Source organism: Bos indicus, chromosome 6 (assembly GCF_029378745.1).
Source record: "Bos indicus isolate NIAB-ARS_2022 breed Sahiwal x Tharparkar chromosome 6, NIAB-ARS_B.indTharparkar_mat_pri_1.0, whole genome shotgun sequence".
Lineage (NCBI taxonomy): Eukaryota > Metazoa > Chordata > Mammalia > Artiodactyla > Bovidae > Bos > Bos indicus.
Window position 1 is genome coordinate 20,880,400 of NC_091765.1, and position 72,089 is coordinate 20,952,488.

The 72,089-nt window shown below is 39.9% G+C and overlaps 2 long non-coding RNA genes across 2 annotated transcripts; one reads left to right on the top strand and one right to left on the bottom strand.

Annotated features, from left to right (window-relative positions):
• Positions 1 to 3,534: 3,534 nt before the first annotated feature.
• On the bottom strand, positions 3,535 to 34,562 carry LOC139183595 (uncharacterized). The gene is made up of 3 exons (XR_011567092.1): positions 34,353 to 34,562; positions 10,127 to 10,220; positions 3,535 to 6,254 (listed from the first exon to the last, which is right to left on the bottom strand). It is a non-coding gene; the product is annotated as an uncharacterized lncRNA (long non-coding RNA).
• On the top strand, positions 18,225 to 39,314 carry LOC139183594 (uncharacterized). Its single transcript, XR_011567091.1, has 4 exons — positions 18,225 to 33,340; positions 33,454 to 33,553; positions 34,365 to 34,458; positions 36,777 to 39,314. It is a non-coding gene; the product is annotated as an uncharacterized lncRNA (long non-coding RNA).
• The last annotated feature ends 32,775 nt before the right edge of the window (positions 39,315 to 72,089 follow it).

The window sequence follows — 72,089 nt, forward strand, 5'->3', positions numbered from 1 at the left end:
AGAAGCAGAAGATATTAAGAAGAGGTGGCAAGAATACGCAGAAGAACTGTACAAGAGAGATCTTCATGACCCAGATAACCACAATGGCGTGATCACTCACCTAGAGCCAGACATCCTGGAATGTGAAGTCAAGTGGGCCTAAGGAAACATCACTATGAACAAAGCTAGTGGAGGTGATGGAATTCCAGCTGAGCTATTTCAAGTCCTAAAAGATGCTGCTGTTAAAGTGCTACACTCAATATGCCAGAAAATTTGGAAAACTCAGCATTGGCCACAGGACCGGAAAAGGTCAGTTTTCATTCCAATCCCAAAGAAAGTCAATGCCAAAGAATGTTCAAACTACTGCACAATTGCACTCATCTCACACACTAGCAAAGTAATGCTCAAAATTCTCCAAGTGAGGCTTCAATAGTACATGAACTGAGAACTTCCAGATGTTCAAGCTGGTTTTAGAAATCAAATTGCCAACATCTGTTGGATCACAGAAAAAGCAAGAGAATTACAGAAAAACATCTATTTCTGCTTTATTGATGATGCCAAAGCCTTTTACTATGTGGATCACAACAAACTGTGGAAAATTCTTAAAGAGATGGAAATACCAGATCACCTTATCTGCCTTCTGAGAAATCTATATGCAGGTCAAGAAGCAATGGAACCAGGCATGGAACAATGGACTGGTTCTAAATTGGGAAAGGAGTACATCAAGGCTGTATATTTTCACCCTGCTTATTTAACTTCTATGCACAGTACATTGTGCAAAATGTCAGGTTGGATGAAGCACAAGTTGGAATTGGCAGGAGAAATATCAATGACCTCAGATATGCAGATGACACCCCCTTATGGGAGAAAGCAAAGAGGAACTGAAGGGCCTCTTGATGAAAATGAAAGAGAAAAGTGAAAAAGCTGGCTTAAAATTCAACATTCAGAAAGCAAAGACAATGGCATCCGGTCCCATCACTTCATGGCAGATAGATGGGGAAACAATGGAAACAGTGACAGACTTTATTTTCCTGGGCTCCAAAATCACTGCAGATGGTGACTGCAGCCATGAAATAAAAAGACACTGCTCCTTGAAAGAAAAGATATGACCAACCTAGACAGCATATTAAGAAGCAGAGACATTAGTTTGTCAACAAAGGTCCATCTAGTCAAAGCTATGGTTTTCCAGTAGTCATGTATGGATGTGAGAGTTGGACTATGAAGAAAGCTGAGAGCCAAAGAATGGATACTTTTGAACTGTGGTGTTGGAGAAGACTCTTGAGAGTCCCTTGGACTGCAAGGAGATCCAACCAGTTCATCCTAAAGGAGATCAGTCCTGTATATTCATTGGAAGGATTGATGCTGAAGCTTAAACTCCATTACTTTGGCCACCTGATGCAAAGAACTGACTCATTTGAAAATACCCTGATGCTGGGAAAGTTTGAAAGCAGGAGGAGAAGGGGATGACAGAGGATAAGATGGTCGGATGACATCACCTACTTGATGGACATGAGTTTGAGCATGCTCCAGGAGTTGGTGATGGACAGGGAGATCTGGTGTACTGAAGCCCATGGAGTTGCAAAGAGTCGGACAAGACTGAGTGACTGAGCTGAACTGGATTATAGCCTGTCAGGCTCCTCTGTCCATGGGATTTCCCAGGCAAGAATACTGGAGTGTGTTGCCATTTCCTTCTCCAGGGGATCTTCCTGAACCAGGAATTGAATCTGCATCTCTTGGATTGGCAGGCAGATTCTTTACCACTGAGCCACCAAGGAAGCCTTAATAAGCTAGTACTACATTTTGTTAAAAAAAAGCTATTTTCTTCTGGAGCAGGGACTATATTTCCTTACTCAGTGAATACTGGGTCATGACCTTAGTTATTAGTTTGTACATTGTAAGGGGAGACTGTGGTGGGTCTTAAGGAGGCAACATCATCTTTCTAGGAATCTGCCTCATGTGAGATCTTTACAAGATATTCAGGTAAGGGACACTCTTTTTCTCTAGCAGAAGGGAGCAAGCTGCTTCAGGCAGTCTGAAGGCTCCAGAAGAACTTGGTGCTTCAGTCTTCTTAAATGAATCTACCCAAATATCTTCATATCAGGTCTCAGGATTCCACTATTTTTCTATTATGGCTGTGTCTTCAGCTTGGGAGATATCTCAACATTGTACATCCAGTCTTTTCATAAGGTTTAGCTCTTTGGCCTGACTTTCAACATAGACTACCATCTAATTGTAAGAGTGAAGTTCTTTTTGGACCTTCAGCATATTAAAAAGCAGAGACATTACTTTGCCAACAAAGGTCCATCTAGTCAAGGCTATGGTTTTTCCAGTGGTCATGTATGGATGTGAGAGTTGGACTCTGAAGAAAGCTGAGTGCCGAAGAATTGATGCTTTTGAACTGTGGTGTTAGAGAAGACTCTTGAGAGTCCCTTGGACTGCAAGGAGATCCATCCAGTCCATCATAAAGGAGATCAGTCCTGGGTGTTCATTGGAAGGACTGATGTGGAAGCTGAAACTCCAATACTTTGGCCACCTCATGTGAAGAGTTGACTCATTGGAAAAGATCCTGATGCTGGGAGAGATTGGCGGCAGGAGGAGAAGGGGATGACAGAGGATGAGATGGCTGGATGGCATCACTGACTCGATGGACATGAGTTTGGGAAGACTCTGGGAATTGGTGATGGACAGGGAGGCCTGGCGTGCTGCAATTCATGGGGGTGCAAAGAGTTGGACACAACTGAGTGACTGAACTGAACTGAACTGAACTGATGGAAGCTTTCTGATCTTCCAGTGGGCACTGAGTTGATGGCTGATATGATTCTATTTTATTTCTACTCCATATTCTATTCTATTCTTTCAAGCATTTTATGACATCTAACAAAAAACTTTCAATTCCACAATACTGGTAATTACCATCAGCCCATATCATTCATGCAATGCTTTTCCTTTCCCTTATATTTCATCACATTCACTATGGATGAATGTGAGTCTCACATAGAATGTGAGTAATTGAATGCTACATCATGCTGGGTTTTATCACTCTCCTGCTCCCACCAGTGATTATATTACTGGTATCATCTAAATGGAGACAGTATGGCCATAGAGTCTCATGTTGAGAATCTGCTTTCCAGGACCATTCTTGGTACCAAATACCTTTGGGTTTCGCTAAAAGCAATGCCTGAGATAAGAACCTGGGTGTGGGTAGTTTATTTGGGTAGTGATCCTACAAAGCATGAGCATCCAGGTAAGAAGAATGGGATGGTGAAGGAGGAAGAGACAATGTCAGGGTACTTTATTCAGATCAGTACTCTGGGCAACAAGGGACTTTTGAGAAGAACAAAATGCTTCCAAGAATTAGTCATCTGAAGGGTGGAAGTCTGGAGCTTTTATCTACTGACACCCCTGCTGTGGGCTGCCCAACTCCTGTGGTATTAGAGAAGGTCCTGGGGGCAGAATACAGAAAGACGTGCAGAAGCAGGCACTTGTGGAGGGAGTCTGGCAGCAGGAGCTGAGTTAGAACTGTTCATAATAACCATGGCTACAGTCAAGATGGGGAGGTGAAGATGTAAGGACTTAGGGAAGAAATCTAGGCTAGAGATACAGATGTGAAAATTATGTACAGGTGATGTTGAAAGCACAAGAATAAACAAGATAAAGAAGAGGTGGAGAACACAAAAGAACCTATTTTTAAGAAGATGGGGGAAGAGGATTCAGGAAAGAACTCTAAGAATTGATCTGATTTAAAAGTTAAAAAGTGTTTACTTAACTCTTTATTCTATACTTGAAGAATATTAAAAATTTTATAGTTGCTGCCTTAAAAAAAGGAATTGAAAAAAAAAAAAAAGAATTGTTCTGAGACGTCAGAGAATCAGGAGAGCATGTTATCATGGCAAAGAAAAGAAGAGAGACTTCTCAAAGAAGAGGTTGGTCAGCATATAGAAATACCGCAGAGAAATCTAATAAGATAAGGACTTTAAAATATCCACTGTGTTTGTCAATAAGCAGGTCATTTTGATCATTTTCTTTCTAAGTTTCAGTAAGGTAGTAAGGGCAGATGCCAGATTACAGTGGGTTGATAATTCAGATGAGAGGGACTAGATATCATAAAATGGCAACATTTTCAAGGTGATTCACTGAGAAATAAAGGAGAGAGGCACTATTCATGAATGACAGGAAAGCAAGAGATTCTTTCTTAGGTAGGTGTTCAGTTTTCAAAGCTACAAATTCGCCAGCTCAAAGATTTCTTTTCTTTCTTAAACTAGTTCAGTTGACTAATTTTTGTTGAGGAGTTAGTTCTTTAGCCAGTTAATAGGAGATGCAGCTGCTTTAAGGAAATACCATCCCTTTATTTATCTCACCACTTCCTCTTACAAAAGGAAAGACTTGAATTACAACTGGGTTGTGTTCTACTGTAACCACCACAATTCAAGTGAGGGCCGGGGATTGTCCCAGAGCCTGGAAACAGGAGGAAAAAGTGATTAAAATAAACACAAAGCTTGTTTACGTATTCACAGGAAACTTCCCACGACCTATTAAAATGGAAACAAAGAGATCAAATTCGAGAGAAAGGGACGCAAAATTTCTCTTAGTCCATGGAGGCCAATGTTCTTTACAGTAAAAAGCCCTGCAAAAGAAAATTTGCCAAATACACTACTGTTTTCTCTGGCTGCCAGATTTCCAGCATCCGGTCACATTATTGCCCTGATTTTCCCCCTTATTACAGGCAGGCGGGAGCTTGCAATTCCCTGCTGAAGCAGAGGGCATCCGTGCAGATGCCTGTCCTAGGCAATTGCAGTGTGACTCACACAGTGAGCCTGGGAATCTTGGGAGTTGAACTGAGGACAAAATGGGAGGGATTTCCCTTCGAAGGGCTGGTCTCTGGGTCTCTTTACGCACCCTGTGCTTCATGGAAGCTTACTGCTTGGCTGCCGAGTGCCTCCCAGAGAAAGATTATGAGGCTTATGGGGAAAGTTAGTGCTTGTTGCTTTTTTTCCTTCCTTAACCAACTTTCTTGACTTTGTGCTTAACTTTGCTCTTACTGTTGTTTTTTTCTGAAGTTTCCCAACTTAATACATGGGTTTATGAGAAATTTTATAGCTAAGATTGATGATGATGATATTACTACTTAGAATTTGTAGAGCAATTGGTATCATGAATTTCAAAGAACTATGCAGTTCTTAATCTCTGGAACACTTGTTAGGAGATATTATTAGAATCGAGACTGATATCCAATTGCAGGAAGACCTGGGAGGCAACTTCCCTCCCTTCCTCCTTTCTCTCTTCCTTCCCTTTCTCCCTTTCTGCCCTTCCTTTCTTTTCCATGCTTCCTCTTCTTAATACTACCATGTCTGTCCTAACAGCCTGCTTTTCTCACAGGGCAATCATGAGATGAAACAACACGTAGGAAACTATTTTAAATTTCATAATGTCCTATGGTATTGTTTTGTGATTATGATGATCACTCCTTGCTATTTTTGGAATGAAGATCAAAGATGATAGCACTGATGAGAACACAGTAATTGACACATGAGTATTTCTTTCTTTTACACTGCCCATGACACTGAAGTAGCAGTAGTAGCAATGGACTTGTCACGTTATTTTTTAACTAACTGTTGATAATAGTCATATGTTTGTCTCAATTCTACCTGCATTAGGCCTTGTGTGTATGTGTATATATCTATATCTGTGTCTATCTATACCTATTACAGATTTTTAGGATTATTAATCATAAATCACATTGGTTTTCTCAAATTATTTGCTGATTTGTTGATGCTACAACTGTTTGTAGAGTGACTGTGACCTTCCTTCTTGATCTCATCTTTCCCTAACAATTCTCGGCGTACTTACAAAAAGATCATTTCCTGTCTTGTGTCTAACAGAATGAATGGGCTGGGTCTGTTTCTCTCATGTCAGAACTATGAAGCTTTCCTCAGTTTCTGAGATCATAGTAGCTGCTTTTCACCCATTTCTGAGCATTCAATGAGGAAGGTAATAGTGCTTCAGTACATGATACAATATACTTTCAGGGTATCAGGTCCCATCAGATAATAGATTCAAAGCTGATCCAGTTAATTTCCAATAGGGCTTCTGGAATTTTCTGGGATCTCTGTGTGGACATCAGGATATCCACGAAGCTCACATATCAGGATCGTATGGAAGGTTGGCTCCCCTTGTCAGGTGGACATTGACTGTTGGCCTGTTGTTCTTAGTTCCAGGTCTGCACTGAGCTGAGACACTTGCTTCTTGCTTCCCAGGTATTAATGAGTTGGCTAAATCTTTAAATGCGAGAGAAAAATAAAAATGAAGCAGAACCTTTTTCTCATGAGGTCTCTTTGACTCCTCTAGGTAGTTCGGTTTTCCCTAGGTAGACGGGATCAAATTTTCTTCCAGATCTCCTTTTATTCTCTTCCACCCCACAAGAACATAATAACACACCAGAAGCATCACATTCCAGATACCCAATCTTAGCACAAGTGTCTGCAGGATGTCCAGCCTTCTTTGGGGACCAAGCACTACAAGAACCTGTGGACTCTCCACTGGGGACAATGCCTGTAGACTGAAATAGAAAAGATGATCTGCATGACCTCTAGGGCTTTACAGATTTGTGATTGCATAATAACAAGATTATTTCTCCTGACTATACCCTTCCACAGCATGACAGACTGTACCTGGAAATACTGGTAGATGTCATGGGTGTAACAAAGAAGTTAATTTGGTAACCGTGGATGCCATTTTCCTCCCAATAAGTGTGCTCTGGCTCTGCAATCTCACTGGCTATTGAAATTTCTCAGTGGAATATGTTTTCTTTGGGATGGAAATTTAAAAATCCTTTTGGAACAGAAGAGTTGCTCCTTATTGATGTTAGGGAGGAAAAGAGAAAAGAGATTCTTCCCAATTGGAGGAAGTACATGACACTTCCCATGGGCCTCTATCACCCCCTCTTCCTCTACAGATCAGCTCAAGGTTTTATTGTCAATCACTTTATGCTCAGTGTTGTATGGGTCATAATATCACCTTTAAAAAGGCCTTAAAGCATTTACAGTTGCAAATGCTAGATAATTTTATTAAACTGGAACCTAACCAGGGTCTTCTTGGCTAGCCAACAGAATTTTATTCAAGGGGTTTTAGTTTCATGGCTGAAGTAATGTTACGTGAAGATTATCAACCTTTAAATAATATTCCATTCATGATTTAAATTTAGTTCAAGACCAGTGAGTGTTCAAAATGAGACACAGAACTATAGTCTTTAATTCTAGGAGAGTTGCTGCAGATGCTAATTTAACTTTATGGAGAAAGACAATGGCCCATAGCAAACTAAGCAGAGCATTTGGGAGGCCACTGGTATTCTGGGCGAACACTTCCTAATTAAACTGTACACCTCCCTCTCCTCTTCTGAAGCCCAGCGTTGTTGTTTATGACAGAAAACTTACCGTTTGTTATTGTGTGCATTTTCCTCCAAGTTTCTGGATTTTTATTTCTGCTAGCAAATTTTGAAATTTATCTAATTTACTGGATAGCTCTTCCCCTAAGGGGGGCATAAACTTGAATTAAAAATGAACTTTTACTTCTTGGAAATATAGAAATCTTTTCCTTTTATGGACATATGACATAAGAAGTGTGCTTTAACTTTCTTTTTGTGCAGTTTCCCAGATATACTCAGGGATACACCAAGAATTGTGAGGGAGGGAAAGTGGAATGCAAGCACAGGCACCGTGTTGTTGCCATTTCAAAGCATCGAGAGAACCCTACTAACCTGGGAGAATCTGAACCCTTAGAGAACTCACCCCATCCCTGGTGCCATTCTTAATTTCTTTCTTTATCTGGTTCTCTTTCCCTTGTCTCACACTTTCCCCTACTTCATTAGTGCTGGCATATTGCTTTGAACCTGCTCAAGGTCATATTTTATAAATGATTATCTAGATTTAGGAAATCCCTGCTTATTGATGACTAAGGGGTGTGATCAGAAATGGTTAGTGATCCTCCAGGAGTTAAGTGAAGCATTTGAACTATTCACAATTCTTTTTGTGGAGAGGGCAAGGATGATGGAGATAGCACAGTGAATGGAAGAATATGCAGCCATCTTTCCCCCGAAGTTCCCATGGCAGAAGGAAGGTAAGTGATTAGTTCCTAGACTTCCTATTTTCCACAGACCAGTTATACTGCAGTCAAGTGTCCTTTACTTTTTGCAATCTCATATTTCTCCTTCCTGTTTCTTTACTCAAGTATAGGTTTCCTATTGATGAAAGGACACAGATTAATTCATCAGGAGACCAATAGTGAGTATTCTGTCTTGTAAAAGTCTGGCTTAAGACCAATGATGTGCTGGAGAGGGAGAGATAAAGATGGCAGAGTAAGAGGATATGAAGCTCGCCTCCCTCCACGAACACATCAAAAACACACCTGCATGTGAAACACTTCTCAGAGAAAACTGGCAGAAGGACTCCTCTACAACCAAGACTGTAAGAAGGATAAACACGTAATAAAGTAGGACAGGAAGAAAAGCATCAGGTGGAGACCTGCACCCCTGGGAGGGAACAAGAGGAAAAGGGAGATTGCCCGGATGCACACTTGCCCTGGGGAGTGAGTGGATCCAGTCACAGACTGGGTGTCACAGTCTTTGAGTCCTAAGAGTCGGAGACAAACCCTTTTGGATGCCTGGAGAAGTGCCGGGACAGATAGAAAGTCAGGAGAAGACTAGACCCCCACTTGTGAGGACTGCACAGGTGTGGTGTGTCCCCAGGAAGGTGGACAGAGGTCGGTCCTAGCTGCTACCTCCTTGTTGCATTCCCCAGTTGGAACTGAGTGAACCCTGGCATTGCTCACTCTGTACCACAGCTTGGCACAAGATCTAGGCATCCAAGACCTGGAAAAAAGACCTGATCTAGCAATGCAGCAGCAACCTGAGGCCCTGGGGTGTAGCTCAGGTGGAGTGGTGGTGGCCACTGTTGGTACTTACTCAGGTTGCACCCCAGAAGCAACCCAGAGTTCTGACAGCAGTACAGCTGCTGGAATTCCCACCACAGCCTTGCCGTGTGTCCTAACCCAAGATGAGGGAACACTGAGCCCCCGCTCTCTCTACATTGCAGCCTAGCACTAGATCTGGGGTGGCCATGACAACGGCAAGATGTGACCACGAACTGTGTCTGACTGCAGCCACAGTTGCCTACACAGACAGAGCACTGGACTTCTGTAAGCACATGAACCCCACTTGTTTCAGCACTCCCCTCTGTAAGGGCAAAGGTCCCAGAGCAGGGAGAAGGAAAATCACACTCTTCAAGGGAACAGAGCCACCTTGAGCCCAACCCTCAAAACTTCTGATTCAGTGATCTGAGAGCAGATCCTGCTCCTGATAGGGCAGTGATGACGACAGAGCAGAGAGGAAATCCCATCTCACACTCCAGGTAAGCTCTGCTGCTGCTGCTGCTAAGTCGCTTCAGTTGTGTCCGACTTTGTGCGACTCCATAGACGGCAGCCCACCAGGCTCCCCCTTCCCTGGGATTTTCCAGGCAAGAACATAGCTCCACCATAATCAGCCATACGCTTTGCTAGCACATCCTGAGGAAAGATGTGACTGGCAAACTCTTCAGGTCCAGCTTTCCCACCAAAGGCATTGGGCATATGCAGCCTGCATAAGGATGCTCTCACATAAGAACACCTCTGTGTGACCACAATAGGAAATCGTTTCACCTAAATTCATAGAGGCAGAGCAAGTTAAGTAAAATAAGATGGCAGAGGAACTATTTTCCACTGAAAGAGCAAGAGGGGGAGAACAAGATGGCAGAGGAGTAGGTGGATGTAGAGTACATCTCTTTCCACAGATACATCAGGAATACACTTTCAGACACAGAAGTGCATGCAGAACACATTCACTCTCGTGTCCTGAGAGTGGATAGGAGTACCTGACCAGCAGAAAAGAATATATAGAACCACGCAAAACTCGGTAGGATGAAGGAACTAGGAGAAAAACAGGAGTGTTAGTAGGACTGGACCTGCCCTCAGTGGGTGGGGGAACTGAAGCAGGGGTCCGATCCCCACATTGGAGCAATGGTCTGAGAAGAGAAACATTTAAGGCCGAAAGTGAAACAGCTGACCTGTGGCAGCCTAAATGGAATGAGAATCAGACAGTCCTTACTGAAGCCATACATACCCTGGACAGGAACGCTGGTCCCCTGGAAGACTCAGCAGCTGGAAGCTGGAATTTGGGGATGGGGGAGCAGTCTGGCGGTGAGGGCTGCTGTTGACTGCAGAGAGAGAAATTGAGAGGATGTGAGGGAGGAGATCATGGTGGGAAATGCCAGTGGAAGAAAGCCGGACAGCCTTGGAAGCAAGGCAGTACTGCTGAGTCACACGTAGTGGGTGGAGCCATCACCATAGCCTCCCTCTCCCCACCCGCCAGCATAGGCAGCTGAACAATAGAGAGGTTCGCCCATCAAACGCCTGAGGCACTGAACTACAGAGTAGGACCCCACCCAGGGTGCTCCTTTAAGTGACTGAGGCGCCAAACAGAGAAGGACCCCAGGCAAGGGAGCCCTGTAAGTGCCTGAATAGGTGGGGCTATGGAGAAAGACCAGCCAAAGAGGCCTTCTGATCGCCAGCTACAAGAGGCTTGAAAAAAAGACTCTGATAGGACCATAACTCCTGCGGTAGAGGCAGTCCATGTCCCTGCACACTTGGTGCTGCCAGGGTCCCTGCAAGCCAAGCAGCTGTTCCACCTTCACACTCAACTCTCACTGGGGCAGAGCTGCCACAGGCAAAAAAGTCTTACATCTATGCTCACAGTGTCACTTTGGTCGTGTCTGACTCTGCAACCCTGTGGACTGTGGCCTGCCAGGCTTCTGTCAGGGACAGTTCTCCAGGCAAGAATACTGGAGTGTATTGGCCAATACTGGTTGCCATACCCTTCTAAAGCACTATATTTCCTGCTGCCCTAGCCGCCAACCCCCTGAGTACCTGGTGCTGCCAGAACCCCTGCAACCCAAGCAGCTGCACCACCTCCACACCTGGCATTCACAGGGGCAAAGCCAAGCCCTCCAGGGCAGCCTCAGGAGCAAACCCCAGTGGATGACCCACATGTAGAGGTGGAAATAAAACCACAGTTGAAATCCAAGGGCAGTGTGGCTAAGGAAGAAGACCCCAAACCTTCCCACTAGCTGTACAAGCTGCAAATTAAATCCATACAATAAACAAGGCAGACTCTGTTGTGTCTATGGAATATATAAAAGACCATTGAGAGCTCCCACAAAAGAAAATGCACTAGTTCTGTTAGCTGTGGACGTTGGAGGCAAGAACACAAAGGAGTAGGACCAGATTAGAATCTGAGCTGCCCCCCAGCAGGTCCAGAGATCAGCACAGTGTTTGAGGGCACCCTAGGGAGGTGAGCTGGACTGTGACTCCCAGCGAGGGAAAGGACTCTGACAGCAGTGACTCGAGAAAAACATTTATTGTTCTTATTTTTTGACATGTTTTGTAGATTCTTTTGGATTTTTTCCTTTTTCCTCTTTTTCCTTTTTTTCCACCTCTGTTGTACTTGTCAATTTTATTGGCACTAAGAAATCCAGTTAAGCTTTTGAGCTTTTTTTTCCCCCCTTCAGTCACATTTTTTATTGTTGTTATAAACCTCTGCTCCTACGTTGGGCTTTTGAAGTTCTGTGGAGTTCCCCTCCCCCCACCCCACCCCGCCTTTTTTTCTTTACTCTTTTTTATTTTTAATTAAAAAATTTTAAACCTATTATTATTTTTTCTACATTTATTCCTTTGTTTGCATTTCCTACTGTTCTTTTCCCCTTGCAGTTAATCTTTAATGTATATAAATCTTCATCTACCTCTATTTAATTTGCATATTTATTCTTTCTTTCTTTCCTTTCCTCTCAACATACTTGTTAGTTTTGTTTTCATCACATTATTTGCCACCTGGCATCTTGCTTTAGTTTTATTTTCCAATTTGTGCTTTAGTTAATTTTGTTCTTAACTGGCAAATATAATTTTTAATTTCCTTTGTTTGCCATGTCAATCTACTGTACTTTATTTTTGGAGGACTGTTCTGACTTTATGTGTATTCCATTATTTTAATTATTATTTGCCTGATTTTGTAACTGTCATTCGTCTGGGGTTCATCTTTGATTTCTCATTTTTGGATGTTTGTTTTAATCTCACTTAATGCCATAACAAACCACATGTGGAATCTTTATTCCTGATCAGAGATCAAGCCCTGAGCCTTTGGAGTGGGAGCACTGATTCCAAGACCTTAGACCACCAGAGAACTAACCTGAGGGAGTATCAAATAGTGAGAACTCCCACAAAGGAAACCACTTGAATTACAAGACCTGGCATCACCCAACCACCAGTAGCATCCTGTGTGGGATATCTCATCTAAACAACAAACAAAACAGAAATACAAACCCAATCAACAGCAGACAGGGTTACTACCTCACTCAGCTGTGCCCATCAGAGGAAAAACAAACAAAAAAAACCTCAGCACAAATATCACCCTATAGGAATCATACACAAACCACTGGACCAACCTTAGGAGGGAAGAAACCGAAAGGAAGAAAGAATTCAATCCTCTTCAAAGAAAGAATTCAACTTTCCTTGAAGCCTGGGAAAAGGAGATCTCAAACAATAAGTTAAAAAAAAATAATGAAAAGGCATAGAAACACTACACAAATGAAGGAACAAACTAGAAACACAGAAGTCCAAATAAATGAAGAGGAAATAGGCAAACTACCCGAAAAAGAATTCAGAATAATGATAGTAAAGATGATCAAAAAACCTTGAAAACAAACTGAAGAAAATGCAAGAATCAATAAACACAGACCTAGAAGAATTAAAGAATAAACGTTCAGAGAAAAAACAATTACTGAAATTAAAAGTACTCTGCTGCTGCTGCTGCTGCTAAGTCACATCAGTCATGTCTGACTCTGTGCTACCCCATAGACAGCAGCCCACCAGGCTCCCCCGTCCTTGGGATTCTCCAGGCAAGAATACTGGATTGGGTTTCCATTTCCTTCTCCAATGCATGAAAGTACTCTAGAAGGAATCAATAGCAGAATATCTGAAGCAGAAGAACGAATCAGTGAGCTGGAAGATAAAATGGTGAAAATAACTTCTGAAGAGCTAAATAAAGTTAAAAGAATGAAAAGAACTGAGGATAGTTTCAGAGACCTCTGGGACAATATCAAATGCACCAACATTTGAATTATAGTGGTCCCAGAAGATGAAGAGCAAAAGAAAGGGTATGAGACAATTTTTGAAGAGATTATAGTTGAAAGTTTGCCCAATGTGGAAAAGGAAATAGTCAATCAAGTCCAAGAGGCACAAAGAGTCCCATACAGGATAAACCCAAGGAGAAACATGCCAAGCCACATGCTAATCAAACTAACAAAGACTAAACACAAAGAATATTAAAGGTAGCAAGGGAGAAGGAACAAGTAATATACAGGGGAAACCCCATAAGCTTAACAGCTGATCTTTCAGCAGAAACTCCAGAGGCCAGAAGGGAATGGCAGGACATATTTAAAGTACTGAAAGGGAAAAATCTACAACCTAGATTACTGCAACTGGCAAGGATATCATTCAAAACTGATGGAGAAATAAAAAGTTTTTCAGACAAGAAAAGTTAAGAGAATTCAGTACCACCAAACCAGCTTTACAACAAATGTTAAAGGGACTTATACAGTCAAGAAATACAAGAGAAGAAAAAAGATCTATAAATCAACCCCAAATGATTAAGAAAATGGCAATAGGAACATATATATCAATAATTAGTTTAATTGTAAATGGATTAAATGCTCCAACCAAAAGATACAGACTGGCTAAATGAATACAAAAACAAGATGCATACATATGCTGTCTGCAAGAAACCCACTTCAGACCTAAACACACGTATAGACTAAAGTGAGAGGATGGAAAAATAGATTCCATGCCAATCGGAAGCAAAAGAAAGCTGGAGTAACAATCCTCATATCAGACAAAATAGACCTTAAAATAAAGAATATTACAAGAGATAAGGAAGGACACTACATAATGATCAAGGGATCAATCCAAGAGGAAGACACAACAATTGTAAATATCTATGCACTCAACATAGGAGCACCTCAATACATAAGACAAATACTGACAGACATAAAGGAGAAATTGACAGTAACACAATAATAGTAGGAGACTTTAACACCCCACTCACACCAATAGATAATCAAAACAGATAATCAAAACAGAAAATTAATAAGGGAACACAAATCTTAAGTCATACATTAGATGAGATGGATCTCATTTATATCTTCAGGACAATCCATCCAAATGCAGAAGAATACACCTTCTTCTCAAGTGCACATGGAACATTCTCTAGGATAGACCACGTCTTGGGTCACAAACCAAACCTCAGTAAATTTAACAAAATTGAAATTGTATCAAGCATCTTCCCTGACCACAATGCTATAAGACTAGATAGCAATTACAAGAAAAACTGTAAAAAACACAAGCACACAGAGATTAAACAACACATTTTTAAATAAACAGGTTACTGAAGAAATCAAAAGGGAAATCAAAAAATTTCTAGAAACAAATGACAAGGAAAACATGACAACTCAAAACCTGTGGGGTGCAGCAAAAGCAGTTTTAAGAGGGAAGTTTATACCAATACAATCCTACCTCAAGAAACAAGAAAAACATTGAATAGACTAACTTTACATGTAAAACAAGAAGAAAAAGAAGAACAAAAACATCCCAAAATTAGTAGAAGGAGAGAAATCATAAAGATCTGAGCAGAAATAAATGAAAAAGAAAAGAAAGAAGCAACAGTAAAGGTTAATAAAACTAAAAGCTGATTCTTTAAGAAGATAAACAAAATTGACAAACCTTTAGTCAGATTCATCAAGAAAAAAAGAGAAGAATCAAATCAACAAAATTAGAAATGAAAAAGAAGAGGTTACAACAGACAATGCAGAAATACAAAGGATTATAAGAGACTATTATGAACAACTATATGAGAATAAAATAGATAACCTGGAAGAAATGGATAGATTCTTAGAAAAGTTCAGTCTTTCAAGACTGAACCAGGAAGAAATAGAAATTATAAACTGCTCAATTACAAACACTGAAATTGAAGCTGTGCTTTAAAAATCTGCAAAAAAAAAAAAAAAAAAAGCCCACGACCATATGGTGTCACAGGAGAATTCTATCAAACATTTAGAGAAGAGCTAAAGCCTATCCTTCTAAAACCCTTTCAAAAGATTGTAGAGAAAGGAACACTCCCAAACTCATTTTATGGGGCCACTATTATCCTGATACCAAAACCAGGCAAAGACACCACAAAAAAAGAGAACTATAGGGCAATATCACTGATGAACATAGATGCAAAAATCCTCAACAAAATTTTAGCAAACAGAATTCAGCAACACATCAAAAAGCTCATATATCATGATCAAGTTGGGTTTATTTCGGGAAGCAAGGATTCTTCAGCATATGCAGATCTATCAGTGTGATACACCATATTAACAAAATGAAAGATAAAAATCATATGATAATCTCAATAGATGCAGAACATATTCTGAGATTTTTTGGACAAAATTCAGCACCCATTTACGATTACAACTCTTTAAGAAATGGGCATAGAAGGAACCTACGTCAACATAGTAAAGGCCATATATGATAAGACTACGGCAAAGATCATTCTCAATGGTGAAAAACTGAAAGCATCCCCCTTCAGATGAGGAACAAGACAAGGGTGTTCACTTTTGCCACCATTATTCAACCTAGTTTTGGAAGTCTTAGCTACAGCAACCAGAGTAGAAAAAGAAATAAAAAGAATCAAGATTGGAGAAGAAGAAGTAAATCTCTCACTCTTTACAGAAGACGTGATACTGTACATCAGATCAGATGAGTTGCTCAGTCATGTCCGACTCTTTGCGATCCCATGAATTGCAGCACGCCAGGCCTCCCTGTCCATCACCAACTCCCGGAGTTCACTCAGACTCACGTCTGAGTCAGTGATGCTATCCAGCCATCTCATCCTCTGTCGGCCCCTTCTCCTCCTGCCTCCGATCCCTCCCAGCATCAGAGTCTTTTCCAATGAGTCAACTCTTCACAACAGGTGGCCAAAGTACTGGAGTTTCAGCTTTAGCATCATTCCTTCCAAAGAAATCCCAGGGCTGATCTCCTTCAGAATGGACTGGTTGGATCTCCTTGCAGTCCAAGGGTCTCTCAAGAGTCTTCTCCAACACCACAGTTCAAAAGCATCAATTCTTCGGTGCTCAGCCTTCTTCACAGTCCAACTCTCACATCCATACATGACCACAGGAAAAACCATAGCCTTGACTAGACGAACCTCTGTTGGCAAAGTAATGTCTCTGCTTTTGAATATGCTATCTAGGTTGGTCAAAGCTTTCCTTCCAAGGAGTAAGCGTCTTTTAATTTCATGGCTGCAATCACCATTTGTAGTGATTTTGGAGCCCCCCAAAATAAAGTCTGACACTGTTTCCCCATCTATTCCCCATGAAGTGATGGGACCGGATGCCATGATCTTTGTTTTCTGAATGTTGAGCTTTAAGCCAACTTTTTCACTCTCCACTTTCACTTTCATCAAGAGGCTTTTGAGTTCCTCTTCACTTTGTGCCATAAGGGTGGTGTCATCTGCATATCTGAGGTTATTGATATTTCTCCTGGCAATCTTGATTCCAGCTTGTGTTTCTTCCAGTCCAGCGTTTCTCATGATGTACTCTGCATAGAAGTTAAATAAGCAGGGTGACAATATACAGCCTTGACGAACTCCTTTTCCTGTTTGGAACCAGTCTGTTGTTCCATGTCCAGTTCTAACTGTTGCTTCCTGACCTGCATACAGATTTCTCAAGAGGCAGGTCAGGTGGTCTGGTATTCCCATCTCTTTCAGAATTTTCCACAGTTTATTGTGAACCACACAGTCAAAGGCTTTGGCATAGTCAATAAAGCAGAAATAGATGTTTTTCTGGAACTCTCTTGCTTTTTCCATGATCCAGTGGATGTTGGCAATTTGGTCTCTGGTTCCTCTGCCTTTTCTAAAACCAGCTTGAACATCAGGAAGTTCATGGTTCATGTATTGCTGAAGCCTGGCTTGGAGAATTTTGAGTATTACTTTACTAGCGAAAACCCTAAACATAGTATCAGAAAATTATTAGAGCTAATCAGTGAATTTAGGAAAGTTGCATGAGACAAAATCAATACACAGAAATCACTTGCATTTCTGCATACTAACAATGAAAAATCAGAAAGAGAAATGAAGGAATCTATCCCATTCATCATTGTATAAGAAGAATTAGATATCTAGGAATAAACTTACCTAAGAAGACAAAGGAACTGTACACAGAAAATTATAAGACACTAATGAAAGAAATCAAAGATGACATAAATAGATGGAGAGATATTCCATGTTCCTGGGTAGGAAGAATCAATATTTTGAAAATGACTATACTACCAAATGCAATCAATAGATTTGATGCAATCCCTGTCAAGTTACCAATGGCATTTTTCACAGAGCTAGAACAAAAAATTTCACAGTTCATATGGAAACACAAAAGACCGCTAATAGCCAAAACAGTCTTGAGAAAGAAGAATGGCGATGGAGGAATCAACCTTCCTGACCTCAGATTATACTACAAAGATACAGTCATCAAGACGGTATGGTACTGGCACAAAAACAGAAATATAGACCAATGGAATAAGGTAGAAAACCCAGAAATAAACCCATGCACCTATGGATCCCTTATTTTTGACAAAGGAGGCAAGAATATACAATGGGGCAAAGACAGCCTCTTCAATAAATGGTGCTGTGAAAACTGGACAGGTACATGTAAAAGAATGAAATTAAAACACAAACTCAGCAGTGGCCACAGGACTGACAAATGTAAGTTTTCATTCCTATCCCAAAGAAATGCAATGCCAAAGAATGCTCAAACTACCACACAATTGCACTCATCTCACACACTAGGAAAGTGATGCTTAAAATTCTCCAAGCCAGGCTTCAGCAATACATGAACCGTGAAGTACCAGATATTCAAGCTGGTTTTAGAAAAGGCAGAGGAACCAGAGATCAAATTGCCAACATCCGCTGGATCATGGAAAAAGCAAGAGAGTTCCAGAAAAACATCTATTTCTGCTTTATTGACTATGCCAAAGCCTTTGACTGTGTGGCTCACAATAAACTGTGGAAAATTCTGAAAGAGATGGGAATACCAGACCACCTGACCTGCCTCTTGAGAAACCTATATGCAGGTCAGGAAACAATAGTTAGAACTGGACATGGAACAACAGACTGGTTCCAAATAGGAAAAGGAGCACGTCTAGGCTGTATATTGTCACCCTTATTTAACTTATTTAACTTCTATGCAGAGTATATCATGAGAAACGCTGGACTGGAAGAAGCACAAGCTGGAATCAAGATTGCCAGGAGAAATATCAATAACCTCAGATATGCAGATGACACCACCCTTACGGCAGAAAGTGAAGAAGAACTAAAGAGCCTCTTGATGAAAGTAAAAGAGGAGAGTGAAAAAGTTGGCTTAAAGCTCAACATTCAGAAAACTAAGATCATGGCATCTGGTCCCATCACTTCATGGGAAATAGATGGGGAAACAGTGTCAGACTTTATTTTGGGGGGCTCCAAAATCACTGCAGATGGTGATTGCAGCCATGAAATTAAAAGACATTTGCTCCTTGGAAGGAAAGTAAGGACCAAACTAGACAGCACATTAAAAAGCAGAGACATTACTTTGTCAACAAAGGTCTGTCTAGTCAAGGCTATGGTTTTTCCAGTAGTCCTGTATGGATGTGAGTTGGACTATAAAGAAAGCTGAGCACGGAAGAATTGATGCTTTTGAACTGTGGTGTTGAAGAAGACTCTTGAGAGTCCCTTGGACTGCAAGGAGATCCAACCAGTCCATCCTAAAGGAGATCAGTCCTGGGTATTCATTGGAAGCACTGATGTTGAAGCTGAAACTCCAATACCTTGGCCGCCTGATGAGAAGAACTGACTCATCTGAATAGACCCTGATGCTGGGAAAGATTGAGGGCAGGAGGAGAAGGGGATGACAGAGGATGAGATGGTGGGCGTCACCGACTCAACGGACATGGGTTTGGGTGGACTTCAGGAGTTGGTGATGGATAAGGAGGCCTGATGTGCTGCAGTTCATGTAGTTGCAAAGAGTTGGACATGACTGAGTGACTGAACTGAACTGAAACGAACACCATACACAAAGATAAACTCAGAATGGATTAAAGACCTAAATATAAGACCCCAAACCATAAAACTCTTAGAGGAAAATAGGCAGAACACTCAAAGACATAAATCAAAGCAAGATGCTCTATGACCCACCTCCTTAGAGTAATGGAAATAAAAACAAAAGCAAACAAGTGGGACCTGACTAAACTTAAAAGCTTTTGTACAGCAAAGGAAACTATAAACAAGGTGAAAAGACAACCCTCAGAATGGGAGAAAATAATAGCAAATGAAACAACTGACAAAGGATTAATTTCCAAAATATACAAGCAGTTCATACAACTCAATACCAGAAAAACAAACAACCCAATCAAAACATGGAATAAAGACCTGAACAGACATTTCTCCAAAGAATACATACAGATGGCTAACAAACACATGAAAAGATGCTCAACATTGCTCATTATTAGAGAAATGCAAATCAAAACTATGAGATATCACCTCATACCAGTCAGAATGGCCATCATCAAAAAGTCTACAAACAATAAATGCTGGAGAGGTTTTGCAGAAAAGGGAATGCTCTTGCACTGTTGGTGGGAATGTAAATTGATACAGCCACTATGGAAGATGATATGGAGATTCCTTAAAAACCTAGGAATAAAACCACCATATAATCCAGCAATCTGACTCCTAGGCATATACCCCGAGGAAACCAAAATTGGAAAAGACACATTATTCCATTGTTTATTGCAGTACTATTTACAATAGCTAGAACATGGAAGCAACCTAGATGTCCATCAACAGATGAATAAATAAAGAAGTTGTGGTACATATACACAATGGAACATTACTCAGCCATAAAAAGGAATGCATTTAAGTCAGTTCTAATGAGGTGGATGAACCTAGGACCTATTATACAGAGTGAAGTAAGTCAGAAAGAGAAAGATAAATATCATATTCTAATGCATATATACAGAATCTAGAAAAATGGTACTGAAGAATTAATTTACAGGGCAACACTGGAGAAACAGACACAGAGAATAGACTTATGGACATGCGGAGAGGGGAGGAGAGGGTGAGATGTATGGGAAGAGTAGCATGGAAACTTACACTACCGTATATAAAATAGCCAATGGGAATTTGCTGTATGCTTCAGGACATTCAAACAGGGGCTCTGTATCAGCCTAGTGGTTGGGGAGTGGGTTGGGGAGGGAGATAGGAGGGAGGTTCAAAAGGGAGGGGATATATGTATACCCATGGCTGATTCATGTTGAGATTTAAGAGAAAACAGCAGAATTCTGTAAAGCAATTATCCTTCAATAAAAAATAAATAAAAAAATTTAAAAATAGCAAGAAAAAATTCACAGAAAAAAAAATTATGAAATAAAAGAAATTTTACCAAGGAACTCAAGATATTGGTAATAGAAATGCCACCTGAATTAGGGAAGAGAATTGATCTCAACACAAATCATTTTAACAAGTAACTAGAAAATATAAAGATGATCCAATAAAAAAAACAGATAATTCAATATCTGAGATAAAAATATGCTAGAAGCAATGAATAACCAAATTACACAGAAAAAAGTACATAAGTGATTGGGAAGATAGAATGATGGAAATCATCCAATAAGAACAACAGACAGAAAGGCAATTAAAAAAAAAAGTGCAACATATGAGGTCTCTGGGATAACATTACAAATGTTAAATAAGCTGATAAGGGATCAAATAAGCTGTTATAATGTCTCAAGTCAGTACAAAGATAAAAATTTTTTTTAAAAATACTAATAAGTACAATAAACAGTAATGGAATAAGATGGAAGATGCAAAATATGACATCAAAGACACAAAATGTGGTAGAGGGGAGAAAAAAATGTAGATTGTTTAGCATGTATTTGAATTTAAATGACTATCAGTTTAAGTCAAGTAGATATAATTATGAATCAACATATGTAAAGCCAACAGTAGCCACAAATCAAAAAACTACAGCAGATACACAAAAACCAAAAAGAAAGGAAATCTAAGAATACTACTAAAGAAAATCACCAAAGTGCAATGTGAGAAACCAAAAAAAAAAGAAATGGACAGTAAATAACTACAAAAACAATGGAAAACCAGTAATGGCAATATCTACATATCTATTAATAGTTACTGAAATGTCAATGAACTAAATGATCAAAAGGCATTATCTGACAGGATAAAAAACCAGGACCTTCAATAAGCTGGCTATAAGAAAATCACTTCGGGGCTAAAGACATACACAGATAGAGCAGATAGAAAAAGATATTTCAAACAGAAATGATAAAATAGTGGGGTTAACTATACTCATAACAACAAAATATATTGTAAAACAAAGACTATAACAAAAGATGAAGGGCATTATATAATGATAAAGTGACAAATGCAAGAAGAAAATATTACACTCATTAACCTATGTGCCTCCAATATAGGAGCACCAATGATGGGCTCGATAAAGGACAGAAATGGTATGGACCTAACAAACAGAAGATAATAAGAAGAGGTGGTAAGAATACACAGGAGAACTGTACAAAAAAGAGCTCCACAACCCAGATAATCACGATGGTGTGATCACTGACCTAGAGCCAGACATCCTGGAATGTGAAGTCAAGTGGGCCTTAGAAAGCATCACTACGAACAAAGCTAGTGGAGGTGATGGAATTCCAGTTGAGCTATTTGAAATCCTGAAAGATGATGCTGTGAAAGTGCTGCGCTCAATATGCCAGCACATTTGGAAAACTCAGCATTGGCCACAGGACTAGAAAAGGTCAGTTTTCATTCCAATCCCAAAGAAAGGCAATGCCAAAGAATGCCAAACTACCGCACATTTGCACTCATCTCACATGCTAGTAAAGTAATGCTCAAAATTCTCCAAGCCAGGTTTCAACAGTATGTGAACCGTGAACTTCCAGATGTTCAAGCTGGTCTTAGAAAAGGCAGAGGAACCAGAGATCAAATTGCCAACATCCGCTGGATCATGGAAAAAGGAAGAGAGTTCCAGAAAAACATCTATTTCTGCTTTATTGACTATGCCAAAGCCTTTGACTGTGTGGATCACAACAAACCGTGGAACATTCTGAAAGAGATGGGAATACCAGACCACCTGACCTGCCTCTTGAGAAATTTGTATGCAGGTCAGGAAGCAACAGTTAGAACTGGATATGGAACAACAGACTGGTTCCAAATAGGAAAAGGAGCACGTCAAGGCTGTATATTGTCACCCTGTTTATTTAACTTCTATGCAGAGTACATCATGAGAAACGCTGGACTGGAAGAAGCACAAGCTGGAATCAAGATTGCCAAGAGAAATATCAACAACCTCAGATATGCAGATGACACCACCCTTATGGCAGAAAGTGAAGAGGAACTAAAAAGCCTCTTGATGAAAGTGGAAGAGGAGAGTGAAAAAGTTGGCTTAAAGCTCAACATTCAGAAAATGAAGATCATGGCATCTGGTCCCATCACTTCATGGGAAATAGATGGGGACAGAGTGGAAACAGTATCAGACTTTAATTTTTTGGTCTTCAAAATCACTGCAGATGGTGACTGCAGCCATGAAATTAAAAGACGCTTACTCCTTGGAAGAAAAGCTTTGACCAACCTAGATAGCATATTGAAAAGCAGAGACATTACTTTGCCAACAAAGGTCCGTCTAGCCAAAAAGGCTATGGTTTTTCCAGTGGTCATGTATGGATGTGAGAGTTGGACTGTGAAGAAAGCTGAGCACTGAAGAATTGATGCTTTTGAACTGTGGTGTTGGAGAAGACTCTTGAGAGACCCTTGGACTGCAAGGAGATCCAACCATTCTGTCCTAAAGGAGATCAGTCCTAGGTGTTCATTGGAAGGAATGATGCTAAAGCTGAAACTCCATTACTTTGGCCACCTCATGCGAAGAGTTGACTCATTGCAAAAGTCTCTGATGCTAGGAGGGATTGGGGGCAGGAGGAGAAGGGGACAACAGAGGATGAGATGGCTGGATGGCATCACTGACTCGACGGACATGAGTCTGAGTGAACTCCGGGAGTTGGTGATGGACAGGGAGGCCTGGCGTGCTGTGATTCATGGGGTTGCAAAGAGTCAGACATGACTCAGAGAGTGAACTGAACTGAAATATAAGGCAAATACCAACAGACATAAAGAGAGAAACTGACAGTAATATTATAAAATAATAGTAGGGAACTTTAACACCCCACTGACATAGTAAAATCTAAACTAATGTGTCTTTTTTTTTTTATCAATTATTAATTTCTACTGCTATTATTATTCTCTCTCTTCCTCTTCTTTTACAATCCAGTGATATGCTGGGAAACTATTTTTAAAAAGCTTAAAAAAATGAAAAAATTCCTGATTTTCATCATTGCCAATTTCCATATAAGTTCTTATAATGCTTAGATTGTGAAATTCCTGATTATTTAATAATCTGTCCTCCCAAACTGGTAAAAAAGTGTTTCAACTCTTAAATGTCTTAAGAGTTTATTTCCAGGGATGTCTGTATTGATCTCAAGATTTTGTTTACAAACATTGAAAGGACGAGTTGTAATTGTTAGATTCTGTGTAAGTGATCTTTTTCTCTTTTGAGTAAAAACCTACGGGTAAGTGTTTTCCACATCTTTTTCCCAACTCTTCTATTTGAATAATTTTACTTCTCAGTTTGCAAAAACAAACAAAAAAAGGAACAAAATTTTATATTACCTGACTCATCTGACATTTCTTAGAAAGTCTTATTAACATAGAGTTTTGGACTTAGAACTTATATTTTTAGAAACTGGACTATTGGTCTGTCTTTTAATATTTAGCTTTGTAATTTTGGTCAAATGACTAATCAACAATAATGAAATATATCTCAAAGGACAGCTGTGAGGTATGTGAAAGGAGGTTATAAATTTGAATGGTTAAACATATGTTCTTACTGTCCCAAGAACCAATATAGTAGCTAATTTCATATCCACTTGTGCATGGGGCTAAGTGGTGGATGGATGATATGGATTTTTAGGGTCATAGTATTTGAGTGAAGGAAGAGATCATTAAGTTTAAGACAGTTTGGAAAGAAGTTGAGACTATGAAAATAGTTTGGATGGGTAGAAAATGGAGAGGGCACCCTAGGTAGAAGAAATACATAAATAAGGTATCAGAAGAGGGAAAAAGTTAGTAGTATTCAGGTGGAACAGTCACTCAGTGACTCACTCCCAGGTCACTATATGCCTGACACTGTAGTTGGTGCCAGAGCTTTAAGCAATGAAACAAAATTCCTGTATTCATAGACTCTGACATGAAGTAAAAGAAGGAACACTAGATTGGAAAGGATGGGTTGGGAAAAGAGCAAATTAACTTTTGTTGGGTGAATATGGAAGAATGTGAGTTTGTAATTATTAGATACATAAAATAAGTCACTGTAGACCTGTGAGTAACAATTAAAATGGTATTTTGCAGCAATCAATTTAGTGGAGACATGTAAAATAGATCAAGAGATTGGAGACAGGGAGAGATAAGAGAATACTGAGATAACTTAGAGTCTGAACTGATATTGATAACACTTGCTCACTGATTGTACACGAGAAAGAAGGAACCAGAGGTCTAGAAAATGAGTTGGCAAATTTTCCAAAAAAGCCAGATAGTAAATATTTTAAACTTTACAGGTCAGATGGTCTCTGTTGCAGCTACTCAGTTCTGCCCTTGTGGTGTGAGTTCAGTTCAGTTCAGTCGCTCAGTCGTGTCCGACTCTTTGTGACCCCACGAATCACAGCACACCAGGCCTCCCTGTCCATCACCAACTCCTGGAGTTCACTCAGACTCATGTCCATCGAGTCAGTGATGCCATCCAGCCATCTCATCCTCTGTTGTCCCCTTCTCCTCCTGCCCCCAATCCCTCCCAGCATTGGAGTCTTTTCCAATGAGTCAACTCTTCACAACAGGTGGCCAAAGTATCAGAGTTTCAGCTTTAGCATCATTCCTTCCAAAGAAATTCCAGGGCTGATCTCCTTCAGAATGGACTGGTTGGATCTCCTTGCAGTCCAAGGGACTCTCAGGAGTCTTCTCCAACACCACAGTTCAAAAGCATCAATTCTTCGGCGCTCAGCTTTCTTCACAGTCCAACTCTCACATCCATACATGACCACTGGAAAAACCATAGCCTTTTTGGCTAGATGGACCTTTGTTGGCAAAGTAATGTCTCTGCTTTTCAATATGCTATCTAGGTTGGTCATAACTTTTCTTCCAAGGAGTAAGCATCTTTTAATTTCATGGCTGCAATCACCATCTGCAGTGATTTTGGAGCCAAAAAAAATAAAGTCTGACACTGTTTCCACTCTTTCCCCATCTATTTCCCATGAAGTGATGGGACCAGATGCCATGATCTTCGTTTTCTGAATGCTGAGTTTTAAGCCAACTTTTTCACTCTTCTCTTTTACCTTCATCAAGAGGCTTTTTAGTTCCTCTTCACTTTCTGCCATAAGGGTGGTGTCATCTGAGGTTATTGATATTTCTCCTGGCAATCTTAATTCCAGCTTGTGCTTCTTCCAGCCCAGCGTTTCTCATGATGTACTCTGCATAGAAGTTAAATAAGCAGGGTGACAATATACAGCCTTGACGTGCTCCTTTTCCTATTTGGAACCAGTCTGTTGTTCCATGTCCATTTCTAACTGTTGCTTCCTGACCTGCATACAAATTTCTCAAGAGGCAGGTCAGGTGGTCTGGTATTCCCATCTCTCAGAATTTTCCACAGTTTGTCGTGATCCACACAGTCAAAGGCTTTGGCATAGTCAATAAAGCAGAAATAGATGTTTTTCTGGAACTCTCTTGCTTTTTCCATGATCCAGCGGATGTTGGCAATTTGGTCTCTGGTTCCTCTGCCTTTTCTAAAACCAGCTTGAACATCTGGAAGTTCATGGTTCATGTATTGCTGAAGCCTGGCTTGGAGAATTTTGAGCATTACTTTACTAGCATGTGAGATGAGTGCAATTGTGTGGTAGTTTGAGCATTCTTTGGCATTGCCTTTCTTTGGGATTGGAATGAAAACTGACCTTTTCCAGTCCTGTGGCCACTGCTGAGTTTTCCAAATGTGCTGGGATATTGAGTGCAGCACTTTCACAGCATCATCTTCCAGGTTTTAAAATAGCTCAACTGGAATGCCATCACCTCCACTAGCTTTGTTCGTAGTGATGCTTTCTAAGGCCCACTTGACTTCACATTCCAGGATGTCTGGCTCTAGGTCAGTGATCACACCATCGTGATTATCTGGGTCGTGAAGATCTTTTTTGTGTATTCTTGCCACCTCTTTTGTGTATTCTTGCCACTTCTTCTTAATATCTCCTGCTTCTCTTATGTCCATACCATTTCTGTCCTTTATTGAGCCCATCTTTGCATGACATGTTCCCTTGGTATCTCTAATTTTCTTGAAGAGATCTCTAGTCTTTCCCATTCTGTTGTTTTCCTCTATTTCTTTGCATTGATCTCTGAGGAAGGCTTTCTTATCTCTTCTTGTTATTCTTTGGAACTCTGCATTCAGATGCTTATATCTTTCCTTTTCTCCTTTGCTTTCACTTCTCTTCTTTTCACAGGTATTTGTAAGGCTTCCCCAGACAGCCATTTTGCTTTTTTGCATTTCTTTTCCATGGGGATAGTCTTGATCCCTGTCTCCTATACAGTGTCACAAACCTCATTCCATAGTTCATCAGGCACTCTATCAGATCTAGGCCCTTAAATCTATTTCTCACTTCCACTGTACAATCATAAGGGATTTGATTTAGGTCATACATGAATGGTCTAGTGATTTTCCCTGCTTTCTTCAATTTAAATCTGAATTTGGTGATAAGGAGTTCATGATCTGGGCCACAGTCAGCTCCCGGTCTTGTTTTTGCTGACTGCCTAGAGCTTCTCCATCTTTGGCTGCAAAGAATATAATCAATCTGATTTTGGTGTTGACCATCTGGTGATGTCCCTGTGTAGAGTGTTCTCTTGTGTTGTTGGAAGAGGGTGTTTGCTACGACCAGTGTGTTGTGTTGGCAAAACTCTATTAGTCTTTGCCTTACTTCATTCTGTATTCCAAGGCCAAATTTTCTTGTTACTCCAGGTGTTTCTTGACTTCCTACTTTTGCATACCAGTCCCCTATAATGAAAAGGACATCTTTTTTGGGTGTTAGTCCTAAAAGGTCTTGTAGGTCTTCATAGAACTCTTCAACTTCAGCTTCTTCAGTTTACTGGTTGGGGCATAGACTTGGATTGCTGTAATATTGAATGGTTTGCCTTGGAAACGAACAGAGATCATTCTGTCGTTTTTGAGACTGCATCCAAGTACTGCATTTTGGACTCTTTTGTTGACCATGATGGCTACTCCATTTCTTCTGAGGGATTCCTGCCCGCAGTAGTAGATATAATGGTCATGTGAGTTAAATTCACTGATTCCAGTCCATTTTAGTTCGCTGATTCCTAGAATGTCGACATTCACTCTAGCCATCTCTTGTTTGACCACTTCCAATTTGCCTTGATTCATGGACCTGACACTCCAGGTTTCTATGCAATATCACTCTTTACAGCATCGGACCTTGCTTTTATCTCCAGTCACATCCACAACTGGGTATTGTTTTTGCATTCGCTCCATCCCTTCATTCTTTCTGGAGTTATTTCTCCACTGATCTCCAGTAGCATGTTGGGCACCTACTCAGTATCCTATCATTTTGCCTTTCATACTGTTCATGGGGTTCTCAAGGCAAGAATACTGAAGTGGTTTGCCATTCCCTGTGGTGTTAAAGCAGCCATAAATGGTACAAAAATAAACAAGCATGACTGTGTTCTAGTATAACCACCAGTGGTGCATTTGTTCACTGGCTATCGTTAATCATCCCCTGGTTTAGAGTATAGAGAAAATGACAATGGTCATTGCCTGGAAGAGAGGACTGTAACTTAGATTTTGGATATGCCAGCTTTAGATGATGAAGAGGAAATCTAGGTGGCAATATGGGCATTTAGGATTGGATTTTGGATGAGAGACCAAGCTGGACTCAGATTTGAGTTATTCACTGTTAAAGTAAGAAAGGTAACACACATTTAGCTTCAAATCAGTAACACAGAAACCAGAAGCAATCTGATGCAAATAATAGGTTTAACAGGTGATGAAGGAGCTAAGGAGACAAGCCAGAGATTAGGAACAGCATGCAGCTAGGACTCTAAGCCATGGTTAGGATGGAGGTAGTATTTCTGGAGGGATGGGGTAAAGCATATTGTTACAATAATGGCCCCCAAGGAATAACATTCCCTTGTGTCCAGGCCCTTTGTAATATTATTTCTGCTCTTTTCATCAAGAAGTAAAGTCCGTTTTTTCTAGCCATTGAATAAGGGCTGGCCTTGTAACTTGTGTTGACTGATAGAACACGGGGGATGTGACACTGTGTGAATTCTGGAACCCACATGCCGTAAGAGGTCTCGCAGTTCCAGTCTTGCTCTCTCCAAACCTTCAGACCCCGCTCTGTGAAAAAGCCCAGTCTTGTCTGCTGAGAGGTGAGTTATCACATGAAGGAGAACCTTGCTAGCAGCCAAAATAAATTGCCAGACATGTGAGTGAAGCCTGCACCACCCAGCTCCAGTGAAGACATCCGAGATGACACCCAAGACACAGAGAGGGAGGGAAATACCCTGACTTCCCCCACGCTTTACCCTCCTGTCTTCCTCAGTGCCTCTGTGGCTGCTTCCAGTCTCCCTCCAGTGCCCCCATTTGGTCTAACCAAATGAAGCCAGCGGACAGGGGATACCCAGGAAACACAGTCTGCAAAATGAAATAGAACTGGGGAACCAAGACCAGGATCAGTATGTAGATGAATCAGAGGAAAAGCAGAGGGTGTAGCCTTGTTGCAGCCGTGGAGAAGGAAGAGGAACTGGCAAAGAAGCAGAGATGAACAAGCTAGGTAGGTTGGAGAGACAGTAATACAATGTTGGCCTTAATTAAAAAGTGACAGGATTACAAGGGAGAAGGAGAGGTCTGATAAATGGTGTAAAATAATGCAGAGACTTCAAAGAGTGTGTGACTGGCTAAAGAGAATTTTTCTTGATGACGTGCAGTAATTAGTGAGCCATAAGTGGCCTATAAACAGTTAAATTTTATTTCCTGAATTGTGGTTTGAAAATTCTCAGAAGCTTGCAAAACAGTCACAGGGGATTCATCATTAAAAAATGGTATTGACATCTATTTTGGCTTCTAGGGGGCTTCCCTGGTGGCTCAGATGGTAACTCATCTGCCTGCAACGCGGGAGACCTGGGTTTGATCCCTGGGTCGGGAAGATCCCATGGAGAAGGAAATGGCAACCCACTCCAGAACTCTTGCCTGGAAAATTCCATGGATGGAGGAGCTTGGTAGGCTACAGTCCATGAGGTCGCAAAGAGTCGGACATGACTGAACGACTTCACTTTGGCTTCTGGTATGTTTAAAAAGTTACCTGTTTGGTAAGTTTATAAAAGATTTTTCTTTTTGGTCACACTGTACAGCACATGAAGGATCTTAGTTCTCCAACCAGGGATCAGACTTGTACCCCCTGAACTGGGAGCACAGAGTCTTAACCACTGGACCACCAGAGAAGTCCCTATAGAAGATTTTTGAATGTAACAATAGTGGTGGCTTAGTCGCTAAGTCATGTCCGACTCTTGCAACCCCATGGACTGTAGCCCAGCAGGCTCCTCTGTCCATGCAATTTCCAGGACAAGAATACTGGAGTGAGTTGCCATTTCCTTCTCCAGGCAATTTTCCCCACCTAGGAATCGAACCCATGTCTCCTGCTTTGCAGGTGGATTCTTTACTATTGAGCCACCAGGGAAGATTTAATGTATTATATCTCCCTTAGAAAAACAATACAGAGATGCATAAAAATTGTTAGTGACCTCTAATTTCTGTTTTAAACATACTTAAATGATGATGTGATTATTTTTTCTTTCAGAACTGAACCTTTGAGAGTTTGATGGAGTATATGGAGTGGCCAGGCATACCAATCATTGGATATAAGATAATTACACTTGTGATTTGGCCAAGTTTAGCCATTATGTTGATTTTGATTGTTATAAGGCTAAAATTAAAAAAAAAATTCTTTGTACCTTTTAAATTTAATTTATATCCATGATCAAACTTTCTGTAGACAAAAAAACAAAATGAATATGAAGTTAAATATGATTTAACTAAGAGTATAGAAATAATAGTAATTCTCTAATTTGCCTCAAGACATACTGTACAAAATTCTGATTTCACTAATTTCAACATTTTTTACATAGTACATCAAAATCTCTTTAGTACTTCTGAAGCCTTGGTAAAAAGAAAAAAGCAGAGTGACAAACATGTCTAACTTAGCTTTTTTATTTATTACAAAAATGATAATTCATATCTGTAATGTGACATTTGGAAAAAAGTGTTGCCTTAGATAATTTTATCTTGTTATTTAAAAACAAAATGTAAATTCTACAGGGCTTCCCTGATGGTTCTGCGATGAAGTATCCACCTGTAACGCCAAAGCCGCAGGAGATGCAAGTTGGATCCTTAGGTCAGGAAGATCCCCTGGAGAAAGTTGGGGCAGCCAGCTCCGATATTCCTGCCTACAGAATCCCACAGACAGAGGAGCCTGGAGGGCTACAGTCCATGAGGCTGCAGAGTCACACACAACTGAAGTGACTTAGCATGCACGCACAAATGCTACATGATACCATTCATATAAAATTGTTAAAAAGTCAAATCTAAACTACAATGACAGAAATCACATCAATGGTTTCCTAGGAGCAGCGGTGGGGACAGATAACAGCAAAAGAGCATGAGTGAATTTTGGGGGATGATGGAAATATCTGTATCTTGATTGTGGAGTTAGTTACATTGTTAAGTTCAATAAACTATACATTTACAAAGGGTGTATTATATTGAATATATATTAGATTACAAGATAGTAAATTTAAAAATATATAAACTTCATAAAAATAGCTCAGTTTATTTTTTTAAATGTTCAATTAGATAATTTCAAGTATCAGATCACAAAAGCAGATTTTTGTCTATGAGGGCTAGGACAGAGGTGAGGCAAATGAGACACCCAGGGCACAAAGTTGAAGGCGGTGTTCACCATCAGATTTCCAAAAGGGTCAGCCCTGCCCTTGTATGTCTCTAGATTATGCCTCCTTAAATCTCATGCCTTGAGTGCATCACCCTTTTTGAAGACATGATAGAAGATACATTTTTATTCCATCTTTTAATATGCGTTTGGTACCAAAACCTAATGTTATAAAATATGTTACAATTAAATTTTATTTATTGTCAAATAAATTAAACAACAACACAGCAGTGTGACTTGCTGTGTTTCTTGAATGTGAGGATTGCTATCTTTCACTTCTGGAAAACTCTCAGCCACAATCTCTTGAATATTGCACTCCCTGTCCCCCTACCTGCCACTTCTCCTTCTGAAACACTGAAAGGGTATGTGTTAGAAATTAACCTAATTTTCATGTCCTGTTATCTTGAGTTCATATTATTCATCCCACTGTCTCTTTGTCCTACATTCTGGATAAAATCTTGAGTTCTCTCTTTAGTTGTTTCTAACCTGTGTCTTATCCTGTCCTTTTGAGTTTCTAATTTCCAAGATCATTATTTTTATTTTTTTCTTCAAGTTCTATTTATTTATCAAATTTGCCTGTAATTTTGACACCCTCTTTGTGCGTGCATGCTAAGTTACTTGAGTCATGTCTGACACTTTGCAACCCTATGAATTTTAGCCTGCCAGTCTTCTCTGTCCATGGGATTCTCCAGACAAGAATACTGGAGTGGACTGCCCTCCTCCAGAGGATCCTCCCAACCCAGGAATCAAACCCATGTCTCTTACGTCTCCTGCCTTGGCAGGCGAGTTCTCTACCCTTACTGCCACCTGGGAAGCCCTTGACAGCCTCTAGTATCTCTTCAAAAATTTAAAGGGACATACCTTACATTTTAAACATTGATAATAAATATCACCAAGATGGATAGAATTCAGTTTTGCTCATTGATACATCAATGAGCCCAGGCACCAAGGACAGTCTGACACAAAGTATGAGATTGATAAATATGTTTGTAAATTAATTATTTGCAATCTTTGCAAGTCAGATTCTGTTTTTTTGCTGTTTTTGTTGATTCTTGATAGTGACAACTTGTTTCCTTGGGTGTTTGCAATTTTTTCCCCCTTAACTGAGCTCATGTTTCTTGGAAATATTTTGGGAAAAACTTTGTGCCCTGGATCTAAGGTGCTTTCCTTTGGAAAGTTTCTATATTTGATCTTCCCAAATGCTTCCAAGGCACTAACAATCATGGGTCGCTTTAAAGTCTCCGCTTAGGCTTTTCATGTAGGTAGAGTGCATGAGCCCCAAACCTACTTGAAGACTAGCTATGATAAAGAATTCTCATGGAAGAACTTCTACTTTCTTCACATAAGACCAAGGCAAGACTTTTACTATTTTGCCTGAAGGTAGAAATGGAGGCTTAAGAAAATTAAGGTAATATAGCTGAAAAGAGGAAAGAGTTATGAGGAGTACGTAGATTTAAACGGCTTTGAAGCCCACGCTTTTTTTTCTAATACCGAACATCTTTATATGGCTTTAACTGTGTTGATATATGAACCTGACTTGACCCAACTCTCCAGTGGGTAAACAGAGTAGAGCTTGCGGGGAGCCAGTTAAGTCCAGCCACTAGAGTGGAGTCAGAAACAGCACCGAGTGGGAAGTCTTCTTAAAGTTTCTTGTTCTTGGTGGCTAACGCCTCTGTGAATTCACCACAAAGGGTCTGGAGGTAGCCTGGGGCCGTTATTGGTTAGCAGAGCAGGCAGTCAGATAGGAAGGTGGACATAGATCAAGGAGAACAGGACAACACAAACCTCTCTGTTCCTCTCTGACTAAAGCAACCACTATCTTCTGAGTATAATGCCTGCTGATTTACTCGATCTCCCAAATCTCATGCAAACATCTCCATGGTGGCACTAACGCAGGACTACACAGGGAAGAAGACTCTGGGAAATGTGGTTATCTAAACAGACACAGTTTACAACCACCAAAGGCAGGGAAAAGCTTGGCAACCTACATACTGATCACATCTTTCTCCATCTCTGAGCAGAGAATTGTGGTGCTTAGATTCTTCATGTGTGACCGCCGTTGCCTTACCTTCTTATCACAAAACTTTTCACCCTGAAAGTGAGTGTGGGAAGTTGTATATACAATGCATCTAGTTTTAAACATATATTTATTTTTTGGGGGTGTTGGTTTACACAGTAGTTTTTGATCCATAATTCCTGTGATGTTTTTAGGATGCTGTTTTAAAATCTTTAGTCCCTGAAGCAATGGATTGCTATGAATTTTGGAGCAGAGATACAGTAATGAATGCTTGCCACTGACAGGCACCTTTGGGTAAGACTATATAAACATGTGGCCAACTGATTTATTGAGAGAGAAATATGACCTTAAAAGTTAATGTGATCCCCCACTCCTGTTAGGTGGGCCAAGGTCATTTGAAACCCTGCAAACTCTCTGAAGAATAGGATCCTTAACCAGCCCACCCTTTGCTTTTGAAAAAGGCTCTCAGAAAGATGTGATTTTAATTCAAGGTCTGCAGAATTTCTTTCAAAGAATACATGTTAATGTGACTAGAGTCCACTTCAGTCAGAACAGACTCATTTTTTCATATGGGATTAAGAGGCCTCTGTGTCTCCTTTTCCTCCAGAGCATAAGAACAACATAGTCTGAGGTGTATCATCTACTAATTTTCGGCACTTCTGGGCAAGATTTACTATTTTCAATAGTAATGATAATAATTGCCATTATATTACTTAATAATAAAATTGCTTTTACAATTGTTTTATTGTTACTATTATCATTCCCCTAGCTCCTTTTCTTCCTGATGCTCTTAAGTGTTTTACTGTTTGCAAAGCTCTTCACATTTTCCCATTTCCTATTCACAATTAGGGGAACCTTTGACTATTTCTGCTTTATAGACAAGGAAATGGAAGCTCAGAGGCATTAAGAGATCTGCCTGGGTTTCACCATCAAAGTCAGAGCTGTGTTCAAGGGATTGTTCTGTTCTTTCATTTTTATCATTTTTTCCCAATTTTTAATAAAGCTGATTATTATTTCTGATGTTTGGTCACTTACAATGTGAGCTTCTTTCCAGTAGGAATTATGAAAATGCTACCAATTTACTTAACATTACCTGTTTAAACAGGGAACATGTGACAGTGACTTCCTGGACAAATTGATGAATTTGTGCCATTTGTTCATCCTCCCTCAGAAGCCTGGTTTCAGGATCAATCTTTGAGGTAAATTGCATATTCTCAGAAAACTGATTAAACACGGGAACATTTTGACTTCTTAAAATGTCCAGCCCACAGAGATGGGTAGGGGATATTTCCCTTTGCCTACATGAAGCAGAATAAAAAATGATTCGTCATGCACTGATAATTGCAGTACAAAAGAAATGTGACTATTTTTAAAGCGCTATTTTCTCACTAAGACCCAAAGCTTCCCAACCTCTTATAAAAATCCATTCACCTGATATTAAAAGCTCCATTCCCTGCATCAAGCCTCAGTCTCTGACCTGAAACATAATGGCAAGTTCCCAGCAAATGATGCAGCCGCTGCCACAGTCGAAGCCTTTGTTGTTTGCATTTATCCTCACACGCAGACATCTCTGAAAAGAGAGGCAGGTGCTGTTTGATAAAAAACTGGTCCCCACAGTCAATGTGAACAGCAGTCAGAGCGCATTTACATTTTCTTATTTTCAGAAGGAAATGTTAGATGAGTTTGGAATCTTGCAATATCCTTCTGTAGTTTAATGCCCACCTCCCTCCATCATTGACCAATTTCAGTATTTTAAAGATGTGTTACTTATAAATTCACATAAGTAGTTCAGAGGCAGGCATCCCAGTAGATGACAAAACAATGACAGAGAAAAAGAATCATTGTATATTTTGACGAAAGCCTTGGATTTAGAATTAAAGACTCTGCTTACATATTCCCGTTTCTTATTATTGAGAAAGATTCTTTGGAGTTGCTCTTTGCAGACACAGCAAATTCACTGACAGGATTAAAAAAATTTTGGAGCTGGATTTTAGATGAAAGTGTCACTGTCTGCATATCAATGCCAGCTACAAATCAGCACAAACAATTGTTCCGTCATTAGCAAAAGCCTGTGAACAGGAGCAGTCCTAATATTAAGCCTTCTGGCACTCTCATTGGATTTGTTTGACTTGATTGCATCCCGTTACATTTACAATCTGTTTTGTGTTATCGGCACATAGACTGACAGACTTTTAAATTCACATTTAGAAAATTTGAGAGCAGTTTTCCAAAAACAAACACTCCCCGAAAGAGTAATATATCAGCAGCATTGACTTACGCTGCCAATAAATAATATTTAGCCACTGGAAACAGATAGTCTGATCCAATTAAAGAGGAATCCTGCAAGATGAGAGACCTAGATTCTGCTAAGGGTTTACTTGGTTTTTCTTTGTGCCTGTGGAGTTAGTTTTCTATACTACAGTTCTTTTGAATAACTGGCCATTGTGTGTGCTCCTGCCTTTACTAGTATAAATAAAGTAGATAAGAATTTATATTTTCCAGGGTTTTGGTTCTCTGAGATGGAGGATGCTGTGGAAACTCAAAGACCTACTAAAATCATGAGTTCCAAGTGTTGTTATCATTTGGCCCAGACAGACAAGGAGATAGTTGCATGCAAAGGAAAAATAAGAATGAGTAGCAATGAGTATTTAATGAGTATTTCTCCTGCTCTGGCCAGGTGCTAAATGCTTTACACTTGCTCTTTCTTTTCATTCTCACAATAACACTATTAGTATAGTATTAGTGTGAAACACTCAAGGAAACTGTGGTTAGAAGTTTTCAGCAGATGGTTCAAGGTCACACAGCTTAATGCCACATGCAGGATTCAAACTAAGGCTCGTCTGTCTCTAAGCCTGTGCTCCACGATGCAAACGCAGAAAGCCACTGTCAAAGCCTTATTTTCTGAAGTGACTCTTTCATGATCTGTTCCCCAGCCCCCAGGTGCTCTCTCCTTTCACGTTCCCCATCCTCTCTCCATGCAGTGGGGAAACCTTCGGGGTGAGTTTCTGGGATGAGGGCTTGCTGTTGATTCCCATGGCACACATCTATCTTTTAGCCAAGGGAAAAACCTAGTTAAACAACTTTGGATTCTTAACAAATAGAAGAGTTTTAACACTCTTGAGAGAGTCCTTCCATGTTGATGTGGGTTCCACAGAATAAAGAGGAGAATGTGTTTTCCTCTCTAATATTCTAATCTGTTATATCAAAATAACTGGAGAATTAGAAGAAAAATTAACTGTGTTGTTTGAGATTTCCTATTTGGCTCAGCATACAGAAATGAAGTAGCTGTAATATTTAGGCCTTGTTCTGGGTGGCAGGGATGAGATGAATTAGACATGACAACTGTCCTCAAAGAGGTTAAATTTAAGTGAGAGCAATAGATCTATGAACAACTGTTAGGTTGATACAAAACTAATTTCAGTTTTGCACTGTTGAAATTTGCTGTTTGTTATTGGAATACATTCTTAAATGTGACTATGCTATAATGCATATTTCTCGCTTTATGATTTTTGCTAAGGACTGCAAGGAGATTCAACCAGTCCATTCTGAAGGAGATCAGCCCTGGGATTTCTTTGGAAGGAATGATGCTAAAGCTGAAACTCCAGTACTTTGGCCACCTCATGCGAAGAGTTGACTCACTGGAAAAGACTCTAATGCTGGGAGGGATTGGGGGCAGGAGGAGAAGGGGACGACAGAGGATGAGATGGCTGGATGGCATCACTGACTCGATGGACGTGAGTCTGAGTGAACTCCGGGAGTTGGTGATGGACAGGGAGGCCTGGCGTGCTGCGATTCATGGGGTCGCAGAGTCGGACACGACTGAGCGACGGAACTGAACCGAACTGAATGACTTATTACTTGCTGTGTATTTTATACTTACTGTAGATTATGGAAATGATGTTAGACAAAAAGCAAATTCGAGTGATTCAATTCGTATTCAAGTTCAAAATAGGTTGTATAGGAGTGGAGAAAACTTGAACATCAACAATGCATTTGGCCCAGGAACTGCTAATGAAAGTACAGTGTAGTGGTGGTTCAAGAAATTCTGCAAGGGAGTCTTGGAGATGAGGAGTGTAGTGGCCAGCAATCAGAAGGTGACAACGACTGATTGAGAGCAATTATCAAAGCTGATCCTCTTATAACTCTATGAGAAGTTGCCAGAGAACTCAGAGTCGACCATTCAATGGTTGTTTGGCATTTGAAGCACTTTGGAAAGTGGAAAAAGCTCAATAAGTGGGTGCCTCATGAGCTGATGCAAATCAAAATAATTGTCATTTTGAAGTGTTGTCGTCTCTTATTTTCCACAACAATGAATCATTTCTCAATTGGATTGTGACACGTGATGAACAGTGGATTTTATACAACAGCTGGTGATGACCATCTCAGTGGTTGGACCAAGAAGAAGCTCCAAAGCACTTTCCAAAGCCAAACTTGCACCACAAAAAGGTCATGGTCACTGTTTGGTCATCCGCTGCCTGTCCGATCCACTGCAGACAGTGAAACCATTATATCTGAGAAGTACACTCAGCAAATCAATGAGACGCACTGAAAACGACAATGCCCGAAACTGGTATTGGTCAGCAGAATGGGTCCAGTTCTTCTCCATGACAGTGCCTGTCTGTACATCATACAACCAGTGCTTCAAAAGTGGAACAATTCGGGCTACAAAAATTTTGCCTCATCTGCCATATTCATCTGACTTCTCACCAACTGACTACCACTTCTTCAAGGAACTGGACAGCTTTCTGCAGGCAAAATACTTCCACAGCCAGCAGGAGGTAGAAGAGTTTCCAAGAGTTCACGGAATGCTGAAGCACAGATTTTTTTTTTTTTTTTTGCTACAGGAATAAACAAACTTATTTCTCATTTGCAAAAATGTATTGATGGTAATGGTTCCCATTCTGAGAAGGAAATGGCAACCCACTCCAGTGTTCTTTCCTGGAGAATCCCAGGGATGGGGGAGCCTGGTGGGCTGCCGTCTATGGGGTCGCACAGAGTCGGACACGACTGAAGTGACTTAGCAGCAGCAGCAGCATGATGATTTAAAATTCATGGTCCAAAACTGCAAATACATTTGCACCAAACTACTAACTACTTTAATGTGGTATTAACTGAGGTAGGGATAAAAATTATTACAGAGTTCATTATATTAAAATATAGCCAAAAGTCTTTGTATATTGAAAAGAAAATCATTTAAGCTAAAATATTTTTATAACTCTTACATAAGTCTCCCTTTATAGATGAAAATTTTAAAAAGTGAAATATACAAGGATCTAGAGTCAATGATTAATCATTTTGATAATTAACTGAGTTACTATGAACCAGTGACTTAACCTCTATAAACCTCAATTTTCATATAAGATATGGATAATAATTCCTACCCCAGAGTGCTGTTGTAAGGATGAAGTCAGAAGACATTCATCAAGGGTGTAAAGTAATGCCTGGCATCAACCAGCACACAGTAATTGTTTGCCTTGTTCTACCTCTTGCCGCAAGCCCTATTTTTCCTCTTTCTGCTTAAACAATAGGGGAGATGCATTTTAGTTAGTAATAATGGTTGTAAAACAGAATACATTTTGAGGTCGTGTCTGTAAGAGATAAGTGCATCCTGTTTTTTTCCTTGTGCTAAATATAAAGTGCTTAACATTGACTTTGATGACAAATAAGGGTTGTTGTAAATGCAGAGAGAGGCAGCCTCCATGGCTACCTATTTACGCATGGAATTAAGGGCACTGTATTTCTCTGAAGGACACGCAAGGGCTCTGCCTATTATTCCCCTGTTTTTTCTGCACTGAACATATAACTTAACATTATTAAAGAACTATTGTCGTTAAAGTACCTTCTCAGCATGGACTCTGAACTAGGCCTTTCCATCTACACCTACCTTTAGTTCTTCTGACAACTTTGTGAGCAGAAGATGCAGAAGTGGGGGAGCTATAAAGTTAGAAATCCTCTGATCCAGGATGACAAACTTTCTCTTTTTACAGAGATAAACCTCATGGTGCCCTGAAAGCTCTCCCCCCTTCTGCCCCCTCTCCCTTTATCATTCACAGGAGTGTTTCCTAATAAACATCTTACAAGTTTAAATCCTATCTTGATGTCTGCTTCTGGGTTGGCCTGCACTGATATAGTTGATACTAAAAATGTTCTGATAAATCAGGTGGTAAGATGGGTTTGGGGATTGGCTCACTTAATGCCCAGCAAGCAAGGAAGGCCCCATCCTGAAAGGAATGTAGGATGCAGACATTCCCTGGCACAGAAGGCAGCCCTATAGCTGGAGATTTCACCAGTGGGGATGTGCAGACACATCACAATGGAGAACACCCCTCTGGGTGTGATGAAACAGGGATTTGAGGATGTGGGGATGGGGCATGCAAGGACAGCAGAGTTAACTGGTTATAACTATCCTATGCTGATGCCCTGCAGTGGGATATGAGAAACTGAGGGCTGTTCACAAACAAATACTAAGAGTGAGTGTCGGAGAGGCTCTTTGGTACCTTATGATGATGAAGAACCTCTTATCTCCTCCAGTAGAACAGTGAACAGCCAAGAGCAGACTCAGAACTTGATAGAGTCTGAAAGCTGAAGAGATATTTTGATGCTCGGCCAGAGCAGGTCTCTGTAGGCCCTGATTTGGAAAACCTGGGATCTTGAAACATGGGATGGAAACATCTGGAAAAATGACCCCCAGAGGATTTGGGCTCTGTAGACTGGCCTGAGTGTTCAGAGTTTACAGAGATAGTCTACTCTTCTATAATAAGAGTTGGCGATCCCTGAGTGTGGGTGATGAAATTTCAGGGACCTGCCACTTCAGTGAAGTTTATAGACACCCGGTGATGAGTGATATGGTGGAATATGCTCTCCTATATAAAAGTCAAATTGCTGCATTTTGCATCCCCATCACAAGCAGGGAGACACTGCTCCCAGTGGGGTTCTTCTCAGTTCTAGAGGCAGTGCTTTCTAAACTGGAAATGCTACTGTAGCCCATACACTGGTTACACAGAAGGCTGTCAGTTTTGAAGGGCACCAGAGAAGGAAAGGACTCTGCAACAGGACTAGTCTGCAGTGGGGGTCCAAGACCTCAGGCTGTGTGATCCATCGGAGTCGACAGAGGTGTCAGTGGTGGGAAAAGATGTTGTTTGGAGCTTCTAGCGATATCTAGTGGCAGATACTCAAGGCAGGTCTTTGGGAGTCTGGAGAAAGGCCATGCCATTTGCAGTGGAGAATCACATACTTCTTGAAAAACAGCTTCTGAAGTGGTATTGGGTTCAGGTAAAGATGGAACTTTTGCCCACAGGACCCCAGTTGAGCTGCCCATTGTGAGCTAATTTCTGTTGGACTGGCCAAGTCATGAATGTGGATGGGCCCAGCAACAGTCTATTTTTAGATAGAAAGGTGTGTCCAGAAATGGCACAGGCAATGACAGAGAACACAAGTAGCTGCATGGGTAGGTGGCCCAGAACCTCATGTCACTCAACACAGTCAAACCAGTGATTTCCCCTTAGTTTGTACCTGTGCCCGTGGGTGGGGGGAATACCATGCATTCATCTAAAGGAGAGTGAAAATACATGTGCTTGGTTTATAGACAAATTGGCCAAGTATGTGAAAATGGAAAGTGACTGTATTATATTTAGTATAGCTACAATATATGGATAAAAATTTGACTGTAAAAGTAGATTTTTTAAAAACTGAAATATTTGTCAAAATTAAATACATACATTTTTTTCTCTTTAGCAGCTTTTTTTTTCCTGAAAAGATTTTTTAAAAATCAGAAAACTTATAAATTATTTGGGATACAGTTTATGTTCTCATACTTTCTCTGACCACCTAATTTAGGATAATAAGGTTTTTAGTCTTTTACTTACACATTTCCATCTGCCCAGCAACTGGAATCCATCTGGAATAATGTATTTTCATCAAATTGTATGGCTAACTCAGACCAGAATTATTCATCTGAAGAGAAAATTGTTGTTATTTCATAGGTTTCACACATGAGCAAATTGATCTATAGCTGTGAAATGAATAATAGCATTATTTGACTACACAGTTAAATGAAAGTCTTGGAAATTATATAGTTGAATATTTTGCATTATTATTGCTATTTTCTCTGGATTTCTCTTTGGGTGTACCTTTACACTTAGAAATTTTCTTCACTTTTCATCTTTCTATTAAACAACAAAAAGAACTGTTTTGTTAGTCCAAGGTGGGTGAGCAGCTCTGGAATGCACTGTGGATGGGGCTAGAACTATGACAAGGATCTCACCTCTTCAGGCAGATTCATGAGTTGAAAATCAATGCAGGACCTTCACAATTAAGATTGATTACATCCTTAAATGGAATCATTTCACAATGTGGGATTGAGGATAACTGGATAATTCTAGGTTGCAGATTTATTTCTTCATGCACAGAAGCAGAAAACAAGCTCAGTATCGAAGTGACTTGGGCTGGCCTTGGTGTCTTTCAAGCATTGTATCAATGCTGTGATCTCTGGAGTCATTTTGTTTGTGCCTCAGTTTCCTTATCTGTGAGATAAGTGGGTTAGAGTAATTTATTTTCTTTTCTTTAACTTTTTAAAAATTTTTTATTGTTGATTTACAATGTTAGTTTCAAGTGTACAGCATAGTGATTCGAGTGATTCAGTTATACACATACCTGTGTTCATTCTTTTTCAGATTATTTTCCCATTTAGGTTATTATAGAATTTGAGTAGAGCTCCCTGTGCTTTACAGTAGGTTCTTGTCAGCTATCCATTTTATATATAGCTCAGTAGTGAGTATATGTCAATCCCAAGCTCTTAGTTTATTCCTCCTTTCCCCCACATTTCCCTCTTACATTTATTTTCTTCCAGCTTTAATTTTAATTTTCTAGAAACCAGGTTTTTGAATACAATTAAGGCTGGCTGAAATGAACATCCAACTGCCCCAAAAGTGCTTCAATCTAAAACAGTCTTTTAAATAGTATTTGAAGGTTAAATGGATTAATACATGTATTGGGTTTTAATCTTGTAATGAACAAGCACTTTTGTACCAAGTCCTCATTATGAATTCTTTATTCTCCCTCCAACAAGATGACATTAAAATGCCCCATTGTGTTCTTCTAAATTCTTTTCAGGCAGAGGTAGACCTTGAGATATATCGATCATGCCTTAAATAAGAGTTAATTATCTGAATAGATGGCACATGATATCATTTATATAGCATATTTATATAGAAATTCTCAGAAAATAGATAAACAAGATTTACCACAGGAGTGGTTCATTCTCTGTCCTTCCCTTACTCTATTACCAACAGTGGTCCTGCCTGAAAATTTATCCGTATCCTTCTAAAGTCCATTTACAGTTTTGAAAGTTATAAAGTAATAACTCCATAAGCATTCTACATATCAGTGAAGCAGTAATTCTGACATTTGTCTGAAGATTGCCTCATTCATTGATTTTAATATTTGCCTGTGTTCCTCATATCTACTGATTTGAAGATACCTTTTATTCTTTATTTTTTATTCTTTATACTTCCCTGGTGGCTCAGACGGCAAAGCGTCTGTTTACAATGCCGGAGACCCAGGTTCAATCCCTGGGGAGGGAAGATCCTCTGGAGAAGGAAATGGCAATCCACGCCAATACTACTGCCTGGAAAATCCCATGGACAGAGGAGCCTGGTAGGCTACAGTCCATGGGGTCGCAAAGAGTCGGACACGACTGAGCGACCTCACTTTATTCTTTATCCTGGTGGTAAAATCCTTCATTTTGAGAATTCACCAGAGGAGAATAATATCAAAGGAGGACCGATGCATTGCAACTTTGAAGAATTACAAGAGAGATCTTGTTGCAAAGGCTCGTAAGCAAGAAAGGAATATGCTATGACCTCCACAATCCTGTTTCAGAGTGAGAACTAATAGATATTTGCAAATAAATGAAGGGATTAAATTAGAACAGCAACTTTTTTTTTTTTTTCCCTTTCAGTTCAATGCAGATAGTGATTGTCGGACAAAAAATATTATCTCAAATATTTCCTAGTCAGCAAATGTTACCACACCCCTCACCTAATTTTGGAGATTTTATCATACCTAGCAGCAATATTGTGGATTAAGATCTGCAAATGTTTCATGGTTATAAGGTCCTGAAAATAAGATAATTAGAGCATTATGAATGCTCACTTTTCCTGTCGGAATTATATCAATATTATTGTCTCATTTTTTGTCTGTTCCTCATAACAGCATTCCCATCTTAGCACTTAAGCAGAAAGCTTTACTTGTTATGGTTGTTTCACAGTTGATTCCATCCTTTGACTTCCTGTTTTCACAATTTGCCAACCAATCAAAGAGATGTGTGGTTTGAAAGCATGTGTCAACTGAACAGATAGCAAGAATAAAATGCACATATACATCCCAAAAGACTTGTGTCAAAATCGGTAAGATTGCACAAGGCAGGAACCTCGGGGATAGCGTGCTAACAGAAGAAAATTGTCAGAAATTAGTTCATTCAGTCTAGTATCTGGGCTGTAATAAGCCACGTCTTATCTCCTTTGGCCAGTGGACAGCTTCTAATTGGTAAGGGTCCAAGGTAAGGCAAACAAATGCAGGGAGACCTGTCTGCCTGGCTTTATACATCAGCAAGATAGCCTATCGTACATCAACGGACAGGCTTCAAGTTGACAACAGGAAAAATGTGACTCAGCTTATACAAAAGGGGAAGTCCCGGTTTTGGGCTCAAACAATGGGCCTGTCATTTTACTGCCCTGATGGTCTGTCTTACTGTTTTGGAAGATATGCAGGGCAGAGGACTCAGTATTCTTCCCTGGGTCCTAGACAGGGCACTGAATGTAGATTGAGGGAGAGGTATTATTCAAGGGGGAGAGCAGAGCAGAGGAAACAATGCAGAACTTGTGGTTAGGCTGGTAAAATGACACCTCAGATTCCAGGAATACTTCATTGGGGTATGGGAACAGGATAGGCCCCGGCAGCAAAACAGAAGCAGTGCAAAATCCTCCTGAGAGTGGTGGGACCTCAGAACGAATAAAACAAAGACAGCAGTCTGTGAGGGCAATGCTTGTTTTCTGCTCCCATCCCCATACGTCTGCAATTCCCCCTGCAGAAGCGCAGTCTTATTTCACGTCAGCAACTACCTGCTCATCGAAGCAAAAACATTTCTGTGATGTGACGCCAAACACCACGTCCATGTGGTTTTCATGTTTTGTTATTTGAGTTTGGGGGGAAATTCTTAAGACCTATACGGCTGAAGAGACCTTTATTTCTCAGACAACTGAGCTCCATATTACGTAAATGACATCACCAGGCAGACCTCACTGTAGAGTCATGGTTTCTGACTACCGGGCCACCATCACTCTCTATGCTCATAGGTTGTCCATCATCCCTGGCTTAAAGTGTCGCCTAACTTCACTGTGTCCAGTTCTTCTATACTGAATTTTGTGAAGCTTGCATCCTCGTCCTTTCTTGTGGTGTAGTGATGAAATGGTAAATGTGGGCGATACAGGCCTTTTGTTGAAACACGAACTTACTAACAGGAACTGGGAGGAGTGGCTAAATATTGCCGGGGCCTCAGACTTTTATGGGAAAGACAATGGCAGTCATAAAATGTCATTGGGAAGAACATGAGTTTTCTTAAGTTTCAACTCTTTAGATGCCATTGGGAAAAATGTTATATTTGGCTGAATTATTTTTAGAGTGTGACAAATATATTTTATCATTTTCTTGTGATTTATGGTCAGATGTCCTGGTCTATGGTACATAACACCCCAACAGGCTATTAAAGTTGGCTTCTCACTACTGATAGGATCACGTTTTCTTCATCTTTGTGTCCTTGGAATATAGTCAGGATCTGCCAATCATTTAATAAACATATTTAGTTGAATGCATACATTTTCAACTATGTTTTGATTAGCTTGAAAAGTCCCAAGGAAAAGAGAGATATAATGTGATAAGACTGATAGAGAGCAAGGATTAAAACCATAAAACTGGAATTCCCTCTCTTGGGTCAGAAATTATAGTTCTGATTGCTCTCCTTTGGATGCCACAGAAATACAGAATGAAGGAAAAAAATCCAGTTAAAGAAGTCTTTAGCAGCAGCAAAAAGATCCTGTGAGTTTTCAATGGTAAATTTAGATAATTTAAACTTCCTACAGGGGACAACATTTAGGAAATAGGAAAAGTTTTGACTTCCTACCACTCACAAGGTTTCCAGAACCTTCCTTGATCTCAGATTAGCATTGAGCTACCTCTCCTCCTTGCCCCATTCTTGAGTACTGTGCTTCTCCTTTCTCTGTTCCTGTTCTCAGTCTCCCACATCACACAGCAGTAACAAAATGACTAAAACCTTAACTCACTGAATTTACTGCATGAGCCAAAAGCAAGTGCCCTGGCAGCTCAGCCAACTAACCACATCTTCTGAATCTCAGACAGCACGGACTGAAAGTTCTCCATGGAGTTGGGGGAGGAAAGCGTCATACATCATTTCTCAAATATCCACTCGGCTCACCCCAACACCTCCTTAAGTCTAGTCAAACCTCACCTTCTAAATGAAACACACTCTGACTCCGCTACTTAGTGCTGCAAATGGCCACACCTCCAACTCCGATCCCGGCACTCCTGATCTTTCTTACTCTACATTCTTTCTTTTCTGTGGCATTTATACTCTTCTATATTAGCATGTCTACTTATTATTATTACTGTTTTTTTGGCTGTGCTTGGTCTTCGTTGCTGCATGTGGGCTTTACCTAGCTGTGGAGAGCGGGGGCCACTCTCCAGCTGTGATATGTGGGCTTCTCATTGCAGTGGCTTCTCCTGTGGCAGAGAACAGGCCCTAGGGTAAGCGGGCTTCAGTAGTTGTGGTATATGGGCTTATTGCCTTGTGGCATGTGGGACTTCCTGGACCAGGGATCTAACCCGTGTCCCTTGCATTGGCAGGTGGATTCTTAACCACTGTACCGACAGGGAAGCCCCAGCATGTCTACTTATTATATTAATTTTCTGTTTCTGCTTCCTACTCAAATGTTAAGTTCCACAAGGGCAGGGTTCTTAATTTGTTTACCAGTGTATCCTAAGCCCTAAGAACTATATGTAGCACATAGCAGATGCTCAATAAAGATTTGTAGGATGAATGATTGAATATAAGTCTACAGCCCCTCTTTTAGCTAAGTTTTTGAGTAGGGCTGCTATAATCTCAGAGGAATTTCATTAGGGTTCTGGAGAAGAGTTATAACCAAAGTCCTATTGTGTATGCTAATAGGAAGGCAAGCCACAAATGAAACATCAAGAGGACTTTCGGTTAAATTCAATACATTAAGCTTTTTTTTAAAAAAAAAAAAACTGAAATATAGTTGAATTTCAATGTTTTATAAATTTCTGCTGTACAGCAAAGTGATTCAGTTATAAAAATACATACATTCTTCTTTTATATTCTTTTCCACTGTTTTTTATTACAGGGTATTGAATATAGTTCTCTGTGCTATAAAATAGGACATTGTTGTACCAAAATTTAAAAAATGCCTATCTGGTCCAGGAACTTAGCTGGGTACTAGAGAGACAGAGATGAATCAGCTGTTGCTTCTGCTCTCAGTTTATCATCTATTAGAGAAACAAGTGTATGAACAAAGCCTCACAGTACAGTGTGACTGGTGCTAACATGGCAATATAAAGCAAGAGCCATGACATGAGAAGCTCCACTGAGCATCACGCAATTCCACTGAATATTTGTCTCTCCTAGTGAAGTAGTCAAAATAGATCATGGAGAGGGCTGAAGGGAATCAGGGCACCAAGAAGAGACCTTATGTGAGCTGTCAGCTTCTCTCCTTTCATTAGAATGGAATCTTGTCATTAGGACATTTTCTTGCCTCTGGTATCGCAAGTTGAGCCAGCAAGTAGAGTTGGAAGAATGAATTGGTTAAACTGAAACTCATCTATTGAGTCTGTTGGCTTCCAGGTCTCTGGTTAGAGTATAAGCCTCTTTCCTTTTCCCATGGCAGTTCCTGCAGGTTTTAGGTCTCATATCTGTATCTGCCCAGACTGTTTAATGAGGTTCTGAATAAGTCAGTCTCCTTGTGATAGCTTCTCATACACTTCATCTTTCCTTCTATCATTCTAGAAGAACAGTCTTTTGCATTTTCTTGGTATTGCTTTATTCTTGGTTATTTGTATCTTGACTTATCTTTTCTGAATGAGAAGCAGATGGCAGATGACTCATCAGTACAATCATTATGACTTTCTTTGCTGCTCATAACTTCAGATTCCTGGCCTAAATGTTTCTTACCACTTCTGCTTCAGATGAGTCATATGACTTCAGGTGGTGGCTTAGAATCACTGCTTTCTCTGCTCTAACTAGTTCCAAGAATCTGTTTATAGGTGGTCTGATGAAGGTTTAGAAGTTATGCTGCTAAATAGACCTCCCGCAGTGAGAAGACTGGGAATAAGTTCTCCTTTTGTGGTATCTTATTTCTATTGATTAGCAAAAGATTGTCATATTGATCATGTGTGTGTGTGTGTGTGTGTGTGTGTGTGCGCACGTGTCTCTGTGAGTCTGTGTGTGGCTCAGTCTTGTCTGACTGTTTGAGACCCCATGGACTATAGCCCACTGTCCATGAAATTTCCCAGGCAAGAATACTGGAGTTGGTTGCCCTTTCCTCCTCCAGGGGATCTTCCCAACCTGGGGATGGAATCCACATCTCCTGCGTCTCCTGCATTGGCAGGCCAATTCTTTATCACTGCATCACCTGGGAAGTCATATATTAATCATTATCATTATCCTAAATATTTAAAAACCATCCAAAGATTTCATGAGTGAAGACTTAAAATCTACCTTAGGCATCTATTTCTATTTATTATGCTCTCTGTGGCTTTGGAAAGTGAGAAACCAAAGAGTTACACCTCATTTTTGTGAAACTTTTACTGATTTCTTAAGATAGAGGCTGGGAAACACAAGGGAAAGTACCCAGCCATCTGCCTACAATGTGCTAGTATAGGCTTCTTTGGGTCAGTTCATTTTTGCATACCCAGTTTCTAATTTAGAGTTGCACATACAATAGATACTTTGTAGATGTTCTAAATTAGTGAATAAAAGAAGGCATGGGCTGGCCTGCTTAGTGATGTGAGGAACGACATTGAACCTGGAATCCAATTAATATGTCTGTGGGAAGGTAGAATTATACCAGTCAGTTTTCTACTTGAGAGATATTATAGGGCAAATTGAACAGCTGAGACTTTTAATAAAATGTGTTAGCATTACATCTTTTTTCTTAGTTTATAAGGAGGGAAAATTGCCTTAGGCATATACTGAGTAAGTACCACCTACAAAGTACAATTTGAGGAGCTGTAAACAAGAATCCCTTGGATGCCTCCCATGAAACCGTTTTCCTTTTATACCTGGTCAGTAATTCCCATCAATGGGGCTGGTCTGCAAAATCAAGGAATGTGATCTTCATAGAGAGCACACATCCATTCAAGTGAAAAGGGAGTGTTAAGAATTTTCTCAAGCCTTCTCCTTTTGTGGGTCTTTTTCACCTTGATTAGCACATAGGTATAAATCATAGGTAGAATTTCTCAAAGTATATTCTGTGCATTCCTGTACCATCTATTCTCCAAGCTCAGCTGTCATTGTTTATCTCCAAACTCTGTCTAATTTTTCTTCATGGTGCTTATTACTACCTGAAATCATGGATTATTTTAGTTTTTACTATCTGCTTCCATCACTAATAGTATAAACTCTTAGAGGACAGGGACTTGTTCATGACTTTTTAGACATGAAAATAGTGTTTGGTGTATCCTAGATACTCTTGGAGAAGGCAATGGCACCCCACTCCAGTACTCTTGCCTGGAAACTCCCATGGATGGAGGAGCCTGGTAGGCTGCAGTCCATGGGGTCGCTAAGAGTCGGACACGACTGAGCGACTTCACTTTCACTTTTTACTTTCATGCATTGGAGAAGGAAATGGCAACCCACTCCAGTGTTCTTGCCTGGAGAATCCCAGGGATGGGGGAGCCTGGTGGGCTGCCATCTATGGGGTCGCACAGAGTCGGACACGACTGAGGCAACTTAGCAGCAGCTAAGTCAGTCACTCTATAAATATTTGAATAAATGAAGGAGTATCATGATGTGAAAAAAAGACTTCTGTGAACAAATTCATTTTGAAAATGTTGGACAAACAAAGATAAACAGGTTTATCTACAGCAGGGCTCATTGGGTATTTTAGCAAACTAATTGTATTATGAATCCCAAGAAGGGCAAAAATATGTTGTGTTTCCTTAACTTCTTTTATCACAGAGCTTTTTTTTTTTTTTTTTAGCAATAATGTCCTAATGTAATGAGTTAAGTGCTTTTCAGTGGAGAGATCAAATAGGGAAGATCTCAGAGGATCACTCCTGTAGGAGATGATACAAATGAAATTTTATTTATCATTGAGTTATTGAAAACTTCAGTACCAAGAAGTGTAAAAATTGCTTTACATATCCATTCATTCATTAAACAACTATTTATCAAGCACCTACTAAGTGCACAATACTTTTTAAGCATGTGGGCTACATCAGTGAGATTAAAGATAAATAATAACGATTATCTACCCTCATGTACATTTGATGAAACCAGGATAGAGATCTTTTAACTTGCCCAGGGTCAAGTTTGTTTTTACTCCTTATTTGTTTGACTACTTCAGGTCTTACTTGTGGCACATGGGGATCTTTGATCTTCACTGCAGCATCTGGGATCTTGAGTTGTGTCATGCAAATGCGTCATTACAATATGGGATCTAGATTCCTGACCAGGGATCTAACCTGGGCCGCCTGTACTGGGAGTGTGGAGTCTTGGCCCCTGGGCCACCAAGGAAGTTCCCAGGCTCAAGTACTTAACGAGTGATAAAGCCAGAGTTTGCACTCATGTAGTTCTCTCTGAAGCCCTATAATGTTCTATGCAAAGAATATCTACATTTATTTGACCTTTCCCAAGAGTGAAAACTTGACTATTTATATATTTCGAAAGATCTTGAAAGAATTGTCTATAAAGACTCAAGTTGTTATTCATAAAATAGAAACTCTCTTTTATAAGGAGTTTATATAGAGAAGTATTCTGTGATGATCACATTAAATACACCTATTTTGCTTTTAAAAACCAAAAGGTGAGATGGGCACAAGTTTCTATGGAGAAGCTGGTTTTGGTTTGCAGCACTCATCCATTGCCTTTTAGGTACCTGAGCCAACTGCTTATTTCTGGCTCTTGTTTCCCATGATTCTCAAGAGACAACATGGTCCCTTGTAACCACTGATGGGTGGCATGGTTGCACTTACCTGCTTGACTCTTGATATACTCCCATGGCATAATTTTGGTTTTCGCCTTTCAGCAGCACAAACCATGAGTGAAGGTAGGAAGCTCAGGTCTACAGAGCCTTTCCTACTTTATGACTGAATAGCATTAGGCTAATATTTAAATATTTCAGTTGCTCACTTAGTCAATAATTCAAATTCTTTGCACTTGAGTTCCCTTTGGCTCTCTAGATACACAGAGTAAATTGTTTTATAATCTGGCATTTATTTTCACTTGACTCATTTTTAAAGTCTTCTTCATTTTGTTCCTGTTCATTTATAACTCTATTAGCTTAGAGACACCATTCATTTTGTAAGCAGTGCTTTAAACACATTTCATCTATCAGGATTAATTTTGCTGAATGCACCACCAAATAAATACATTAAAAACAACTGTAACACTTCATTAATCAAAATGTCAACTTCTGAAGATGTGAAATGTCCCCCACCTTTAAAATTCTCTTCCTTTGCTTGTGAGTGCTTGTCTGTTTGACTAAAACATAAAAAGTGAAAAATGATAAAAAAAAAAAACCCACTGTTATTCTATTAGAATATGCATGCAGGATTTGAAGGTGCAATCCATTATAATTAAGGCTAATTAATTATTATATGGTCAAATGAGCAACAAATGCACATGCAAAATCTAAAAAGTTAATTATTTGAAAATTGGTTAATCAATTGTGCATTCAAATGCACATTTGTTTTAGCATGCAGACACTTTGCACTTTTATAAAGGATTAGTCTAGATAAAAAACCATTAAAGTAAAATAGTTTTGAAATATCTCTGCTCTATGGGGAAAGAAAATACATTAAGATCAAATGGATTGGAGTCTTAAAAACCATAACTATTTTTCTAATAAACAATCTTCAAAAGAAAGAAAAAAATGTTAGCATGAACAGTCATTTAGAATGACAAAAAGAAATCAGTCCAGATTACCTACTTTGTGGGAGGCATTCAACATGAACATAATTAAAAGGAAATCTCCACCATGTTAAGTGGCCTGCCACCTGCATAAAGTCCCCCCAAAGCCAATATCCAGATGGGATTGCTTATTCAAAGACAAACTAGAGCCATGTAAGGATGTATGAATCCCCAGTCAACTAAGCAGCTTCAAGCAAGTTTTTTTCATCTTTGAATTTCACAAACCATGAAACTTACAAAAGGGTGGGGAGGGGAGCTCAAGAGACAGTCACAGTGGCGGCAACAACAAAACGCTCACAAACTGCAGGCAAGGCTGGGGAAGAACAGTTGCTAACAAATAATCCATAATGCAAGTTACCTGTGTTTTCGTCTTTTTTTTTTTTTCTTTTTCAGATTCATCAGGGAGTCCAATCTACTGGAAGCAGAACAAATGTTTTATTGGCTATTGAATATCAGAAATAAGAGTCTCTCGTTCATTCAAGGTGATTTCCAGAAGTCCTCTATGGGAGAAACAGGAGCCAAATTGGTTAACTGAGAGAGGGAGGGCAGTGCATGGCCCACTAAGAGCCCAGAGGGGAAAATGAAGTTGTCCCACTATAACACATGCTCATTTTGGGGAAACAGACAATTAGCTCGGATACATCAGTGGTATCAGATTAGAGCTGGCTCTGAAAGGTGGTCTCATGGATCTGGACTTTATGTGATGGTTATGGGAGAGTCATTGAAGTTTTCTGGCTCAGAATCATAACTTCATTTAAGCTAAATTTACAAGAGATTAATCTGTTTTAAAGAGATTGGAGAAAAGAAGCATTTGAAACAGGGCAAATTGTTAGAGGTTGTTTAGTTAACTGAGGTAAATACATCTGAACTTTGAAAGAGGAGGAAAATTGAAGCAATAGATATTAGAGACATTTCAAGGATCAAATCAACATGACAGGAACAGTCAGAGATGTCTTGAATGTTTAATGCTCTAACACTGCAAAAGGATGGCACCACTGGGAGAAAGAGGAAAATTGGAATAAATAGTATATTTGGACTTAAGACAATGAGTTTAGTTTTAGAAACTTTGAGCTTGAAATGGCAACAAAGCAATAAGTACAGGTACAGGAATTAGCAGAACTGTTCTCATTACTTTGAGGAGTCATCTAAATCAGGATGATCTGCTCAGAAGAAAAAGGTTTGATGAGGGGAACAAAAGGTCTAAATATGAATTCTCAGGAGACGGAGAATAAAAGTGTAAGAATAGTAAGAAAAAAAGAGGAATCAGCAAAAGAAGCAGGAAATGTATTGCTTACTTCCAGACTCCTTTTTTTTTTTTTTTTAAGGCAATTATTTTAGCAACTATTTAATCTGTTTTGTTGTTGTTACTTGTAGCCAAATAATTGATAACAAATTGAGCTTTTGAGCACTTATGACATTGCCACCATCTTGATGAATTGAGTGGAAAAATGTTTCTGGAGAAAAGACAGATTAGTTCTCTAGACTATTTTGAGCCTAAAACACTGGGTAAAATATAGAAAAACACCCTTTAATTGAATTCATTAGAAAATAAAGAAGGATTATGCAGGCAAGAGATTGGGGAATACCTGGGTACCTAGGTATGGAAATGAACCATACTGAGTAGTTAAGTATTGGTTTTTATGAGTCTGTAAAATCAAGGAAGGGAAAAACATTCTGGAAGCCACTTAAAGTGAAAGTCTAATTTAAAAATCCCTTATACATAAAGCTGGAGTCACAAAAGACTCTATACCCAAAGTACGCACTGCCTATAAATAAGAGGAACTATAAGAAAAATTGCCAGTCTCAAAACTTCATATTTAGTAGAAAAATTTTAAAAATTATCCTTTGATATTTGAAACCACAATTCAGTTTTGTAACCTAATTCATGCTACCCACTAAGCCAAAAATCTGAGTTGTGAATTCAGTCTAAAGTGTTCCAGACACTTGAATGGAACAGACATATTCTTTCTGGAATAACCTACTTTGATACCAGGCATTAACACATTTCCACAGGTAAAATTTCAGGGCATATGAGCAGTATATAATAAAAAATATTGCTAAATACAAGGAAATAAGCTATCCTATGTGAGAAAGGAAGAAGAAACAGATGCTTAAACTTCATATTTTGGAGTTATAAGACACATATATATATAAAATGTATAAAAATATGAAAATATATTTCAATATGGAGAAGTCCATGGGGTCGCAAAGAGTCGGACAAAACTGAACGACTTCACTTTCAATTTTCACTTTCATGCATTGGAGAAGGAAATGGCAACCCACTCCAGTGTTCTTGCCTGGAAAATTCCACGGACGGGGGAGCCTGGTGGGCTGCCGTCTATGGGGTCGCACAGAGTCGGACATGAGTGAAGCGACTTAGCAGCAGCAGCAGCAGCATATTTCAATAAATAAAAATTAAAAAAGCATAAATCAGAACTTATATCAACAAAAAGTATAATTACTAAAACCTCAGTGAATTGGTTGAATAACAGATTATACACATCTAAGAAAAGAACTATTAAGTCAGAAAAAAAATTACTGAAGAAAATCTTAGTAGCTCAGAGAGACAGAGAGATGAGAAATATCAAATACAGGTCAAAATATAGCAAGAATAGACAGAAATGGTCAGATACATATATGTGTGCATGTATGTGTGTGTATATAGATATATTATATATAAATATAATATATATATTTAGTAAGAATTTCAGTTTAAGAGAGAGAATGAAACAGAGGAAATACCTGGCAACATTATGGCTTAAGAACTTTCCAGAAACAATGAAAGATACTAATATCATTCAGCAAATCCAATAAATTCCAAGCAAGGAAATTAAAAAGAATCACTTAGGCGCATCGTAGTAAAGCTGAAGAACATCAAAATCATCCGGAGAATTATACGCCTTTTGAAAAGACCTCTTGGCATGCTGTTGGGCAGTGCGATAAGTGGAATGCATAACTGCATGTCTGGAACTGCCAGCATGAGCTAGGGTCTGTCTGACTCATTGAGGTGGACAGTTGGGTGGGCCCAACAACAATCCATTGTAAAATGAAAGTAGTACATCTGGAATGGAGGATGAGCAGAGAGCAAAAGCAAGCTGGTGACTCCATTTCATCTGCCATTGCTACACCAGCAATCACTTACGTCGCAATTCTAGCTATCACTTAGTTACAATAAGATAATTGAGGAAAACAAAGTCCAAGCTTGGTTTATGAATGGGCCAGTTTGGGATGTTGGTGCCCACCAAAAATGGACAACAACTTCACTACAGCCACATTCAGTGGCTGTGAATGACAGCGGTGAGAGAAAATCCCCATTTAGGCAGAACTCTGAGTGATGCATCTGGTCATATATGTCGGATAAAAGAGTATATGGACCTAAGGCCTGTAAGAAGAATGGATGGCCGGAGACCAAAAGATGTGGGGTGGAAGCATATGGATGGATATATACAAATAGGCGCAAAGGTTAAAGATCTTCATATTACTTATTAACTCATGCCAGAGAGCTGCTATCACAGAAAAGACACTAAAAACCAAAGCAGATCAAATAACGTGGCTGATTGATGTCAATAGTGTCACCAGCTACCCTAGTGCTACCCTTTATTAACTTATTATTTAATTTATTTACTTAATTTTTTTTATTGGGGGAAAATTGCTTTACGATGTTGAGTTGGTTTCTGCTGTACAACAGCTTGAAGCAGCCATAATTATATGTATATCCTTGCCCTCCTGAGCTTCCTTCCCCTACTCCATCCCACGCCATAGACCATCACAGAGCACCAGATCGGGCTCCTTGTGCTGTATAGCAACTTCTCTTCTCACCAGCTATCTCACATATGACAGTATATATATGTCAATGCTACTTTTCCCATTCGTCGCACTCTCTTTTTCCTACAGAGTGAAGTATATCAGAGAGACAAAAACAAATATCATATATGAATGCACATATATGGACTCTAGAAAAATGGTACTGACAAACCTATTTACAGGGATGGAACGGAGATGCAGATGTAGAGAATGGACTTGTTAACGTAATTTTTTTTCAAAGATCTGCTATATCTTTGTTGATTTTCTTAATTCTTTATATCTTCTCCTTTTCATTTCTACTTAAAAAAATTATGTTCTTTCTACTTTGTTTGGATTTTATATTTTTCTAGTTTTTTGAGGTGAAAACCCTCTTTTAAACCCTCTTCTGATTTAAATTTTTGAAATTTCCTGTTTAGGTACTATAGTAGTTGCATTCCCTAAGTTTTATTACATTTTATTTTTATCCAATTCAATTATTTCCTAGCTTTCCTATGATTTCTTCTTCAAATTATAAGTTCTTTAAAATGTGATGCTTAATTTCCAAATAGTTACAAATTTTCTAGTTCCCTTTTTGTTATTATTTATTAGTTAAGTTTCACAGTGATAAGAAAGCATATTCTGCATAATTTCAGGGCATTGAAAATTTTCACTTGCTTTATTTACCAGAATAGAATCTATTTCAGTAAATGTCTCTTGTGTAGTTAAATATTATATATATATTTTCAGGTATTAAATGTAGTGTTTTATAAATGCAAATGTTCATTAATTGTATTATATAAGTCTTCTATATCATTGCTGCTACTGCTGCTAAGACGCTTCAGTCGTATCCAACTCTGTGCGACCCCATAGACGGCAGTCCACCAGGCTCCTCCGTCCCTGGGATTCTCCAAGCAAGAACACTGGAGTGGGTTGCCATTTCCTCCTCCAATGCATGAAAGGGAAAAGTGAAAGTAAAGTCGCTCAGTCGTGTTCGACTCTTAGCGACCCACGGACTGAAGCCTACCAGGCTCCTCCGTCCATGGATTTTTCCAGGCAAGAGTACTGGAGTGGGGTGCCATTACTATTTATTAATTTTATTTAAGCTATCAATTGCTGAAAGGGTTATATTACGATCTCCAGGTATCATTGTAGGATTGTCTATTTTTTAAATTCTAACTAATTTTTGCTTCATAAGTATGTGATTTCTTTGATATAGTCAATAGTAGAGTTGGGCTAATAATCTACCTATCACATTGATTAGATTTCTACTTGCTGTCTCACTTCTTAGAAAGTATTTTGATAGTTCAGGCTTTTTTAAAAAGCTCAAAAAAGTGTGAAAATTTATTTTTCTCTTACTGCTACTGCTAAGTCACTTCAGTCGTGTCCGACTCTGTGTGACCCCATAGACGGCAGCCCACCAGGCTCCCCCGTCCCTGGGATTCTCCAGGCAAGAACACTGGAGTGGGTTGCCATTTCCTTCTCCAATGCGTGAAAGTGAAAAGTGAAAGTGAAGCCACTCAGTCGTATCCGACTCTTCGGGACCCCATGGACTGCAGCCTTCCAGGCTCCTCCATCCATAGGATTTTCCAGGCAAGAGTACTAGAGTTGGGTGCCATTGCCTTCTCCGTTTTTCTCTTACATGGGTCTTAATAAGCAAAAGGAATAAACCTCATCCCATTATCCTTGAAGATGGATTCAAAAATCATTAAATACACCTAAAATGTATTCTGCTCACTGCTGTAGTTCATAGTTACAGTGTGATAACATGTAACCCTTGGGAGCATTTGTAATTTTTTTTGGCTACTCTGTATAATTTTTCTTCTTGTTTGAGGGAATTGCCCATTGGGTAGATTGGGAGAATATATAGTTTACTTCTCTTTACCCTGCCTATAAAGCCTAGCATGCTGTAGTCCACCGGGTCGCAGAGTCTGACATGGCTGAGTGACTGAACTGAACTGATTACTCCCAGCAACAAGCTGAGATGCAAGTTGCTGAACTAGGCTCAGCCATCTAGATGCTTGCACTCAGAATCGGAATGCAGAGGCAGTGAAAATAAGTAAATAAATTTATTTATTTTAAATAAATCATTTAAAAGTATTGAGTGTCCAGTGTTGGCAGCACCACACGTTCACAGCAGTGATGCCCAGTGAGGATGGAGGCACCCACCGGTGGCAACAAGGTAATTATTCCTGTGGCATGACTTTAGCCTTGGTTCTGCTGCCCTCAATCCTTTGGTTCCTGTCCATTTTCTGAGCCTATTTCTCTGCCTAGCCCTCTTCGATTCTCTAATTCACCCAATATTTTTATTAATATATTTATTTTCTAACTTAGCCGTAGTTGGTTTTAATGACCTACAGGCAAGGAATGTCACTGATATAGACACCTTCTAAATGCCAGGTGTGTGCTGTAGATGCTGAGGTCATAGAGAAAAAGGATATGGTTTTTCAGTGGCAGAAAAGTACAGTATAATGAGGAGCTGGACATACTAAACCAAAATTTCAAAATAGTATGTATAAATATAAAATGATATACACAGAAACTCTAACGGAGGTATGTGTGAAGACCAAAGGAATAGAGAAAGGAGTGCTTATGTTTGGCCAGGGGTCAGGGACTTTCACAGAGTGGAGACTCTACAATGGAGGAGAGAGTGCTGGCAGAGGAAAGCAGTCATGCTGAAGAGTGGGGAAGGGATTCTGGACCAAGTGGGTAGCATAGGCTATAATAGAGAATTATATCAGGGAGTACTGAGAAGTCACCATGGTAATGGAATGGATACCTGGTGGGACAATGGCAGGAGGTAGGGAAGAGTACGTGTGTAGACTAATGCCACACTAAAGGATTTAGACTTCAGAGACTGTGTGCGCTTAGTCGTTCAGTCGTGTCTGACTCTTTGTTGCCCCATGGACTGTAGCCCAGCTGGCTCCTCTGTCCATGGGATTTCTCAGGCAAGAATACTGGAGTGGGTTGCCATTTCTTGCTCCAGGGCATCTTCCCCACCCAGGGATGGAACCTGAGTCTCTTGCACTGGCAGGCAGATTCTTTAGCAGTAGTGCCACCTGGGAAGCCCTAGAAAAGAGATTACAATAATATTAGATATATTTTTCTAAAATGAAGAGGGTGAATGAGAATGATTCAAGAAGTGAAAATAATCAGTTAATATGGTGGCGTTTCTTTTGTATGCATGCTAAGTCACTTCAGTCATGTCCCGACTCGGTGGACTGTAGCCCACCAGGTTCCTCTGTCCCTAGGATTCTCCAGGCAAGAATACTGGAGTGGGTTGCCATGCCCTTCTCCAGGGGATCTTCCCAACCCAGGGATCGAACCCACGTCCATCTCTTACACTTCCTGACTTGGCAGGAGGGTTCTTTGCCATTGACACTACTTGGGAAGCCCAGTGGTTCTCTTAGTAAATTTCATATTTTAAAGAAAGTGAAAGTGAAGTCACTTAGTCGTGTCTGACTCTTTGTGACCCCATAGACTGTGATCTACCAGGCTTCTCCGACCATGGGATTTTCCAGGCAAGAATGCTGGAGTGGTTGCCATTTCCTTCTCCAGGGGAATCTTCCTAACCCAGGGATCGAACCCAGGTCTCCTGCATTGCAGGCAGATGCTTTACCATCTGAGCCCACGGAAGCTGAAATAATATCTCTCTTCACAACATCTACGTTCCTTTTACAAAGCTGCAAGTATAGTGTCTCAATAGCAGACTTGACTTTTTTAGAATTTTGATTATTAAGAACCAGAATGTAAATCTCTTTAATGTTTCACAGTCCCAGATAAGTCTGTCACAATCTTCCCATCCTGTCTCACCTCTTCACGTGTTATTGTAAAGCAATTAAAAAAAAATTACCTCATTAGGAGGAATGTTAGAACCTTGCAGTGTCTTTCAACAAATCGAAGGGTCAGCATCTTGATTGTGTATGTTGCTATTTCATTCCCAAAGACATGGGTTAAAGCAGAAGTGAGTTGAGGGTAACAATTGGATGCAAATAACTAGAGAGGTACAATGTGCATAGGGACAAGGAGTTGTAGATAATGAGATAGTGATGGTATAACTGAAAGCAACAGGATGTCTCAAAAAATTTAATAGAAGATAATGATCAAAGTGAAGAGGTTCCTGTATGCAGAAGGCAAGACACACAAGCTTAAGTTCTGCAAATGAAAGATTATTTTTCCCCTCTAGTTACTATGTTCCCTTGTTCTGGGCTAGGCTGTCGCTGGATGATGAGGAACACTTGTGCTCATGATCTTCTCTTGCTAAAGCCTATAGGGGAAACCACGGTTTACATCATGTTTTAGTTTCAGGAGCAATCCTTAAGTTCTGCTTTAACACATATTGTAGCTGAAACATTAAGGAAAGAGAATGTAGAGTGGGTGTGATAGGAGGGGCAGGAATGGTAGAAAGGGAGAAAAAAAGGAGAGGAAGGGAGTGACAGGGGAAGAGGAAGCGGTGAACGAAAAGGAGGAGGAAGGTGGAAGAAGAGCCTCCCAAGGCAGGGAACGAAGACAAATCAACCCAGAAAAAGGTAATCAATTGAACTAATTCCAGCTACTGTCTGGCTCAAATGGAAATTGTGGGTCAGCCAGGCATCTAAACACTTTTGAGCGATTGTTCTAACATTGCTTAAATGTGTGCTGAATTAAAACAACTTAAACATTTGGATTTTAAAGAGAAAGGGGAAGGCTGTGGAGAAAGAAAAAGAGCTGCTGGAAGAAAAGATGATGGAAATTACGAAACATTGGTCTAAAATAGGAAACAAATCTATACTACGGGAGGTGAAAACCAGGAAGTTTGGAAGAAAATGGTTAAGGCTCAGAGAAGCTTCATTGCCTCTGTTGTCTGTGACATTTAGTATGTTGCAAGGGACGTGTAGAAATTAAACTCCTCTGTAGAAGGCAGAGCTGCACAATGGCTCTGGGGATTTGAGTTTTTTGGGAAACTGTAGACTTGGGATGTAACATTTTGGTGCTGTTTACTTTGTATATTATTATGAGATTTAAAAACTAATATTTAACTGCATCTTGTTGCCAACAAAGTTTCGTCTAGTCAAGGCTATGGTTTTTCCCGTGGTCATGTATGGATGTGAGAGTTGGACTGTGAAGAAGGCTGAGTGCCGAAGAATTGATGCTTTTGAACTGTGATGCTGGAGAAGACTCTTGAGAGTCCCTTGGACTGCAAGGAGATCCAACCAGTCCATTCTGAAGGAGATCAGCCCTGGGTGTTCTTTGGAAGGAATGATGCTAAAGCTGAAACTCCAGTACTTTGGCCACCTCATGCGAAGTGTTGACTCATTGGAAAAGACTCTGATGCTGGGAGGGATTGGGGGCAAGAGGAGAAGGGGATGACAGAGGATGAGATGGCTGGATGGCATCACTGACTCAATGGACGTGAGTTTGAGTGAACTCCAGGAGATGGTGATGGACAGGGAGGCCTGGCGTGCTGCGATTCATGGGGTTGCAAAGAGTCAGACACGACTGAGTGACTGATCTGATCTGATCTGGTTAAGTAAAAGAAGAGCTGGTCATGGCTTTAAAACATACACAGAAACATTCCTCAAAGGATACATACTGAATTGTTAATAGTGCCAACTTTGGGGAATGGGAGTGGGGTTGGGGCTGAGTGATGCTTTCACCTTTTACTTGATATATTTTTATGATTTATGATTTAAAAAGTTAATTTTTAAAGTGAACATTTTAAGCAATTTTTTTTTTACCACCCAACCATACTTTAAAATTTTTTCTTGAGATTACAAAATGGATACATGCTTTATTTAATCAGCTCCTATGGACAAATTTTTAGGTTGTTTCTTCTTTTTTTTTTTGCTGTGACAACCACTGTTAAAGTGATCATGCTTATATGTTTCTTATGTTCCTGTATTTCTGTAGGATAAATTCATAGAATTCCTGAGTCAAAGCGATAGTGCATGTTAATTTTGAGGAATATGCTGAATAGCTTGTTGAAATGTTGTAGCAATTTATACTTCCACAGAAGTGTATGATTATGCTAATTTCACCAAGACTGGATATTAGTTTTCTTTTAAATCTTGGCCTGTCTTATAAGTAAAATTTATTTCTTGTTTAAATTGAATTGATTATCAGTGAGGTTGGGAATAGTTTCACATGCTTAATGGTAGGTAGTTATTTTAAAAGAAATTCATTTGTCAAAACTTTCTATATAAAGTGGTATTTATCCTTTACCATATATATTGAAAATATTTTCTTGTTTGTACTGTCTTTTACCTTTGTAGTGTCTCTTTATATTAAAGTGTTATGTGTCAATTTTTTTCTTTAGGGCTTCTGGGTTTCAGATCATCATTGGAAAGAATGACAGAAGTATTCTCATCTACATCACTGCCATCTTACTGGTGAAGAGTGGGAACAAAGTGAAAGAAACTGTCAGGCTCTTTGTGACCCCATGGACTATAGCCCACCAGGCTCCTCTGTCCATGGGATTTCCCAGTAAGAATACTGGAGCGGGTTGCCATTCCCTTCTCCAGGGGATCTTCTTGCCCAGGGATTGAACCTGAGTCTCTCCAATTGCAGGCAGATTCTTTACTGTCTGAGCCACCAGGGGAGCCCAAGCTATAGGTGATCAAGTTGCTAGACACTATTAAGCACCTTAAAATTTTTTTAAAAATACCTCTCCTACCTTTTGTGGCCATTATTTCTTCCTTATTTTCCTAACAGTCTTTAGCAACTATTACATGTTACTCAGAGGGCAAAGTTTAAAAATTAAAAGATAACTCTATGATTTAAAAAAAGGAAAGAAAAGACTAAATTCTCATTTTTCAATCCCTATCATGAATGAAATACAAGATGTCTCTTTTTAAAAAAGAGGTCATGCTGTGCAAACCATTTATTTACTGGCACATCAGCGTGCTCCCATCTGATTCAAGCTGAAGATGTATATTTTGTGTCACTCATGTGGTGAGAATCAGTTCCTAGTTGTCCATTCCTGCTTGTACCATTGCCAGTAAGGGATTGCTGGATATCAAGCTCACCATTGAATGGACCACACCTTGCTTCCCCAAATGAGAGAGAGGAGAAATACAAATTTCTCTCAGTTACTAAATTCAGTCATCTCATAGAGTTATGTCTGCCTGACTTTGTGTCCCAGCATATATAAACAATATTTGCCCTTAAAGGCCCAGTACAGTTACACTTTTCTCTGTGATGCCTACCTTAATTTCTCTACCCTGGATCCATTATTTCTGTTTTCTAAATTCTCTTAGTCCTTTATACTACTCGTCTCTGAGTATTTCTATCTTGTTTTCTGGTTAAGTAGCCATGATTTATTCCTATTAGAATGTAAAACTCTTTTCAGTAGGGGAAAGCTGTTTGTTTAAATCAACTTGGTTATTTCCTCACAGTGCTTATTATGATGACCTTACTCATATGAATGAGTAAAAACAGAATTAAACTAAGTTGGAAAGAAATACAGAAATTCAAAATTAGAACTCAAGGAAATAGATGGTTTTATCATAAGAAAGGAAAAACAATAAAATGATTGAAAAGCTGATAGCTAACCCGGGTAATTCAGTTATAATGGCTAACAAACAAGAAAAAAAAAATGCCAATCTTTGGTTTCCTTACTTTTGCTGTATAATTATTTAAAAAATCATCTCAAATAATTATGACTTACAGTGGCCTATTCTGCCCTTTGAGGGACTATTGAATAACTTACTCCTCTTACCCCAAGAAAGCCAGTTTATTTTATAAATAAAATTTTATTTTAACTCACAAAAAATAAGAATATACAAATAGTTCACTGAACTAGGAAGAAGAGAAAACTAACATGCCTAACAGCTGCACTCATCTCACATGCTAGTAAAGTAATGCTCAAAATTCTCCAAACCAGGCTTCAGCAATACGTGAACCGTGAACTTCCAGATGTTCAAGCTGGTTTTAGAAAAGGCAGAGGAACCAGAGATCAAATTGCCAACATCTGCTGAATCATGGAAAAAGCAAGAGAGTTCCAGAAAAACATCTGCTTTATTGACTAAGCCAAATTCTTTGACTGTGTGGATCACAATAAACTGTGGAAAATTCTGAAAGAGATGGGAATACCAGACCACCTGACCTGACTCTTGAGAAACCTATATGCAGATCAGGAAGCAACAGTTAGAACTGGACATGGAACAACAGACTGTTTCCAAATAGGGAAAGTAGTACGTCAAGGCTGTATATTGTCACCCTGCTTATTTAACTTGTATGCAGAGTACATCATGAGAAACGCTGGGCTGGAAGAAGCACAGCTAGAATCAAGATTGCCAAGAGAAATATCAATAACCTCAGATATGCAGATGACACCACTCTTATGGCAGAAAGTGAAGAAGAACTAAAAAGCCTCTTGATGAAAGTGAAAGTGGAGAGTGAAAAAGTTGGCTTAAAGCTCAATATTCAGAAAACGAAGATCATGGCATCTGGTCCCATCACTTCATGGGAAATAGATGGGGAAACAGTGTCAGACTTTATTTTTGGGGGCTCCAAAATCACTGCAGACGGTGATTGCAGCCATGAAATTAAAAGACGCTTACTCCTTGGAAGTAAAGTTATGACCAACCTAGATAGCATATTCAAAAGCAGAGACATTACTTTGCCAACAAAGGTCCGTCTAGTCAAGGCTATGGTTTTCCCAGTGGTCATGTATGGATGTGAGAGTTGGACTGTGAAGAAGGCTGAGTGCCAAAGAATTGATGCTTTTGAACTGTGGTGTTGGAGAAGACTCTTGAGAGTCCCTTGGACTGCAAGGAGATCCAACCAGTCCATTCTGAAGGAGATCAGCCCTGGGTATTCTTTGGAAGGAATGATGCTAAAGCTGAAACTCCAGTACTTTGGCCACCTCATGCAAAGAGTTGACTCATTGGAAAAGACTCTGATGCTGGGAGGGATTGGTGGCAGGAGGAGAAGGGGACGACAGAGGATGAGATGGCTGGATGGCATCACCGACTCCGTGGATGTGAGTCTGAGTGAACTCCGGGAGATGGTGATGGACAGGGAGGCCTGGCGTGCTGTGATTCATGGGGTCGCAAAGAGTCGGACACGACTGAGTGACTGAACTGAGCTGAACTGAACTGAACAGCTGATTTGTATTAAAATTTATGACTATTCTTTCTAATTGAATGATATTTATCATTCTTCATATAGGTATGATTTAGGCAAGTTTATACTTCATATATATACAATTAATTTTATTGAATTTTTGACATGAGGGTTCAGTCTAATACAGTAATTGTGGAGCCAAAAAAAGGTGTTTTGCATTAAAACAGAATTTAATCTTCTCAGATAAGGGCCACAATTCTGTCTTATATTGCCATTTTATTTGAACCACAGAAACAAGCTTTGGGATCCTTTGAAATCTACAGACTTGTAGATCTGTAGCCACTAACTTCCTGGATAGCTTGTCTGGGTGTGCTTAAATCAAAGCAATGTGATATTCTTCAAGGAGAAATAGCTAATTAAGGTGCTGTCATTCCTTAGTCATCAGCAGAGAATAGCCAATAACTGACTAGGGAAGGGAGAGAGAACTGACATAAGCTGGTGCTGATTTTTTATTTTATTGAATCTGTCTCCTGATGATTAACACAGAAATTCCTCTAGCAATTATGGACTCTCTTATAAATGACTGTCTCGTAATTTACAGCTTGCCAGGAGCAGATTCAACTCAAACATGTGTGTAATTCACTCTTCTAGCTCATTTCCATCACATTTCCCCCCAGTCCAGATTCTCTCTCACTTGTGAAATGTCTCACACTGAGACTGTATGATCCCCCTTTGCCAGAAAAATTGACCTACCATATAGAGAATACTATAGCTGGTTTCCCAGGGTGTATTCTAATGAAAAATAAGGCTATTCTTTGTAAAGGAATTCCATAGTCGGTTCTCACGCTTCATTTTTAATTGCTGATTTTAGTCTCCTACCCCTTCTGCCAGTTTTTACCTACCCATCTCTCTCTCTCTCTCTTTTTAATATCAGAGTTATGGGTGTACAACCCAGTCAATACATTTTAATTTTAGTTCCTTTTCTATTTATATTTTTCCTCCTCTATTAGTCATGCTAATGATCTGTGAAATGTCCAAAATATGGGTAGTAAGAGGTAAAAGAAAAAAAGATTGAGATCATATAAACCCTAAATCCCTCCCTGAACAATAAGTACCTGAATGAAGAAGCATATTAAAATTTCCCAGTCTTATGAAAGATATGTAAACTGGCTCTAATGTAGCTCTTATCTTTATTGATAGTAACATTTACATTATTACTGAATGATCTTATTTTTTTCCTATTGTATATGGTGATGAGGTGCCAAGGAAAAGTAGAGAGCCATTTCAATAGCACTGGCCAGTAAGGTGGTAGGTTACATTTCCAGGAAGATAATTTGTTTGCTACAAATGCATTGCATATCCACCTTTTTTCGGTGTACTGTACCTTGCCAGGATTCCTATCATGAACTTGGTGAGAGGCTCTTGAATGAAGGTGGGCGAGTGTAAAATGAGTAGGCAAAGATACTGCAGAAGAGGCTTCCCTGGTAGCTCAGATGGTAAAGAATCTGCCTGCAATGCTGGAGACCTGGGTTCAATCCCAGGGTTGGGAAGATCCCTTGGAGAAGGGAAAGGCAACCCTCTCCAGTATACTTGCCTGGAGAATCCCTGTGGACAGAGGAGCCTGGTTGGCTACAGTCTGTGGGGTCGCAAAGAGTTGGACATGACTGAGCAACTAAGCACATATGACAAGGGGCTAGCCAGGGAGTCATAAAATTGGAGCCAAAGGTACTGATCTAGGACCAGTTCTCAGTTACTATTTATTCAGTTAGCATTTTCCAGTCACCTATTATGGGCTAGGCTGAGGAGCAAGGTTCTTGAGATAGAGCAGTAAATATAAGGACGCTGCTGTATTTCCCACCCAGAGTTTCTGGTCTAGCATACAGCTAGAAAGAATTAGCAGCAGAAGAGACAGTCATAAGGACAGAATGAAGCACAGTGAGAATTGGGAAAATATACTTCAGGTCCAAAACCCTAAGTGTAAATATTCCCTTTATACTACCCTAATGTGGCTTTATCAAGCTGAGAACACAGTCTAATGCTTGAAAAATATGAAGATAATTAGGCATTGTCCTTGAATGTAAGCATTTAAATCTAGAGAATGCTACATGTAATGTGCAAGGATTACTATATTTTAAGGCAGAGTGTGATCCATGCCATTAGGGAGAAATGATTAGAAATTTACACTGGCTACAATACATTGTCTTTAATACCTAGTGTTCCTGTGAACACTCCCTCTCTGTCAGCTGTCAACTCAGAGAAGCAATAATGGGCTAATTTTGTGTATATGTGACCAGTGTATACCTGAACCTAATCAGCCAATCCATAGCCTGGTAGATTGTGTATGTTGAAGCTTGGCTTGAAACTATGAGTTGGCCAACTGAATTATTTTTCATTGAAATTGAGTTTAGAGCTGCTTAGAGAACAAAACAATTAGCATGAGGAGGTGAGTCAGAGAGCTTAGAGGGACCGTGCTGTTGGTGAAAGAAATCGGAATAGCGGAATCGGGTTCACAGAAAAGCTGGGACCTCAGCACAGCCCTGGAGTTCAGGGAGAGCACTGGGTTTCCCTACTGCCTCTGACTTAGGAGAAGACAACTTGCCATCGCAGGGCGGTGCATGGATGACAAGAGCAGATTGGGAAGAGTAAAGCTGGTAGAAACCTGAATTGAGAAGGAGGCAAATTCAAAGCAGCAAATACATACAACTATTCTGAGAATTTTTTCTATGAAGGGGAGGCGAGAAATGGGGCAGTGATAGAGGAAACGCTGGGATCAGGAGAGAAAGGTTTTTAAGATGGGGAAGATAATAGCGTATTTTTCTGTTGACAGGAAACCTTCAATAGAGAGGAGACAAGGATGATGCAGGAGAAAATGGAAGGAGTTGGTGGAGTGACATCCTTGAGCAAGTGAGCAGGTTGGAACTGGCTGACAAATGGAGTTCATCCTTCATAACAGCAGGAAGACAGAGGACTTGGGGCCAAGTGCCTGTACACAGGTAGCTGACTGTGAGAGCTTGAGGAAGTACTGATTGTTTTTATTTTCTCCAGTGTCACACTGGAAACAGCCCAAGTATCTTGAAAGTAACAAAGAAGTAGGAGGTACAGGAAACGTGAGGAGAGAGGGCAAGGTATGAAATCACTAAGTGAAAGATTTCAGTTCAGTTCAGTCGCTCGGTCGTGTCTGACTCTTTGCAACCCCATGGACTGCAGCACGCCAGGCCTCCCTGTCCATCACAAACTCCTGGAGCTTAGTCAAACTCATGTCCATCGAGTCAGCGATGCCATCCAACCATCTGTCGTCCCCTTCTCCTCCCGCCTTCAATCTTTCCCAGCATCTGGGTCTTTTCCAATGAGTCAGTTCTTTCATCAGGTGGCCAAAATATTGGAGTTTCAGCTTCAGCATCAGTCCTTCCAACGAATCTTTAGGATTGACTCGTGGGATCTCCTTGCAGTCCAAGGGACTCTCAAAAGTCTTATCCAACATCACAGTTCAAAAGCATCAATTCTTCGGTGTTCAGCTTTCTTTATAGTCCAACTGTCACATCCATACATGACTGCTGGAAAAACCATAGCCTTGACTAGATGGACCACTTTGGCAACTTTCAGGCTCACTTGATGGTTAGTGATCATGAATTTGAAGTGAAACCATCAAATCCATCTGTGTTGTGGGTCTGGAGTAAGTGTGCAGACTTGGATTTAGTAGTGTTGTGGTTGGCCAACTGAGGCCTGCACAGGGAGATAGATATATGGGAGTAGGGTGGGTAGGAGAGGGAATGATTATAGAAATTGTCTGAGGAATTTAAACTCATCATGAGAAATATGAGGTTGTGAGGGCGTAAGTGAAAAGGTGGCAGGTGGGCGCCCTCGTTGTGGGAGTGAATGGCTAAACTAAGGCAGAAGACAAGACTCCTGCAAGGGAAGAAGCCAACAGACAGCTTTCACATTCCATTTAAATGATCTGTTTAGGTGTCTGTTTCTCCCACTAGGTCAGGGATTCTCAGCCTTGGCATGTAGACATTTTGGCCTGCATAAGTCTTTATTGGGGTGGGGAGAGCTGTTCCATTTATTCTATAGGCGGTTTAGCAACTTCACTGGCTTCTACCCACTTGATGCCAATAGCAGTGTTCCAGTGGTGACAGTAAAAATTGTCCCCAGTTTTGCTAAATGTCCCCTGGGAGATAAAATCAACCTTGGGTGAGAACTGTATCCCTGGACCAAGGCCTCTTAATAGGGGATACAACTTACTCATTCTTATGTTCCCAGTGTTTTAAAGCTACTTGGGTGGTTGTTTTTAGTTGCTGAGTAGTGCAAAAATTGCTCTTTTGCGACCCCATGGACTGTAACCCATTAGGCAGCTCTGTCTATGTGATTTATGGGGCAAGAATACTGGAGCGGGTTGCCATTTATTTCTCTAGGAGATCTTCTCAATCCAGGGATTGAAGCCACATCTTCTGCATTAATTGGCAGGTGGATTCTTTCCCACTGAGCCATTGGGAAGCCCATTTGGGTACACAGTGAAAACGCGATCGATGTGTGATAAACTGAAGAGGTTTAGTCATAGTGCGTAAGATGCTATGTTGAACATCTCCAAGATCACCCTCAGGTTTGGTGATTTGCTAGAACTCACAAGATTCAGTATATACTCATACTCACAGCTATGATATATTACAGTAAAACACTACAAAGCCCAATCAGCAAAGGGAAAAGGCACAAAGAATGGAGTTCGTGTGAAGTCAGGCATAAATTTTGAAAGGTCTCTCCCAGTGGAGTAGTGCAAGATGCACTTAATTCCCCTGACAATGAGTTGTGACAACTCACTGCTAATTGTTGCTAACCAGGGAAGCTTGTTAAGCACACAGTGCCCAGGGTTTTTATTGGAGGCTGGCCACATAGCTACTCTGCCTGGCACCCAAATTCCAAACTCCCAGAAGGAAAGCAGGTGTTCAGGAAAAACCATGTTGTCTGCACATTTTTAGGCACAATGGGCCACTCACCTCAATTCTGGGAATGGTTCTCCCTGCTTCCCTGAAATCTAGCATTTCAGATACCAATCAAGGGTCAACCTTGCAAAATCTTGCAAGCAGAACTTTCAAAGCACAGAAACAGGGTCTCCTGTGTTAACTCTTTTCTGCACAGGAGATTTATATTACACATCACATGGAGAAACAATTCAATTTCCACTTAATCCCTGTTTTCAAAATTCTTAATCCCCTGACCAAATGCCTAATTTTCCATCTCATTTTTTTTCTATACAAACTGGGAAAAAGAAATGTCTCTAGTTCAGCATTGCACAGCCCTGCATACCCCATTTCTCTAAATGGCAGTTCAGGGACCACTTAGGGTTAATAAATGCTGCCAGGAGATCCGAAACTCTACCTTCACTCCAAACAGCCAAGAAAACAAAACATTCTTCATGCTAATTCATATTGGAAATGAAAGAGGGGCTTGCATTTGTATAATATTTAAGAATATTTTGGATACCTTGTCATTACTGCTTCAACCTTAGAGCAAATATGCTTAATAGAATACATGCATGTGTGCGTGCTCAGTTGTGTCTGACTCTTTGTGGCCGCGTGGACTGTAGCCTCCCCAGTGCCTCTGTCCATGGAATTTTCCAGGCAAGAACACTGGAGTGTGTTGCCATTTTCCTTCTCCAGGGGATCTTCCTGACCCAGTGATTGAATCCACTTTTCTTATGTCTCCTGCATTGGTAAGTCGGTTCTTTACCAGCTGAGCCCCTGGAGAAGCCCATTTAATGAGTAAACCATACATAACACACAGACTAGAATGAAAATATGTATAGTAGATGAAAATAGGGTTTACTGCAGCAAATATATTAACACTAGTTACTTGAGCTGTTAACCAGATTAAAAAATTCCCCTTTAAAATCTCATCTTAAAAAAGAAATATTTCCTATAAAGTCCTAACTATGAAGCATTGATCAGTAAGGGTACTCTCTATTGACCACAGTTGAGAGCAGAGAGGCTGCAGGAATGACTTCCTCCTTGATCAGTTAAAATGCCCTAGTAAAGAGACACAATGCAAGAGAGTGACAAATGTGTATTTTAGGAAAATTTTGATGTATGCTCAAAACTTTTAAAAGGTAATTCACTTATTAATTTCACAGTTACTAAGAGCATGGTGGAGAGGGAAATGGCAACTTACTTCAACGTTCTTGCCTGGAAAATTCCATGGACAGAGAAGCCTGGCAGGAGATAGTCCATGGGTGGCAAAGAGTTGAACACGACTGAGAACAGTAGAGTACAGTACTAAGAACATGGAATCCTTTGCCTAGTAGTCATGACATCTGGGCCAGTGACAATTTCTCTATGGTTCAATTCCCTTGGTGATAAAGTGAACTAGTAATAGAACTGACTTCCTAGGTTTTGAGTAGTGAAAGAGGTAATGCATGTAAGCACATAACCTTTCCTCATACCACTGGCTCATAGTACATTCTCAGTAAATATCAGCTCTTGTTTTAGTGACACATTATTTGCTCTTGCTGTTTATCTGGGTATTCATTCAAAATGCTTTTGACACTAAATCTTGCTCCAGGTAGTAGGAGCATATCAGTGAACAAGATTGTCATGCCTCTGTCCTTCCAATGCTAAGAATCTAACAGGCAATTAAGAATGTGATTATAACAAGTGATAACTACTCTGATAAGCAAGAGTTATAAAATAATTGAAACATAATCCATAAATTACTGAGATGCATCAGTGTGTTCGATATTGGCCTAAGGAACCTCTAAATTAGTATGCAGGCATATGGACCCATTATTTTTACAGCAGTAAAAATAATCTTTGTAAGTGACTAGTTATGTATGTTGTCAGCCATATGAAAGATGAGAAAGATGGGTACCAGTGTACTCAGATGGTATGAAGAAGAAATGGTACAACTTCCCCTAGATTCACAGATTGAGGTTAACATATTACTTTTGAGATTTGAGAAACTTTTAGTTTTAAAAAGAAAAATATTTCTATATAGAGAGATAATTTTGAAGACTACTACGAAAGGCTGCTTAAGAACTGATACACATCTGGCTAAGGTGTTGGAGGAAGAGAAGAAACAAAAAGACAATTCTCAATTGTTGTTTTAGTTGCTAAGTCCTGTTTGACTCTTTAGTGACCCCAAGAACTGTAGCCCGCCAGGCCCCTCTGTCCATGGGATTTCCCAGGCAAGAATACTGGAGTGGGTTGCCATTTCCTACTCCGGGAAATCTTCCTGATCCAGGGTTCCTACCCATGTCTCCTGCATAGGTAGGCGGATTCTTTACCACTGAGCCATTAGGGAAGCCCAGTTCTAAGTTAGCATTGCTGAACCTTGTAACTGGTAAGATGTAGACTGTGAGAAACAGGAGGAGTCAGACAACTCTCAGATTTTTGGCTGAGATCAGTTCAGTTCAGTCGCTCAGTCATGTCTGACTCTTTGCAACCCCATGAATCGCAGCACGCCAGGCCTCCCTGTCCATCACCAACTCCCGGAGTTCACTGAGACTTACGTCCATGCAGTCAGTGATGCCATCCAGCCATCTCATCCTCTCTCATCCCCTTCTCCTCCTACCCCCAATCCCTCCCAGCATCAGAGTCTTTTCCAATGAGTCAACTCTTTGCATGAGGTGGCCAAAGTACTGGAGTTTCAGCTTTAGCCTCATTCCCTCCAAAGAAATCCCAGGGCTGATCTCCTTCAGAATGGACTGGTTGGATCTCCTTGCAGTCCAAGGGACTCTCAGGAGTCTTCTCCAACACCACAGTTCAAAAGCATCAATTCTTCGGCACTCAGCCTTCT